Source organism: Peromyscus leucopus, chromosome 8b (genome assembly GCF_004664715.2).
Source record: "Peromyscus leucopus breed LL Stock chromosome 8b, UCI_PerLeu_2.1, whole genome shotgun sequence".
Taxonomy (NCBI): domain Eukaryota; kingdom Metazoa; phylum Chordata; class Mammalia; order Rodentia; family Cricetidae; genus Peromyscus; species Peromyscus leucopus.
In genome coordinates, this window is record NC_051086.1 from 58,822,039 (window position 1) to 58,883,559 (window position 61,521).

Below are 61,521 nucleotides of genomic sequence, written 5' to 3' on the forward strand. Positions count from 1 at the left end.
CTGCACCTGGGTGCTCTGTCCTGAGTGACATGTCCAGGGAGATGGGACTGTGGGGAAGTGTGGGCTGTCCCTCTGCTCCAACTGGACAGGCTGACCCAGAAGCCTTCAGCTCCACTGTTTCCTGTCAACTCATAACCCCAGGGGTTGTCATGTGGTGACCAGGAGAACCATAGGCTAAATAACTTTAGGATGGGGTGAGGGTGGACACAGGCCAAGTCCAGGCTCTGTGGTAATGGTGAACTGAAGTCTTGGCTCCAGTCTGTTCAAATGATACCCCCACGACAATGAGCTGTTGGAAGCCCTTCGCTGTGGCTTCCCATGGTTCAGTGGTAGAGCTCACTCTTAGCATGGACAAGGCCTTAGGCTCTGTTTCCCAGAAGACCTGAGTTGGCATTTTCCAGAAACACTATCAGAGCGCTGACTTGTGATGCCCGCTATTTCCTTTTGGAAAGTTTCTGGTCAGGTGTTGAGTATTCAGGTTTGGGGACCCACAGCTCTTCCCCCCATGTTTGTGAACATTGCAGCTGTCTGAGAAGGGGTGTAGCGCCAGATGTAGTGGCAAGAGGATCCTCTGAGTTTGAGGCTAGGCTGGGCTACACAATAAGACCCTGTCTTTAAATTTTTTTTTTTTTTAAAGAAAACCCACTAGTGTTTACAAGGATGTGAGGAAAACTGGAAGTTTTATGCCTTGCTGTGGGATTGGTAGAGCTGTGGAAATCCGGCACAAGCTGGTAATGCCAGCATCGGTGGGAAAGGACGGACTGTTTCAGCCTGAACTGGAACCGTGCTTCCCACACGAGATTGTGACAAGCGGCTGAGTGGTGGGTGACTGGTCACAGCAGCCACGCCCTTCCTGTGTGTGTCACACAGTGGATCCTTGCAGAAGGTTCTGCAGTGTTGAGATTGTAGACTCCAGGGCAGGGTGAGGATATAGGTCAGTTGGTAGCATGTTTGCCTAGCTTACACAAAGCCCTGAGTTTGATGCTCACATAAGACTGGGCATGGTGGCACATGCCTGTTGACCCAGCACTTGAGAGGTGGTGACGTCAGGATCAAGTGCTGAAGTCATCTTTGGTCACATAGTAAGTTTGAAGCCAACCAGGGTTTCAGGAGAGCCATCTTTTAAAAAAACAAAAAGACTGTCGGCTGTGGGTCTCCCCGGTTTCTTGGTTTGGTTCTGGTGCCTTCCAGCAGTTCAGATGCACAAGTGAAGAGGAAAGTGGCCTGAGGGGTTGCTGACTGACCAAGCCCCTCCCTGCTAGGGACATACTGAGGTTGCTTAGACATGACATGAGCTGCCCCGGCCACACCGAGGGTCCACACCTTTTGACCATGACAGTTTAAGGGGATATCCTAGGATTGAGAAACTAGACATTCAGATGGAAAAGAGCCCAGAGCCAACATTGTTTGAGGCTCAGAGGCGTCAGCAGGGAACTGTGTGTGGCAGGCGAGATGAGTCGGGAACTCCCTGGTCAAGGGCCATTCTGCCCTGACCTGGCACAAAGTCAGTTGACGTGTTTTCCTAGTGTCTCTGAATCACGGTAGCAGCCTGGAGTGGCGTAAACGCTTGGAGAAACAGTCCCAGAGAGGGAGAGTAACTTGCTCACAGTGAGAACAAGGACTCTCATGTGGCTCTCAGTCACTAAAGCAGCCAAGGCCGCCTAGGCCAGACCGTCCGAGGGGTGCCAGCCTTTCAATAGAGGAGCAAAACCCAGAGAAGGGATGCAAGCTCGGAAAGGTTGCCGTGTCTTGGAGCCAAAGCTCTCTCAGGTACGGGGTAAGCTGTGTGCACGAGGGTCATTTGAGCCATGGAGGCTGACAGGTACTTGGAAGAATAATTCCCTGATGACTTCAACCTCAAGAGAGGGACCGTGAGACAGGGACAGAAGCACAGGCTAGACACAGGCAGAGACACCAGTGACCCCAGCCTTCGTCTTTCCCCTAGTTTTGCGAGCTCTGGAGGTGGAAGGAACAGGAAGTGATGCCCGGCCTGTGGTTTCACTTGGTGAGGACGGGGCAGAGCCGATCTCGCTTGCACCTCTGGAAACCCTTCCTTTGTGGTCTAGGCACTCATGAAGAACGGCGTCCCCTGGGCCTCCGCCCTCATCACGCTCTGCAGGGGCCTCTTCACAGCTGGCTCCAACCTTCGTTAAGGTCAAAGACAAAGCACAGGCCCTTGGGGGCTACTTTCTGAGTCCCCATGCCCACATCCAGAAGTTCTCGTCAAAACTTGTACACAGCCAGGTGATGGTGGCACACACTTTTAATCCCAGCACTTGTGAGGCAGAGGCAGGGGGATCTCTGAGTTTGAGGCCAGCCTGGTCTACAGAGCGAGTTCCAGGACAGCTAGGAGTACACAGAGAAGCCCTGTCTTGAAAAACCAAAAAACAAAACAGCAACAACAACAACAACAAAAACCATTTGTTTGTAAACCCTTATCATGGTCTTGTACAGCCTGGGCAGTCAAAAGGACACATACCCAGTATTGCAGTCATATGCACAGAACCCCCCACCCCAGACAGTAGCACAAACACATTCGGCTAAGTAGAGGAAGGCGAGTCCTCTTGGTTTGCTTTGAGGCAGGATCCCACTTGTCTCTCAAATTGGCTTTGACCTGGCCATCCTCCTGCCTCAGCCTCCTGAGTGCTTGGGATTGTAGGTGTACACCGACATGCCCTGCTCAGTGGGATCTGTTGTACTTTCCTGTCAGCCTGTGTGAACCAAGGCAGATACACCATCTGGAGTGACTGGTGATGGGTGGGGACAAGCTTATGACAGCCTGTAGTGAGGGTGTCCTGCTCAGAGCTCTGTAGTGTCTCCACAGAGCCAGGCTTCAGGGTCCATTACAGCCTCGGCGCTGTTCCCGATGGAGGACACTAAGATAGGTTCCCATGGGTTCTGGAGGCAGTGAGGTTCCTTGGCTGTGTAAGTGACCAGGGCCCAACCTAAAGTGTATTGGCTCCTTCCCTCACACACGGATCATGGTGGCCTGTGAGGATAAGAGGGCCTGAGCGGTTCAGGGGAGCTTGCTTATCTTGGGGCTGTAGCCCTTCCCTGAGTTGAGGGTCAAGGTGAGACTGTATCCTCGTGGCTCTAACTCACCCTTGAGCCCTAGGGTGTGAGCCTCCTGAGTGTTCAGGAGAGTCCGTGTCCTCTGGGAAGGCATCGTGGCCCTGCCCCCACAGCCACCATCTGTGCCCCTTGGTCCCTGCAGTGAGTCATTCTTACATGGACAGCTCCAAGATAGGACCTTGGGTCTCTTCCTAACCTTGACCGTCCTCTGAGGGAAGCACAGAGGTTAGCAGCCACACGTCATTTTCCTGGAAAGCTTGAGCGTCATTTCCTACAATGAAATGGAGGCATTCGTGCCTCACAGTGTGGCTAAGGGCACCTGTAGCTAAATCCCACGAACACAGTGTGTGGAGCAGCCTGAGGCAGAGACTTCACCACTGTGGCCCTGGAGAAGGGCAGACAGTACAGGGAACAAGGCGCCCCTCCTTCATGTAACAGGACACTGACAAGGTGACTGACCCCGTCCCCTCCCCTCAGAACTCCTACAGTGGAGCCTTAAGGTCTCCCCTTGCCCACTCCTCCATTTTGTCTTTCACACCTTGGTAAGAGGCTTGGCCAAAGAGTCTTGAGGTCTAAAGTCCCAGCCCTGGGGTCGCCCTTCTATACTAGCTTTTAAAATGACTGCTTAGCTGGGCCTTGTATGTGTGTGTGTGTGTGTGTGTGTGTGTGTGTGTGTGTGTGTGTGTGTGTGTGTGTGTGTTCTGGGATGTGTGTGTATGTTCTGGGATGTGTGTGTGTGTTCTGGGATATGTCGTGTTGAGGCAGATGTGTAGGGTGCCTGTGTGCTGTAACATCTGCGTGTGTGTATGTATGTGTGTGTTCTGAGATGTTCTGGTGTGTCTGTGTTGAGACATGCATAGGGGTGCCTGTGTGTTGTAACACCTGGAGGCAGGAAGGAAAGGCCCATTGCGTCCCTTTCTGTTCTAGGAGCATCGAGGCAGGTCAGAATCCAGGCCGTGTCAAAGGCCAGCCCAAGCCTTAGAGCGAGGCCTGAAGGTGTGCTCTTCTTATGTTCACCAGGGTCACATAGCGTCACTGATGACTCATCAGCTGACCTTGGCTCTTCCCTGTCACTTTACCGTTCCTAGCCCCCAACATCCTCCTTGGCACACAGTAAGCACTTAATAAATGTATGCTGTGACTGGCTGAGAAAGCCTGTGGCTCCATGTCTCTTTCTGCCGGAATCACACCAAGCTTGCTCAGACTCCCTGCCCGTAGTGTGAAGCATGGTTCTCGCTGCAGCCTGTGAGGGAGGGGCCCTGAAACCCAGCAGAGGGGGCAGTCAGAGGGATGGGACCACTCAGGAAGTGATGCAGGGCAGAGATGTTAGGAGGGGAGGGGAGGCCTGCGAATGTCGAAGGTGGGCTCTGCCCCTGCCCGGTTTGTGTTATCACCATTCCCACCCCCACCCCGATTTGGATGGAGACAACACAGACCTCTCTTTCTCCAGGATAAGCAGAACCACAGGGTAAGCTCTGTGGCCAGGCGGGAGCAGCTTGACTTTGACCTCGGCCTCAAGGACGAACCAGGACGTGGAGACAGCAGCCCCCACTTAAGGGAGGCAGCCAGTTCCTGTCAGGTGGAGATGCGCCCCATGGGGCCAGATCTTCTGACATTTTTTTTTCCCCCTGAGAAGCTAGGGATCCTGAGTTTTACATAAAATATCGCCCTTTTCAAATGTTAGCTCAAAATAAGTTTTTAAAGAAAAATATCACAACCGCTCAGATCTGTTTTAACCCTATATAGGGCCGTGTGAGAGGAGAGGGGAGGTGAAGGGTCCCCCTGCCTCACGGGACACCAGGGCCTCCGTCCTGCCCATACCAGGCTGAGCAGATGGTGCCTCCCTCCAGCATCACAAGGGTTTTTTTGTTTGTTTGTCTTGTTTTTTAATTGCTTCTATTTATTTCTGTCTCTCCCAGCCTGGCTCATAACGAATGCGGCTCAAAGACAGTAAATGGGTTAAACACTCGAGTCTAATTCCTGAGGGGCACAAGGTCCCTATTGAGTGACAGGGATTCTCAGCAGCTTGCCCTCCAAGCCTTCGGACTCCTGTGCCCAGTAGGATCAGTTGAGTCATGGGTAATAGGGGTTTTTTGTTTTCATTTTGTTTCTTTTTGAAGTACCGGGGACAGGACTCAGGGCTTCAAGCCGGCAAAGGGCCTCACCACCGAGTCCCACCTGCCGCCTGGTCTGCCCGTTGTCCGGTGTCTGTCTACCACCAGAGTGAATGTTCCTTGAGAGCTGGCAGGAGCCCTCTGTTGGTCACCGCTATCCCTCCAGGGACTCAGATGGCACTGGTGAGAAATAGCTGCCCAATCTTTAAAGAGACAGAGCCAGGCGTGGTGGTGCCCGCCTGTGATGCCAGCAGCTGGAGCCGGAGGAGCGGCTTGGAGGATCACGAGTCTGAGGCTAGCTTGGGCTAGAGAGGGAGGCCTTGTCTTAAAGCCAGAGAGAGAGGAGTGGGGGAAACAGGCCGGGAGACCAGCACACCGTCGCCTGCTAGGCAGAGGCAGGGCAGAAGATGGAAAGAGTGAAACACAGTCTCCCCGAGATAGGCAGAGATGGGTTACAGGTGTGGCTGTAACTGAGGCAGTGAAACAAGGGCCAGCCAGACTTGTGAACCCCGGGGAGACTTCGTGGGGCTGAGCCATGAGCTCCAGAGACACAAAGATGAAGGGCAAGGGCTTAGGGGGAGGGAGGCAGGGAGATAGAAGACAGCTGCAGAGAGAAGATGGAAGAAACATAGGCTGAGGTTATGCTCCCCTGAGTCCAGTCACGACGACAGACAACCAGAGAGGAGGGGGCCGGAGAGACGGCTCGGCACCTAAGAGCACTAGCTGCTCTTCCAGAGGACCCCGGTTCAATTCCCAGCACCTACAAAAGAGAAGAGAGAGAGAGAGAGAATATACAAAGATAGGTAAGACCAGAGAGAGAAAGGTGTAGAGAAGAGAGGAGATTAAGGAAGGAAGGGAGGAAGGACAGATGGAAGGAAGGAAAGAAAAGGAGACAGAAAGGAGAAGAGGGGAGGGGTGTCTGGTAGTGACATGGAGTGAAGACCAGGAGGTATGGATGGAGCCAGAGAGAGGCAAAGAAACAGACAAGTGAGACCAGAGCCCCTTCTCTCCCCTGTCGAAGCATGCAGAAGAAGCTCTGACGTGTAGTAAGGTCCATCCTGCTTCATAACACTCTTGCCCCATGAGAATAACATGGAGTTCATTGTGGGAGTGCACAATTTGATCCCAGTGCTTAAAGGCAGAGAGGCTACTCTGGTCTACCTAACAAGTTCCAGGCCTGCCAGGGCCACATAGTGAGATCATGTCTCGGAAATAAATAGGGGCTGGAGGGATGGCTCGGCGGATAAGAATACTTGCTGCTCTTGCCAAGGACCGGGGTTCATTCCCCATCACCCACATCAGGTGGCTCACAGCCACCTATAACTCAGGTCCTAAGGGTCCAACACCTTTGTCTGGCCTCCCCCTGCACCTGTACTCATGTATATGCTACACATACTCAGGCACACACACATGCACAAGATAAAAATGCTTTTGAGACAGGGCTTCTCTGTGTAGCCCTGGCTGTCCTAGAACTCACTTTGTAGACCAGGTTGGCCTTGAACTCAGAGATCTGCCTATCTCTGCCTCCCAAGTGCTAGGATTAAAGGCATGCAACACCTCACCTGGCTGAAAATCTTTGAAGATAATGTTTAGCCTTTTTCATTGTGTGTAGGTGTGTATGTCTGTCCGTGGATATGTGCATTCGAGTTCCGTTGCTCTCAGAGGCCAGAAGTATCTGGAGCTGAGTTACAGGTGACTTACCTGACATGGGTTCTGGGAACTGAACTCAAGTTCTCCAGAAGAGCAGTCAGTGCTCTGGACTGGAGAGATGGCTCAGCAGTTAAGAGCACTGGCTGCTCATCTAGAGGACCAAAGTTTGATTCCCAGCACCCACATGGCAGCCCACAACTATCTGTAACTCCAGTTCTGGGGGATCTGATGCCCTTTTCTGACTTACTCTGTACCAGGCACACAGTGGTACATAGACATACATACAGGCAAAACACCCAGACAGAAAATAATAAAATAATTAAAAATTACCAGGCAGTGGTGGTGGTACATATCTTTAATTCCAGCACTCAGGAGGCAGAAGCAGGCAGATCTCTGTGAGTTTGAGGCCAGCCTGGTCTACCAAGCAAGTTCCAAGACGGGCTCCAAAGCTACACAGGGAAACCTGTCTCAAAAAAACTATAATAAAAATAACATGAACTCCTATCCCATGCTGCACACCTGCTTTTGATGCACCGGCTCCTCTAATGAGTCCCTGTAAGCCCATTTACAACACTTACCACTGTCCTCATTTTATGAATGAAGAGCTTTGGCACAGCCCGGTTAGGCAACTCACCCAACGTCACACAAGTAGGAAAGTGCTGGGGCTGGGACTCCCAGGTATCAGGCACCAGGGATGTATGTTGGGAGGAAGCTGTAAAGACTGGGGCGCAGTGGGAAAACAGTGTGTTCCGTGATCCTTGCATCTGAAGGCCTATGCCTGGGTGAACCAAGCTTGCCAGGTAAAAAAGTGATTTAGGAAGCAGAGTTCAGAGGCTGGGGATGTGGCTGAGATGCTAGAGTGTTAGCCCAGCATGCATAAAGCTCTGGATCCAACCTCCATCACGACATAAACCAAGTATGCTAACTCGAGAGGTAGAGGAGACAGGATTAGAAAATGAAGGTCAGCTGGCGGTGGTGGCGCATGCCTTTAATCCCAGCACTCAGAAGGCAGAGGCAGGTGGATCTCTGTGAGTTCGAGGCCAGCCTGGTCTCCAAAGCAAGTTCCAGGAAAGGCGCAAAGCTACAGGAAAACCCTGTCTTGAAAAACCAAAAAAAAAAAAAGAAAAGAAAAGAAAAGAAAATCAAGGTCATTCTTAGCTACACAGTCAGTTTGAGATTAGCCTTGGCTACATAGAATAGACAAATTAACAAGAAAAATCCCACAACTCAAAATGTGTAAAACAAGCAAACACAGAGAAACCGTCTTGGAAAATGAAAACCAAAAAAAACTGGTGAGATGAGTGTGTGGATGTAGTGGCTTGCTGCTAAGCCTGACAGCCTTAGTTCAGTCCAAGGGACCCATGCAGTGGAAGGGAGGACTTTCACAAGTTGTCCTCTGACCTCTACTCACACACTGTGGCATGGACGGACACACACACACACACACACACACACACACACACACACACACACACACTTTCGGTACACACATGCCACAGCACACATGTGGAATTCAGAGGACAACTGGGAGAATTCAGTTGTCAGGCTTGGCCACAAGTGCCTTAACTCACTGAGCCCCTACAATGCAAAACTTTAATAATTAATAATAATAATAAAATTACAATAGAATAAAAAAGGGACTGGAGGGGTGGCTGGCTCAGTGGCTAAGAGCACTGCCTGTTCTTCTAGAGGACCCGGGTTCAATTCCCAGCACACACATGGCTACTCAAAACTGGAACTCCATCCAGTTCCAGGGGATCTGGCACCCTACTTAGACATAACAGGCAGACGAAACACCAATGCCCATAAATAAGCAAATCTTTGAGAGAGGAAATGATTCATCCTGCTAAGTGTGATGACAGCACTGGTGGATTCCGAAGACAGAATCTACCTTCCAAGTAGACACCGTAAAGCAGGGAGGGGTGGGGTGACCTATCCTGGGGACTTTGAAGTGCTTGGAGAAAGGAAAGAGACAAGCAGGAGTAGCAAGCCTCCCAGGTTCAAGCTGGACGGTAAGTTAGGACTTTCGTAAGGCCCCGATTGCTCCCTTATCAGAGGGAACCTCTCAAAGGGAACTCAAAGTCCCAAGCTCAGTCCTGTCTGCAGGCTACCTCCTTCTCCACTTGCTGCAACTAGAGTGTGCTGCTCTGGCCTCTGGCCCCCAACTCAGGAGGCCAGCCGTGGCTCCAGTGCTTTCCCTCTGCAGAGGCCGTCCTTCCTGGTCTACCCCAGCTCAAGTTGCCTCCACACCTCCTCAAATCTTTTTTTTCTTTTGAAATAGGGTTTCTCTGTGTAGCCCTTGCTGTCCTGCAACTTGCTCTGTAGACCAGGCTGGCCTCGAACTCAGAGATCTGCCTGCCTCTGCTTACCAAATACTGGGATTAAAGGCTTGTACTGCCATTGTCTGACACCTCCTAAAATCTTAACCAGCATCCTGTCATCCATGGTCACCTTTGTCACAGACTACTTCAAATTGATGTCTGTGAGGAATCTTCACATATTCTGGTGTGTGTGTGTGTGTTGTTTGTTTATTTGAGACATTTTCACTGTGTAGCCCTGGTTGGCCTAGAACCATGTAGAACAGGCTGGCCTCTAACTCATAGGGATTTACCTGCCTCTGCCTCTTTCCCAAGTGCCCCATGACTAAAGGTTTGTGTTACCACATCTGGCTTTTATTTTTAATTTACTTGTTTTTGGTTTTTCAAGACAGGGTTTCTCTATGTAGCCCAGAATGCCTGGAATTAGCTCTGTAGACCAGGCTGGCCTTGAATGCACAGAGATCTGCCTGCCTCTGCCTCCCGAGTGCTGGGATTAAAAGAGTGTGACACTCCCGCCTGCTGTTTTGTTTGTTTTCATGATTTATTTATTTAAATTTATCATGTATACAGTGTTCTGCCTGCATATATCCCTGCATGTCAGAAGAGGGTACCAGATTTCATTATTGATGGTTGTGAGCCACCATGTGGGTGCTGGGAATTGAACTCAGGACCTCTGCAAGAGCAGCCAGTGCTCTTAACTTCTGAGCCATCTCTCTAGCCCCCCGATTTTTTAAAATTATTTTAAAATATTATGTGCATGTGTCTATGTGTGTGTGTCTGTGCATGGGCATGCAGGAGCAGGAGGAGGCCAGAGGCATCAGATCCCCAGGAGGCTACAGTTACAGGTGGTGGCTAACTGGGTGACATGGATGCTGGGTGACATGGGCGCTGGGTGACATGGGCGCTGGGTGACATGGGCGCTGGGTGACATGGGCGCTGGGTGACATGGGCGCTGGGTGACATGGGCGCTGGGTGACATGGGCGCTGGTGACATGGGCGCTGGGTGACATGGCGCTGGGTGACATGGGTGCTGGGTGACATGGGTGCTGGGTGACGTGGGTGCTGGGTGACGTGGGTGCTGGGTGACATGGGCGCTGGGTGACGTGGGCGCTGACATAGTTGCTCCAGTCTTCTGGAATGTGGCAAGCACTCTTAACCAAGCTAAGCCATATCTCTAGCCCTTTGGTTTCTTTTATTAATTTATTATTTTTATTTATTTATTTATTATTTATTTACTTATTTATTTGGGCAGGGTCTTGTGTAGCCCAGACCAGCTTCAAACTGAATGGGTAGCTGAGGATGACCTTAATCTTCCTGTCTCTGTCTCAGAAGTGTATTACAGGCATGAGCTACCAGAACTGGTTTGTGTGATACTGAATTCAAGACTTGGTGAGTGCCAGGCAAGCATCCTGCCAGGGCAACTCCGTCTCCCACCTTGATGCTGGGTTGTGTTTTCAGTGCCCCTCGTGTGCAGCACTGTCCTCCAGGCTCATGCTTCAGCCTTTATCGACCAATTAGCACCAATTCCTCTGTCTAAATATCACCGTTAATGCTGCCCCCAAGACCAGTCAGCCAGTTCACACCGGTCTCTCCCGCAAGCCATTTCTGTCAGTTTGTGTTGTGCGTCCCTCCTTTCAGGGAGGGATCTTGTTTGCTTGGTCATCCCTTGTGTCTTAAGTGCCTCGAAAAAGACCTAGGACAGGGCCAGGTGCTCAATCAATATTTATTGAGTGAATGAGTAAATGTAGTCTCTCTAACTAGACTGCAGGTTCCCAGGGGTGGGGGCAGGATCTGGTTACTTCCTGGAGAGAGCCAGCATTTTCTAGAGTACTATCCATTGATGCTGTGGAGGAGAAAGAGCCCTGGGCTGCAGGCCTGGGGGACCAGGGGTCAGGCCATTCCCTGGATCTTGGCTCTCTCTCAGGGTCCTTGCCTTGGATTTCTGGAGCTATCCTTGCTCATGCCAGAGTCTGATGAGTGAATGGCCAATCCACGGGACACTTAGGGCGGCCCTGGTTACTGTCACAGCTGGGTAGCAGTCTGGACACCTGTTTCCCAGTTCCTTCTTGAGCCACCATCTTGGGTAGTTGCCTGGCTGCCCCGCCCATATACCCTTCAAGCACCCCGCTCTCAGTGAGTCCCACCTGTCTGCCAACCCATTTGGTGTTGTCCCTGAACGCAGTACTAGTCACTCAGGCTCCCAGGCCTGAACCTTGTCAGTTTTCCTCACTTCCTCTCTTGCTCTCACCCTGTTGCCCTCTTGGCCAATTTGTCAAAAGCCTCAATTTTCTTTTCTTTTCTTTTTTTTTTTTTTGTTTCCTTTTTATTTTTTTTTGAGATGGGGTTTCTCTGTGTAGCCCTGGCTGTCCTGGAACTCACTCTGTAGACCAGGCTGACCTTGAACTCACAGAGATCTGCCTGCCTCTGCTTCCCGAGTGCTGGGATTAAAAGCGTGCACCCTACTGCTGGCCTTTTTTTTTTTTTTTCCCCTGCCCTGAATGCTCCCTGGACTTCTGCAACTGCCTCCTCACTGGTGTCCCTGCCTGTCACTGTTGTCCTGACACAGCCCTCTCTCCTTCCTTCCCTCCCTGCCCCCAGCATTCAGAGGGAACCTTCATATCATAAATCTCTCTCTCTCTCTCTCTTTTTTTTTTTTTCCGAGACAGGGTTTCTCTATGTAGCTTTGCTCCTTGCCTGGAACTCACTCTGTAGTCCAGGCTGGCCTGGAACTCACAGAGATCTGCCTGGCTCTGCCTCCCGAGTGCTGGGATTAAAGGCGTGCACCACCACCGCCCGGCCATAAATCTCTTATCGCTGCTGAAATCCTCAAATGCTCTCCCATGGCCTGTAGCCCACATTGCCATCACCCACCAGGAACCTAGCCCTTCCCAGCTCTCCACCTCCAAACTCAATGCTCCAGTTATCTTTTCTAGTCATGTGCTGGTCAGTTTTTTTCTTTTTCTTTTCTTTCTTTCTTTCCTTCTTTTTCTTTCTTTCTTTTTTTTGGTGTGTGTGTGTGTGTCAGCTTGACACAAGCTAGGGTCACTTGTGAAGAGGGAACCTCAGTTGAGAAAATGTTCCCATCAGATTTATCTGTAGGCAAGCCTGTCGGGGCATTTTCTAGAGTAATGATTGGTGGAGAGCACAGCTCACTCTGGGGGGTAGCACCCCTGGGCAGGCTGTCCTGGGTTGTACAGGAAAGCAGCTGAGTAAGCTAGTAAGCAAGCATGCCTCCATAGCCTCTGCTTCAGGCCCCTGCCCTGTTTTCCCTTCATCATGGACTCTAACCTCAAAGATGTAATGACCCTTTTCCTCCCCAAGTTACTTTTGGTTGTGGTCTTTATCACAGCAACAGAAAACCAGACTAGGACAAGTCCCCAAATGCAGCAGCTTCTCCTTGACTGCAGCCTTGACAGATCTGCTCACTATTTGCTGTTCTTCACTCCCCAGCATCTCGTAGATCTATCTACCCGTAAGTCTTGTCTTCTGGAATGGCTTGCCTGGGATTCCTCACACACATCAGATACCCTCCTGTGTCATCTCAGGTCCGATGACTTGTTTTCTTTTTCTTGTTGTGGTTCTAGGATTGAACCGAGGGCCTCCTGCATACTAGGCAAGTGCTGGACCACTGAGCTGCATCTCAGCCCTCTCCTTACACCAGGCAGTGGTTTACTAAGTTGTTTGAGCAGGCTTTGAACTTTCGTCCTCCCGCCTCAGCTCCCAGATAGCTAGGGTTACAGGCCTGGCAGCCCCTTTCATTCTAAATGCCTGTTACCTTCAGCCATCACCGGCCTCCCCTCCATTTAACCTCCAGCCCCTAAAGGCAAGATAGTACCAGTCTTGTTCTCTCTATCCAGGATAGATAGATGCACAGCAGACCCTCAGCCAATGTTTATTGGATGGATGAGAAGACACCAGGCTAGAGTCTCAGCTACACCTACCACTCAGGAACCAGAGGCAGGTGGATCTCTGTGAGTTCGAGGCCAGCCTGGTATACATTGAGTTCCAGAACAGCCAGAGCTATATAGTGAGACCTTGTCTCAAAAAAAAAAGAAAAAAAAAAAAATCATGAAGAAGCCGTAATGAGCAAATCTTTCTTCTGCTGCCTTCTTTCCTGTAAATGAGGGCAGTAAACAGTATCTTTCTGGTGCAGTTGTGGAGTCAAGTATTTAGAGAACACATACACACTTTGGGGTTTGTTTTTTATATTTTGGGTTTGTGGTGTGGTGTGTGTGTGTGTGCATCCAAATTAAGCAAGTGCTTCACGGCTGAACTAAATCTCCAAGGCCCTCATTTTATTTTTGACACGCTGGGCTCTCAACACACCTTCTCGTGAAGTCCAGGCTTTCAGGCGCATCAGTTCCTGCTGCAGAAGCGCATTCACACCAGACGTGTCCCTTTAATTCCTGAGTTCCAAAACCGCTTGGGACCCAGCTAGGACGCTGACATAGACCCGGAGCCACGGCCCATTTAAGGGTAGAGGGGCGGGCCCGGGAAGGCCCCGCCCCGCGTGAGGTCAGCGCGCAGTGCTGCGTCTGACGCTCTGGTTGCCGCAGAGACGCCCCGCCCCCGCGCGGCGCTGCGGAACCGGAGCTCCGGGCGGCGTCGGCAGAGGCGCGGGAGGTGGCGAGGCCAGGGCAGGGCGGCAGGAGCCCGCGCGGCGACCGCAGCGAGAGCAGCAGAGACAGAGCAGACCACGACGAAGGCGCACAGGCAGCCGGGCCGGGCCGGGCCACCGGGAGAGCGGCCGCCGGGAAGCGGGCGGAAGGCCGGGCTGGCAGCTGGCAGCCGCCGAGCCGCGAAGCGACATGGTGCTGCTCAAGGAGTAGTGAGTGTCGGGTCGGCTGTGCGGAAGCGAGGCGGAAGGGAGGGTCGGGATGACGGCCGCGGAGGCAGATCGCCTGCCGGGGGATGGAGAACACCGGATGGGGCTGTTGGGCCGCCTAGCAGGGGCGGAGGGGCCAGAGGGTGACAGACAGCACCTGAGGTGGGGTCGAATAGGCCAGAGAGGAGGCCAGGAACCGGTGCGGGCCGGACAGGGCCTGAGGAGGGGTCAAGGGGACAGGGAGAGCCAGAGGGGGCATGAGGAGGGGCCCGAGGAATGGAGAGCGCTGGATGTGGTGTGACCCTACCGTGGGCGCAAGGAGGGATGAAGGGGCAGACTGAGGAGTTGTGTAAGGGACCAAGGAGCAGTGGGACAAGGGCAGGCAGCGCCGGTGAGTTGGCTGACGGTGGGGAGGGGTTTGAGGCTGAGCTGTATGTACCAAGGGGCAGGGAAGATCAGATAAGGGAGCTAGCTCCTGGAATGGAGTTGAGGTGGTGGTGAGGAGTGCTGAGGCGGAACCTGGGGCATGGACAGTGGCTGCCTTAGGCAGCAGAGGAAGGATTGTAATCATTGGTTGCAGAAAAAAGGACTTAAGTCAAGGCCGGGCTTGGGTGATGGGGAGGGAGGAAGAGCATAGGGACTGAGATAACAGGGCTGGCTGGGTGGGGATGGCTGGAGTGGCACGGTACCTAAGTAGTAGGTGCAAAAGAGGCGGCTTTTGATAAAAGCTCAGGACGCCTGCCTAGGACTTGGCAGCCCTTGAATGGGGAGTCTGGAAAATACTGGGCAGGTTCTGAAGTGATGTGAAGGAGTTTCAGTGATAGAGGAGGGCAGGAAGTTATAGCAGGGCACAAGACCATCCAGAACGATAGTATAAGAATGAATATGCCTGCTAATGGAGGTGGTGGGGACCAGGATGGGGACATCCAGTCTCCAGCGGATTTGGGGTCTTGGTGCAAAGAGATGAGGAAATTGCTTGGAGGAATTGAGAAGATCCTCACAGTTTTTGTTTGTTTGTTTTGTTTTGGGGGTGAGGAGCTATTGATTTGGAGGACAGGCAGGGCTTGCTAGATGATTGCTCCTGAAACCCAGGGGCTTGGCTGACAGGTAGGGTTATTTGGATTGCTAAACCTTTCGGACAGTGTGACCCATTCCTGAGGATCATGGTTCCAAGTGACCATCCCAGGCGAGATTGGATGTGTGTGTGTGTGTGTATAGACTCTTGTGAAACTAAGGTCCCCCAAAGGAGAGGGCAAGGGGGCAGCACTGGAGCCTAAGCCCCAGAAGTTCAGAAACGGAAACTGGCCAAGTACGGGGAAACTTGTGAAACTCTTGTGTGCAGAGGACTCTTTCCCTCATCAGTGAGGGCACTTTGTCCATCCTCACACCGTGTGCCCCTGGAGGTGTTTCAGATGTCATAGTGTGTCATTTGAATGACCCACGAAGTAGAGAGTCAGGTGTCATCCCATCTTGACTCTTTGGCGGGTGGAGACCATGATTTGGAGGCTCTGTCGCCTCTCTCCATGTCCAGTGTTAATCCAGCCAGCGCTCAGAGCTTTATGGGGTGAAGAACAAGAACACTTGGGAGCCAGTGTTCTCCAAGTAGAACAGGGTGGGTGCACTTTGCATTTTAATCCTCACTGTCCCAACGAATGAGCTTGTCTCACTTTTCAGATTAAAAAAAAAAAAAATTCCCACGTGAATCCTACAGTCTGTAGGATTGTAGAGTTTTGAAAAGGCCAGGCAGGGGAAGGAAGGACCCTTCTGAAGAGATGAAGTCAATCTGGGAGGCAGGCATTCTTCTCCCATTCTTTGTCCTCCCCACTTGAAGCCTGGCCAGGGAGAGGCCCAAGGTGCTGGTGATGTAGAGCCTGCATCTGTATTTCCTTCCTGGTGGGCTTGTGCCCTGTGCATGCACGCACCCCTGGGGAGGGGGCAGGATGCGAAACAGGCAGGCAAGGGGCCGTGGTTGCAGCTCTGCAGCTCTGAGGAGGAGGCAACTGAAGGTCATGCCATGGTGAGGATGCCTCAGTCTTGGCCCAGCTGGGCCTCTGTGGCCCTCTCCTTTCCAGGTGTCCCCTATGGCGGCCGAGGTTCCGAGGGAGCAAGGGAGAAATGTCTGGGTGTGCGGCTGTAAGGGAAGCAGGCTCAGAGCATCCTTGAAGGCACTAGCTGGAACTAGTCTCTTTGGAGGGGAGGTTTGGATCTGAAGGTTGTCCTTGTTGCTTTTTCTGACACTTCCTCCAACAGGATTTTCCCTGATTTGGTTTCTGCAAATTCTTCGATGTGATTTTTGCTGTGTTCTTGAAGATAAAAGGCATATTGTTTTCCAGGAAGTTTTTTCTGAGGGTGCAGAAATTCTGCCCTCTAAGTTGGAAGCACTTCTCTGCACCGTTGGCTTTCTATAAAGGGAGTATCGGAAGGGAGTTAGCAGACAGTAAAGAACTTGGAGCTTTTTTTTCCCCCCTGGTGCTTTTTCTGCTTGATGCCTGGCTTTTCCTGTGATGTTTTCCTCGGGTCTCACTGTGTGTTTTCTTGCTGCCCAGGAGAACGTTGTAGGACTAGGGACTAGCAAGCTATTTTGCAGCCTGGAGCAAAGAGCCATGCTTGGCCCTCGAAAGAGTATGTCCATGCTTTACTAAGCCAGGGCACAAAGATGCCGAGGGCCCAGCAGGTTCCAGAAAGGCTCTGAGAAGTGGGAGTCTTAGCTTTGGCTCTTGATTGTCTTTTTGTTTGTTTGTTTTGTTTTTTGAGACAGAGTTTCTCTGTGTAGTTTTGGTGCCTGTCCTGGATCTTGCTCTGTAGACCAGGCTGTCCTTGAACTCACAGAGATCCGCCTGGCTCTGCCTCCCGAGTGCTGGGATTAAAGGCCCAGTGACTGTCTTATTGTATGTGTGTATGTATGTATGTATGTATGTATGTATGTATGTATGTATGTATCTATCTATCTATCTATCTATCTTGAGGCAGGGTCTCTCTCTGTAGCCCTGGCTGTCCTAGAATTCAAATCTGTAAACCAGGTTGGTCTTAGACTCAGAGATCCGCCTGCTTCCTCCTCCTGAATGTTGGGATTAAAGGTGTGTGCCACCATGCCTATCTCCATTTGTCTTACTTGGATTTTTTTTTCTTTTTTTTTTTTTTTTTGGTTTTTCGAGACAGGGTTTCTCTGTGCAGCTTTGCGCCTTTCCTGGAACTCAGTTGGTAGCCCAGGCTGGCCTCGAACTCACAGAGATCCACTTGGCTCTGCCTCCCGAGTGCTGGGATTAAAGGCGTGTGCCACCACCGCCCGGCCTTCTTTTTCTTTTCTTTTCTTTCTTTCTTTCTTTTTTTTTTTTTTGAGACAGGATTTCTCTGTGTGGCCCTGGCTATCCTGAAACTCACTCTGAAGACCAGGCTGGCCTCAAGCTCAGAGATCCACCTGCCTCTGCCACCCAACTGCTGGAATTAAAGGTGTGCACTACTGCCACCCGGCTTTCTTTGTTTGCTTGCTAAACAGGGTCTTACCTTGTAGCTCTGGCTGGCCTGGAACTATGTAGACCAGGCTGGCCTCAGACTCACAGAGCTTACTTGCCTCTGCCTCCTCAGTACTGGGTGGCTTGACTTTTTAGACCAGTCAAGGCCTTTCTTTTTTTTTGGGGGGGGGGGTTGAGACAGGGTTTCTCTGTGTAGCTTTGTTCCTTTCCTGAATCTTGCTCTGTAGCCCAGGCTGGCCTCGAACTGACAAAGATCCGCCTGGCTCTGCCTCCCGAGTGCTGGGATTAAAGGCCTGCGCCACCACCGCCCAGCTCAAGAGGCTTTTCTTCTCATCTCTCTGACCAGTATTGAACTGGGGGTCAGCACTGGTCTGTCACAAGTGTAAGCCACCTGGGGAAGTGGCTCCAGTCCTCTCAGCTCTCTGGAGCTCTGACCCTCTTGAGGACTTTGCTGGCCAGGAGTTCTCTATCAGTTGTTTTTTTTTTTTTTTTTTTTTTTTTTTTTTTTTTTTTTTTTGGTTTTTCGAGACAGGGTTTCTCTGCGTAGCTTTGCGCCTTTCCTGGAGCTCACTTGGTAGCCCAGGCTGGCCTCGAACTCACAGAGATCCGCTTGGCTCTGCCTCCCGAGTGCTGGGATTAAAGGCGTGCGCCACCACCGCCCGGCTTGTTTTTTTTTTTTTTTTTTTTTTTTAAGGGGAGGGGTTCGAGACAGAGTCTCTCTGTATAGCTCTGGCTGTCTTGGAACTCATTCTGTAGACCAGGCTGGCTTCCAACTCACAGAGGTCCACCTGCCTCTGCCTCCCTGAGTGCTGGGATTAAAGGCGTGCGCCACCACTGCCCAGCTCTCTATCAGCTTATTCGTGGTACCTTCCAGCAACTGGAGGTTGGCAGAATGCAGGAGGAAAGAGAGTGAGGGGTTGGAGTGCCTTTGGCTAGCTCCTGGCTGTCAGAGCTGGCTATCCTCAGAGCTGCATGAGGAGTTGCATTGTACCATCCTTCAGAGGGCAGAGCGGGTGGCACTTGAGGCTCTAGGGTTGGCGAAGCCTCTAGGGAATTGTCCCCTTCACAGCCTTGGTTGGACCCCGAGGGCTGATGTTGTGAAGTTGGGTCTACTGATGCACATCCCCGGGGCCGCATTCTTTGCCTCGGAGTCCTCATGATGAGCCTTCTCTGTTAGCTTCTGTTTTACTAGGTGCATGGGCAAGTCCTGCTGGAGAAGAGAGGTTGAGGGAGCAGGGGAGAAAGATGGAGCGAGTGGTCTGCACAGCAGGGGGTGGGAAGTTCAGGTTGGCCCTGCACTTCAGGGTTCTAAATGGGGCTCCAGGACAAGGGGGACCCCAGCCTTGAAGCATCCAGAGGGCCAGTCCCTGCTGGCTTTTGTCACTGAGTCGGGGGTTGAATGCAGCAAAGCATGGGAGCCTGTGCTGAGGTGGTGCTCTCGGGCCTGGACTTGATGCTCTCTTTTCTTCTTTTGTAGTCGAGTCATCCTGCCTGTGTCTGTAGATGAGGTAAGTCCTGCTTTCCCCTCGCCTCATCCAGAGTTGTTCATAAGAACGTGTGAACATTGCTTAGTTGGGCTGGGAGTGGCCACTGTTTGTATAGCTTTCATTTATGTTCTAATAGAGAGATAACTGAGGCTCAGCTCAAATACTCCTGATGTTACTTCTACTAAAGGAAAGCACTTCTAGCCAGGCAGTGGTGGCGCATGCCTTTGTTTAATTGGGAGGCAGAGGCAGGGGGATCTCTGAGTTCGAAGTCAGCCTGGTCTACAGAGTGAGTCCCAGGACAGGCTCCAAAACTACAGAGAAACCCTGTCTCAAAAAACAAAACAAAACAAAACAAAACTAAACAGACAAAATAACCAAAACAATAGATGATAGATAGATAGATAGATAGATAGATAGATAGATAGATAGATGGATAGATAGATAGATAGGAAGACACTTCTGTGGTGAATCTGGTACCTGAGTACAACCAGTCTCAAGCTCTTGGCTTGCTGGATAGCTTTGAACAGAGACAAGCAGCTCTGGGTCTGCTGGGACTGAACTACGCGGGACATGTGATTGATAGCTGCAGTGTGCATGTGTGGGACCTCCATGACTAGGCTGAGGACAGGGCTTTCTGGTTAATGGTGCTCTCTGGTAAGAAGCAAACCAGCAAGGCCAGAAAGGTCTTGAGTCCCCAGCCATGCTAGGTGGCTGCTGGAAAGACCAAGGCACCGAAACCTCCTTTTACGGCGGGCAGAAGATGACAAATGGGCTTGGTTTGTCCCGTCCTTTTATGGTTCCTAGGCCTGACAGCCCCGTGCCTGTGGAGCTGGCAGCAGTAGTCGCCACAAGCAAGTCCATAGGCCCTGCTGACTCAGAGCTGTCTCTTGGATAGCAGAGTGCTGTCACGGAGCCTCCCTTGTCCCACCCTTCCTCTGAACTTCCTCTTCTCCCTTCCTGGCCAAGCTTGTTCTCGACTTTCTCCTGAATCCACAGTTCCACCCCAGCGTCCAGTGAAACGAAGGCCAGCCTGAACCCCCAGTTGTTGGCACCCTCTCTTTTTCCTGTAGGACCCGTAGGAAACTCCTGCACTCCACACAGAAGCTGGACCTCCAAGAAATGAAAGCAGGCTAGCAGAGCCCGAGCATTCTTTAAACATTTGCTTTTATGTGTGTGTGTTTCTCTCTTCCTGTGTATGTGTATGTAATATATGTGGGGTTAGAGTCACAGGGGCTGTGAGTTGCCCATTGTAAGTGCTTACAGTCGAGCACAGGCCCTCTAATGCGGGCAAGTGCTCTTAACCACTGAACCATCTCTCCAACCCTGTGGGAGCATTTAGATGAGACAAATCACCCCCACGAGTGATACCCATGCATTGGTCTCTGAGAGGATTGTCTCTAGTGGAGTACTGAGTCCTCCGGAAAGACTGCGAAGATCTGGGAAAGAGGGACAGATGTGAACTTGAACATGGTCTGAGAAATAAAAGAGACATTTGGGTGCCAATGGCAGAAGAATTAACATAAAGAGTTTGAGGCTAGCTTAAGCATATATAGCAAGATTCCATCTCAAAGTAAAATAAATTAATTAATTAAAAAATAGAAGCTGGGCAGTGGTGGTGCATGCCTTTAATGCCAGCAGCACTCAGGAGGCAGAAGCAGGCAGAACATTAAGTTTGAGGCCAGCCTGGTCTACAGAGTGAGTTCTAGGACAGCCAGGGCTACACAGAGAAACCTTGTCTTGAGAAAGAAAACAAATAAAACAATAACAAATAAGTAGTGGGGAGGAGGGAGGAGATGGACAGACAGACACCCATACATACATTGAGGAACCTAAGGAAAAAATAATAGATAGATGCTGTGATACGTGGAACCAACTAAGATAAAACCAGGTGCCTGGGTATTAGCTTTGGGAGAGTCAACCCACTTCCTCTGAGGGCCTTGCTGTCAATATTAAAAAATATTGAGTTCAAGGTCATCTTGATCTACACACAGACTTAACGTACATCAGTCTAGCCAGGGCTACATAGTGAGAACCTATTCTAAAGTGGAAAAAAAAAGTCTGTGTGGTGGTGGAACATGACTTTAATTCCAGCACTCAGGAGGCAGAGGCAGGCAGATCTTTGTGAGTTCAAGGTCAGCCTGGTCTACAGAGTGAGTTCCAGGACAGCCAGGGCTACACAGAGAAACCCTGTCTCGAGAAACAGACAAAAAGGGCATGTAACATGGTTTCCTAACAGAAGGCCTCTGTGTCCCTTACCTTGAAACTTAGGCAGTCCAATGGCTGTCTCACTGCTGTGCAGGATCAATCAGAAAGTCCCTCAGGAGTGTGGGACTGACTTCATGTGGGATTTCAGGTACGAGGGATCAGTTTGCGGGGAGTCTCTTGATGGGCCAGCGGCGGAGACTGTGAGTGTGCTGCAGAACGGGGGCTGGAGTCATCTGGGAGCACCCCTCTGCTGCTCTGGCCTCTCCTGCTGGCCCCACGGTTGGAAGGATGGGGAAATGCCCACCTTGAGAACACCCTCGACTGGCAGCTTTTAGCTTGCGTTGTTTTTGCGGGATGGAGGAGTGGTGAGACAGAGCCTGACCAAAGCTTGGCAAGTGCATGCTGGTTCAGAGTCTGTCTGTCTGTGTGGTGCTGGTCAGCCTGCTCTTAGCAAGAAGGCATTGACAGGAAAGCAGCAAGGGCTGCAGGGGTGACGCTGCTCCTTTGGTAGCTTGAACCTTCATTCCAGATGATTAGAAAATTCTAGAATGGGGAGAGTGAAGAAGTAAGGAACAGCGTCTCTGTCAGTAACCCCTTTCTGACTCATCGTTCCCATGAGAACGGCCCAGCATCATGTGACTGGTAGATTCACTTCCTATACTGGAGACTTGAGTCCCTTAGAGCTTCTGATTTGGGGAGGAAAAAAGGAAAGGAGAAGGTCATAGCTTTATGGTCATCCTGATGACCTGAATCGATATTTGGGGGCAGAATTAGCTTGTTTTGGTCAGAGCCTTGAGTGTAACACTACCTCGGGTTTCCAGGCATCCTGTAGCAGACAAGAAAGCACTGTTCGATATGGGTGTGTCCACCAGCGGTTCCTGGCCCACCTTGTGTGGACAGGCAGACGCATGGCATCATTCCTCTATGAACCTGGCCTGACAGGGCTGTATGGGCGGGTCAACAGAGTGCTGCTTTTCTTGCCTTTTTTGTGAGACAAAGTCTTACTGTATATTCTTGGTTAGCCCGGTGGTTGGTATGTGGCCCAAGGTGGCCTTAAATTCATGGCAGTCCCCTTTGCACAGCCACGTGTGTGCTGGGATTCCAGGTGTGGGCCACTGAGCCTAACTGTATGTGTTTTTATTATGTGTGTCATTCAGTGGTTTTGCTCCACATTTCCTCCCCCACGGTTCCTACTCACTGATTACCCAGTGGCAGACTCTCTGGTTTGCTTCATGAGTGACTTAGTCTATGGGAAGAGGGGGCAACTCTGTAGGGCAAGGCAAGGTAACATGGTTTTCAGCCTGAGGAAGTTGGAATGGTGGTCTCCCTGGGGCTCTGTATCAGATTTTGTGGTCTGATCCCCACCCTTACTGCCACCAATCTTGAGTCTGGCAGCCGCCCAGGACCAGCCAGAGGGGACCTTGTGACGTGAAGATCTGTCTTCTTTACCTCTTTGGATTAACAAAACTGCCTCACCTGTCTAGTTGGGATTAAAGGATCAGCATATCAAGAGAGATTAAAGGGGAAGAGGCCAGCACGCAGACTGATCCTCTTAGGGCCCGCCCTGTGATTTCCTGCAGCTGAAGGGAATCCCTGAAGACCAAGGTCTCTGCCAGCGCGGCCCCTCCCCCAAGGGGCACCACTAAAGCTGCAGCTAGTCCTGTTTGCAGGCCCTCTCCCCAGCCTGCCCTTTCGGATTTGCTGAGTCAGTCACTCGGTGTCCTCACGACACGACTCTCCAGAGCAGAGCTCCTGCAGCTTCCTATGAGGAGTCTGGCTCAGCCAAACCGTGACCCACTCGATGTGGGTTTCAAGTGTGTCTCAGCAGGTGAGAGGACTGGAAAGGAACAGGAGCTAGCGTGGGGTCCATGAGCCCCCAAAGCAGCACTCATTGCTCAGGATTAGCAAGATCTAGGTAACTGGCTCACTCTCTCAGATGCTCCTCTTGATGGGATTAGCCGAGCTTGATCACTTACCTGGGCCTTTTCTTGGCGTTCTGTGCTGGGCGTTTTAGGCTTTGTGGTAAGCAGCCAACTATGCCTTTTCTTCTAGATGTCCCTCAGAAGTTTCCTTGCAGTGCTTAGGGAGCTGAGGTGAGAGGGCTTCCCGGGGTGATGAGCAGACCTGGCACTTCCGTGACCTGCTCATGCTCACAACAGTGCCTCACAGCGGAGTCAGTGGTGGAGGCCAGAACTGCAGCCACTTGATTTTAATCCTTGGGAGAGAACACCTCTAGTCTTAGCCCTGGGGGCACCAGGGGTTCAGGGGAGGGTGTAGAGGACAAGGAAAGCTCTATGTCCACCCCAGCAGGTGGGTAATGGCTTTTCCTTGGCCTCTTGCCCTTGGTGACCACAAGGAAGAGGCATCTTTTGGAATAATGTCCTTCCCTGCTCTGTCACAGCTCATTTTCTCTGCACTGCTCCTTTTCTTTCTTTCTTGTTACTTATTTATTTTGTTTTTGAAACATGAGCTCACTGTGTAGCTGTGACTGTCCTAGAACTTGTTATGTTGACTAGGCTGGCCTTGAACTCACAGAAATCCACCTCCTCTGTCTCCTGAGTGCTGAGATTACAGGCCACCGTGCCCAGAGTCTCCCATGTTTTCCGTCTCCAGATAACTTCTCTTAGGATTAGGAGTTGAGTAGCCCGGACACTGCTGCTAAGTCATCGGTCCACACCAAGCCTCCCAAGGGGTCAGAGAAGGCCGGTGACTTGATAGGGTGACATGTGACCCAAATAAAGGAAAACCAGGCTTTTGCCATCTAGCAGCTGCCAAGGCAGAGGGGCACGAAGCCAGCCGAGCCTGGGGGAGGGATCTGTAATGCAGGAAGCAGGAGCATGGCTTTGACCTACCAGGAATGGGGAAATCTGGAGATGTCTTGTTTGTGAGGTTTTGAGGGCCCTGCAGACTGAGGAAAAGCCACACAGGAAAAAAAGCAAGTGGGCTGAGCCAGTTTTTGCCAGAGGTTGTGGGCTACACTGGATGGTTTTCTTAGACAGGAAGTCATAGTCTTGGTTTCTGATCATTTATGTATTAATTTTTCTTGTTGCTTTTGGGTTTCATTTTGCTTTTTATTTGTTTTTGGAGACAGGGTTTCTCTTATGTAGCCCTGGCTATCCTGGAACTCTCTATTGACCATGCTGGCCTCAAACTCAGGGATCCGAGTGCCTCTGCCTTCCAAGTGCTGGAGTTAAAGGCGTGTGCCACTATCACCGCCTGGCTGTTTTGTTTTTTGATACAGGGTCTCACACTGTAGCCAGAGATAACCTGGGACTCGCTGTAGCCCAGGCTGCATCATACTCTTGGCAGGCCTCCTGTCCCAGCCTCCTGAGTGCTTATAAGGATGAGATGCTATGCTTAGCTTTAGGGTCTGTTTAAGTAAGTGAGATAGAGAGATTTTTAGCAACTAACTGAGATCCTGTTTTGGGGTCTGATACCAGAGCTAGGTCCAGGCCAAAAGAGACCTTGGACTCTATGGTGTTTTCTGGATGGTGCTGTGAGATTCTCTTCAAACTCGTGGATTTTAAAACTGGGAAGATGAAATTGAATACTTCTGATGGGTAAAGAGAGTCTGCAGTCCCAGCTACTTGAGAGGTTGCTGCAGGAAAACCAAGCAGAGGGTTGAGGAGATGGCACAGTGGTTGCGCGCTTACTGAGCAGCCTAGCATGCTTGAAGCCCTGGGTTCGATCCTTAGCACTGGGGGGAAAAAGAAGTGGTAGAAGGAAGCAGAAGTAAGAAGCGAGAGATGCCGGTGCAGAGCTCTCCACTGCTTTGGAAAGACTTTGACAAGGGCCACCGGGAACCGCAGGTGGAGGTCCTGGACTCCAGTGTAACTGTTGCAAATAATGCCTGTCTCTCTGGTTTTTTAGTATCAAGTGGGGCAGCTGTATTCTGTGGCTGAAGCCAGTAAAAATGAAACTGGTGGTGGGGAAGGCGTGGAGGTCCTGGTGAATGAGCCGTATGAGAAGGATGACGGCGAGAAAGGCCAGTACACACACAAGATCTACCACTTACAGAGGTACGTGCCCCAGGTGGCTGGGCGGGAACAGGGCCTGCCTTGACAGTGGGGGTACTGGCTAATTGGGAGTGTCTCCGGGTTATAAACTGGCAGCCCAAGTTGCTTCATCTATCAGATTGGTTATGGGTGGTATTTCTTTGTTTACTTAAAGATTTTTTGTTATTAAAAAAAAGTAGCTCCAGTCCGATCACGCTCCCGGTCCTTAGAAGCTACTTTGAGCTGTTTTGGCATCTTGTGGGCCCTTCCTTGTCCTGAGTTCAGGAGTATGTGTGGAGTGTGTATAAACAGGCACTGGTTTCCTCTATTAGGTGTTGAGCATACCATACTATATACCCTGTTCTTTCCTCCATAGTTATCTCTCATCATAGCTGCCTTTCACAGCATTTCCTGCCTGGGTGGTTGCTGGGGTTCAGCCCAGAGCCGCACTTAACGGCTGTGCTCAGCCCCTTAGCTTCCTCCCCAGCCCACTTGCCTTATTCTTTCAAAGCATGCAGAAGAACCCGGCATGATAGTGCTTGCTCAGAATCTCAGCACCTGAGAAGCTGAGGCAGGAGGATGGTGAGTGTGAGGCCAGTTAAAACTATGTAACTAGTTCCAGGTCAGTCTAGGCTACAAAATGTCTAAAAAACAAACAAACAAACAAACAAAAAAAAAAAACAAAAAACAAAAAACAAAAACCAAGCACCAACAAAAACAAAGAAACCAAAAATCTCCCAATGAATAAGTAACATATTTAAGAAGGTCCAGCTCAGGGTTTGTTGTCCATGTGCTGTAAGCTGTTTGAGCAGCCCTTTCCTGAGATACAGTTTATAGTAATTTCCAGATGCATAAGACTCCTGCAGAACTACTTCTGCATACTTCTTTTGATATATTTATAAATCTGTAGTAAATGCAGTAAAAAGTGTAGTTGTTAGGTCAGATAGTATTTAAATTCTAATTTTGTAGAATCAGATGCCAGAAAAAGTTTAGTACCTTTCTCTCTGTCTCTCTCTTTTTCTTTTCTTTCTTTCTTTTTTTCTTTTTTTTTTTTTTTTTTTTTTCAGTTTTTCAAGACAGGGTTTCTCTGTGTAGCTTTGTGCCTTTCCTGGAACTCGCTTTGTAGACCAGGTTAGCCTCGAACTCACAGAGTTCGGCCTGCCTCTGCCTCCTGAGTGCTGGGATTAAAGGTGTGCACCACGACTGCCTGGCTCTTTTTTGTTTGTTTGTTTGTTTGATTTTTTCCCCCCAAGACAGGGTTTCTCTGTGAAACAGTCTTGACTGTCCTGGAACTCACTCTGTAGACCAGGCTGGCCTCGAACTCACAGAGACCCTCCTCCTTCTGCCTCCTGAGTGCTGGGTTAAAGGTGTATACCACTATGCCCAGCTACGACATTTTAAGATTTATTTCGTTTGAATTATGTGTATGTGAATGCAGATACCTGTAGAGGCCAGAAGAAAGGTTTGGATCCCCTGGAGGAGCTGGAGTTATTGGGTCTTGTGGTTTTCTGATGAGGATGCTGAGAACCAAACTACAAAAACAATGTTTCCTAATCATTGGGCCATCTCTCCAGCCCCTTACCACTGTTTTTACATTTATTTGTGTGTGTGTGTGTGTGTGTGTGTGTGTGTGTGTGTGTGTGTGCGCGCGCGCGCGCGCGCGCGTTAGTTCTGGAGTGTACTACATGTGTGTTGAGGTCAGAGGACAACTTTCAGGATTTGTTTTTCTCGTTTCCAGTACGTAGGTCTGGGGATTGAACAAAGGGCATCAGGCTTGGTAGCAAGTACCTTTATCTACTGAGCCATCTCTAGTCAACATTTAAATATTTTTTCCAAGATGACAAAAATATCTCAGTGGCTAGCCTAGAACTTACTCTGTAGACCAGGCTGGCCTTGGACTCAGAGAACCACCTACCTCTGCCTCCTGAGTGCTGGGATTAAAGGTGTGTGCCATCATGCCCAGATACCCTATTATTTTTATTTATGTTTCTGTGTGTCGTGTGTGTGTGTGTGTGTGTGTGTGTGTGTGTGTGTGTGTGTGTGTGTGTGTATGACACACACCTTTGGAGGGAACCACACTTGAGTCTTCTGGAAGAGCAGCACTTGCTCTTAACTTCTGAGCCACATCTCTAGCCACCCCTCCCCTTCTAAATTATTAAAAGATTTTTTTGTTTGTTTTTTGGTTTTTCAAGACAGGGTTATTTCATGTAGTTTTGGTGCCTGTCCTAGATCTCACTCTGTAGACTAGGCTGGCCTCGAACTCACAGAGATCCACTTGGCTCTGCCTCCTGAATGCTAAGATTAAAGGCATGCACCACCACCGCCCAGCAATTTTTTTTTCCAATATTTTCAAATAACTTTGAAACTCACTTGTGTACTGGAATTTATAGTAAACCACACATGTTTGCTGAATCCCAAATCTAAACAATTTTATAGCAAACCATGACCCAAAGAGCCTTGAAACCATCTGTGAGCATATACCAACTTGAATGGAAGTCAACCAGACTGTTTAAGAAATGACTCAGAGCCAGGCGTGGTGGCACACGCCTTTAATCCCAGCACTCAGGAGGCAGAGGCAGACAGATCTCTGTGAGTTCAGGGCCAGCCTGGGCTACAGAGTGAGTTCCAGAAAAGGTGCCAATGCTACACAGAGAAACCCTGTCTCAAAAACCAAAACAAAAAAAGACTCAGTAGGGCTGGAGAGATGGCTCAGCAATTAAGAGCACGAGCTACTCTTGTAGAATACCTGAGTTTGGTGCCCAGCACCCACATCAGGTAGCTCGCAACTGCCTATGACTCAAGCTCTAGACAATCCAGTGTCTTCTGGCCACCATGGACACCTGCACCCATGTGTACATACCCACACAGACATGCATGCATACACATAAAGAGCTTTTCATACAGGCCTGTGACTTGAGTTCAAATTCCCGAGCCCATGTAAAAGCTGGGCACAGTAAGTGAACAGGAAGATGGAGAATCCCTGGCCCGAAAGCCTTTCTGGAATGAGGTCTGATCCCTCCTCCATCCCCTTAACATCGCTAAGATCCACATTGCTTTCCGTTTTCTCTGGCGTCAGTTGCTCTCCAGCCTCCAGCTGTTCTCTCGCCTTCCAGTTCTCTGTGTGGTGAACATTTTGTCTGGAGGAGCGGTGCTGCTGTCTTCTTGAAAGCTGTAGATGGAAGCTCCTTTGTCCTGGGATGAAATGCAGCTGCCTCACTTATTTCCACGCTCGTGTGACTCCGTCCTAGACCTGCAGTAACTTCTCTCCCTGCCTTTTCTGCCTCGCTCCCGTCCTGTTTGACGTCCCGCACACCCCCTGCACCATGTGTTCATGTGTTCTGACTGGCCTGAGCAGCTCCCTCACCATGCCGTTACAGTGCCCTTCCCCTGAGAGCCCCGTGCTCACCCTATTAGAGCACAGTCTTCAGGACTGTCATTAGTCTGCCTCTGGACCATTTGGTTCCTGTGGATCCAGTGCCTGGCACACAGAACGGTTACCTAGATGAGTGTGGATTGGTGTGTAAAGACTCACAGAGGTTTGCTCTGGGGGCTTGGAGTCTTGTCTGCTGTGGGCTAGCCCTCTCCCTTAGGCTTGAGGCGTGAATAAAGGTGATGAATTTGCTAGAGCCTGTTGAAGATTATGTAAGCTCCCATCTAAAAGCTAAGAAAGGTGGGGTTGCAGATATAGCTCAGTGTGCTTGGGTACTTGCCTAGCATATGTGAGACCCATCCCAGTCACACACACACACACAACACACACACACACACACACACACACACACACACCTCAGTGCTTGGGTACTTGCCTAGCATATGTGAGACCATCCCAGTCACACACACACACACACACACACACACACACACACACACACACACACACAGCTCAGTGCTTGGGTACTTGCCTAGCATATGTGAGACTGATCCTAGTAACACAGGGCGGGGGGACTAAGGAAGGAATTTATGTACTTAGAGAAAACTAGGTACATACCATACATATTGTTCTGTAACATGAGAGGAAAATTGAATAGAGGGGGCTGAGGAGATGGTCAGGGGCTGACAACACTGGCTGCTCTTACAGAGGACTTGGGTTTGTTCCATAGCACCCACGTGGTGGCTCACAGCCAGAGTTCTAGTGGGTCTGAAGCCCTCTTCTGGCCTGGGCGGGCATACATGGAGCACAGAAATAATGTAAGGAAGACACTAATACACATAAAGGTGATAAATAAACCTTTAAAAACAGTGGAAAATTTGAATAGAAGAAAATATTATTATCCAGGTGTGGTGGTGCACACCTGTAATCTCAGCACTGGCTAGACAGAGGCAGCTGGATCTCTGAGTTCGAGGCCAGCCTGGTCTACAGAGAGAATTCCAGGACAGCCAAGGTTACATAGAGAAACCCTGTCTCAAAAAAAAAAAAAAAGAAAAGAAAAGACAAGGGCATCTAAGTTTAAGGTCGGCCTTGGTTACATAGTGAGTTCAAGGGTAGCCTGGATCTGAGGTAGGGTTTGGTTTTTGTTTGTTTGTTTTGTTTTGTTTTCTGTGATAAACACCATGACCAAAAGCAACCTGGAGAGGAAAGGGTTTATTTCACCTCATAGATTATAGTCTGTCATCAAGAGAAGTCAGGGCAGGACCTCCAGATAAGGACCTGGAGGTAGCCCCTGAAGCAGAGGCCATGGAGGAAGGATGTTTACTGGCTTGCTCAGACTACCTGCCCAGGGGTGGCACTACCCACATTGAGCTGAGCCCTGTGACATCAGCCATCAATCAAGAAAAATGTTGACACACTTGGCTACAGGCCAGTCTTTTGGAGGAATTTTCTTAATCAAGAGCCCCTCTTCCCAGATACGTCTAGGTTTGTATCAAGTTGACAGAAACCACTCTGCATACTTGGCCTACAGAGGGAGACTTTTTGTTTGTTTTGAAAGAAGGGCTGTGTATGTCACTTAGTTGGCCGAATGCTTGCCTAGCATGGTCAAGGCCCTGGGTTTGATACCTGGCACCACATAAACTGAGCGTGCTGTTATGTGCTTGTAATGCTAACATTGGCAAGTAGAGGCAGAAGGGTTGGAAGATTGAGGCCAGTGTAGGATATGTGAGACTCTGTGGCAGGGGAAGAGACGGAGACAAAACTGAGGGGGCAGGGGAGAAGCGGGAAGGGAGAAGAAAATACTTATCCTGGGAGGCAGGTGACTATGAGGCTGCCCTGTTCCCTGAGAACTTGGGGAAATAGACCAGGTGGTTTGATATCATAATTACTACGTGTGTGTGCAGGTGAAGGTCAGAGATCAACGTTGGGTGCCTTCCTCTATCACCTAAAAGATGTAGCCCTGGGTGTCCTGAAACTCTCTCTGTAGACCAGGCTAGCCTCAGACTCCCCTGCCTCTGCCTCCTGAGTGTTACAGTTCAAGGAGGGTGCCACCACTCCCAGCCGCCACTCACTTTTGAGGTGGGGACTCTAAACGAACTAATGGGTTAGACTGGCTGTCCAGTGGTCTTTTGGAATCCCCCTCCTCTGTCCCCAGCCCCAAACACTGGGGTCACCAGTGTTATTACACCTAGCTTTTTATGTTGGGTGCTGGGGCTCCAGACTCAGGGAGGTACTTACTTAGCCGTATTCTCAGCCCTTGGAACCCTGCTTCTAATTTAGTCGGCTGGCCCCACCAGTGGGAGACCTAAGCTGGTGAGTGTAGTTGAACCCTGGATGTACTGATTCCCAGTGGGCTCTGGATGACTATAATGAGAAAGAAATGTCTGAAAAATGGCAGCAGGCAGCCCAGGGGCTCAGAAGCTCTTGTTCATGGTGAGTGGCGGAGCAGATGCTGGTCAAGCCGAGGTGTCAGGCTCTGGGAGGTGGCTTCTTCAGCACAGTAGCCTGCTTATCTCAGGGAAATGTGCATGTCAGCTTTAGACACTGAAAAAGCAGGGGCTGTGGGCCGAGGACTGCTGTGCAAACTTAGCTGCTTTCTCTTGCCTCCATTTTCTGCTCATCACCTCTTTTCTCACTACAGCAAAGTACCCACGTTTGTTCGAATGCTGGCCCCAGAAGGAGCCCTGAATATACATGAGAAAGCCTGGAATGCCTACCCTTACTGCAGAACCGGTGAGTACGGAGCTGCCCAGAGCTGAGATTTGGGCCTGAGGTGGGCAGAAGTGGACAGGGAGCCGGAGGTGGGTGAGTCAGGGTTTGTGTTTACTTTAGAATAAGCTGGTGGAGGGATGGGGGGGCGGGGTCCCTAAGGCTCAGGAACGTGTGTTGGTGTTATCCGTACTACTTAGCTAAGTTGATATTCACAGCCAGAGACAGCACAGAACAAACTCCTCTCATTTGGGGTTAGTTTGACAATTTTGATTTTTTTGTTTGTTTGTTTTTGCTTTTCAAGACAGGGTCTCTCTGTGTAGCCTTGGCTCTGGAACTCATTCTGTAGATCAGGCTGTCCTCAAACTCAGAGATCTGCTTTCCTTTGTCTCCCAAGTGCTGGGATTAAAGGTGTGTACCACCACTACTTGGCAAAAAAATTGCTAATTTTTTTCAAAATTACTTTTAATTTTTTAATGTGTATGTTGTTTTGCCTGTATGTATATATTTGCACCATGTCCACTCCTGGTGCCTACAGAGCTAGAAGAGGGCATTGGATCACCCAGAACTAGGTTCACATGTGATTGTGAGCTGCCTTGTGGGTGCTGGGAACTGAATCCAGTTCCCCTGAAATAGCATGGAGTGCTCTGAACCACTGAGCGACCTCTCCAGCACCCTATTGTTTCTATTTTTTTTTTTAATTTTAAATTTTATTTCATTTTACATACCAGCCACAGTTCTCTCCCCTCTCCCCGGTCTCCCATCCCCTCCTCAGAGAGGGTAAGACCTCCCATGGGGAGTCAACAAAGCCTGGCTATCAAGTTGAGGCAGGACCAAGTCCCTCCCCCCTTCATCAAGGCTGAGCAAGGTGTCCCACCATAGGGAATGGGCTCCAGAAAACCAGTTCATGCACCAGGGGTAATCCTAGTCCCACTGCCAGGGGCCCCAAGACAGACCAAGCCACACAACTGTCACCCACATGCAGTGGGCCTACTTTGGTCCCATGCAGGCTCCCCTGTTGTTTCTTTCTTTCTTTCTTTTTTTTTTTTTTTTTTAAATTATTATGTATACAGTGTTCTGTCTGCATGTATGCCTGCTGGCCAGAAGAGGGTGCCAGATCTCATTACAGATGGTTGTGAGCCACCATGTGGTTGCTGGGAATTGAACTCAGGACCTTTGGAAGAGCAACCAGTGCCCTTAACCAGTGAGCCATCTCTCCAGCCCCCCTGTTGTTTCTTAATATTTATAATAGCATAATAGCCTATCATGTGAATATATAGCTGGCCAGTAGTGTCTGTGGGCATTGCATCCATGAATTTTATAAACTACAGATTGGAAATATTTGGGAGGCACATTGAACTTGGTGACGCACACCTTTAATCCCAGCACTTAAGACGCAGAGGCATTTGGATCTTCCTGCATTTGAGGCCAGCCTGGTCTACATAGGAAATAAACTATGTAGCAGGGGGGTAGAATCATCTCTGGTTCAGTTTTAGAAAGGAAGGCAAGATTGGAGCCTCTGTAGAGATACTTTCTATTCTAGAACACATTCTGGGATTCTGAGTATCATGGACCCAGCTTTCCGAGATTCTGAGGTCTGAGGGACTATCTAGAGATAGCTCCCCTCAACTCTCTCCCTCTCCCTCTTCCTCCTTCCTTCCTCAGGAAGGGTCTCAGCAGCCTAGAACTCTCTGTATAGCGCCAGTTAGCCTTAAACTTGTAGCAGCCCTCTTGTGTGAGGTTACAGGTGTGCCTCATGGCCCCTGGCTTAGGAGTAGGTTTCTTAGACTATGCTGGCACTGATTCACATGCCAGGGAACCCTTAATGTCCACTGAAGCCACCTCCAAGGTCAGTGTTCTTTCCTCCTGCTAGCTTTCCATTGTGGGCACAGACTGTCTGGCTTTGGTCCTGCCAGTCTCTGCTCACCGGTACTGCTTCCCTGGCTGTTTATTCTCTAGATTGCATCTGATAAGCATGTAATCCTTATGTGACCAGGTGTGTCCTTATCTTGTGGACTTTGGGAGTAACTGAAGTCATTGCCCACTCCAGTCTTCCATGGCCCTATATAAGTTCAAGGACCTTTTATCAGGAGATACACAATCAATGGTGGTCCGTAGGCTGTGGACAGTTTCATTGTTGTAGCTGAAAATGCAAATTTTCCTACTCTATATGCACTGGACAGGAAACTGTTACATGCTTAGAATTAGTTGTGTGTGTGTGTTTGAAAGGTGGTCTTAAGTAGCCCCGGCTGGTCTTAGAAGAGTTTGGGACTGGCCTGGAACTCCTCCTGGTCCTCCTTGTTTCATACCTTCCAAGTGCTTGTAGCACCATGCTGAGCTTTGATTCATGATTTTAAAAAACAGTGTGCAAGAGCCAGGTATGGTGGCACAATCCTGTAATCCTAGCACCTGGGAGACAGACAGCTGGATTTCTGCAAGTTTAAGGCCAGTCCGTCTATGTAGAGAGAGACTCTGTTTTAACCCCAGCCCCTTCACGTCCCCATCCCTACCCTGTAAACCACCCCTGATAGTCCAGATCAGGTTTGGGGGTGTAGTTAACTGGTAAAGTGCTTACTCCAGCCCAAGGCACTGGATCTGATCCAGCACAGTAAATTAAGGAGGAAAAAAAAGTGGAGTATGGCAGGGTGTGTCTGGCATAGGGACAAAGGTGACTTTCCTTGATGTCTAATAGTCATGTTGAGCATGCGCTGTAAGAATCGTAGTCCGCTTGAGGCAGACGTAGCATGGGTTTCTGGGTACATAGCTTGTGCTAACTGAGGGATGCGTTGTCTGCTGTGTAACCCTTGGGAGAATATGCTGCATCTGGCATGGCAGTTTCCTGCTCAGTAACGCTAGTTCACACATCCATCCTTGACACAAGAAAGAATCCTCCATGAAGAGAAGGGGGGAGGTACTTTCTTAGGATCGCCAGCTTCCTAGTGGGATCCACTCGATACAGATGAACACGCCGACTCCTAGACCTGTTCATCTGGGTACCTCCTCTTCTAAAATACGAGATAGAACAGATGAGGGGTTCCTTCTCATCCTTCCTGGAGGCCAGCGGGACAGAGATTACTAGTGCCAGCATTTTAGTTTGTCCTCAGTACATCTAAGTTTGAGGAGAGTTGGAGAAAGGAGTGTGGAGTCACCCCACCCCACTGCCTTTGGGATGGCTCCAGCCTTATTCTGGGATCGGTGAAAAGGGATTTAGTGTGCTCCATCATCATCAAGTCTACTGTTCTCTCACTTATTTCCATCTCTTTTCTCCTGAAACCCATAGGTCAGGCTGAGAAATGAAAATGTGAAGAGGAGAAATATGTTTCCTTGTCTTCTCCCTCAGTAGCAGATGGTACCACTAAATCAGGCTTTTAAAATATCATATTAAGAAACTGGGCATAGTAGTAAATATTTGTAACTCAGCATTCAGGAAGATGAGGCAGGAGGATCACAACTTCAAGGCTAGACTGGGGTACATACATAGCAAGACCCTGTCTCAAAAAATCCCTCTAAGATGCATTATTAGTCTTATTGGGAAAACCCCATTTTCCTGTGTAGTTGATGTGGATACAGAGACGTTTGGGAGGGAAGGGAGATTGGATAGGATTAGGGGGAAGTTAGTCACCTGAGTTGATACTAAAGGCTGAGAGCAGGGTCCTCAACCTCCTGGGTTTAGAAACCCAATTTTTTCAGAATGTGGTGGATCTGTTTCTCAGTGGCTCACATACTAACATAAAAACCTCAAATATCAGACTCTGCAGTGGTAGTGAAGTACAGAATTATGGGTCAAACTAGACACTATTTGCTGATCAGGACGTTCTTTCCTTGGGAGTCTTCCACATAGAAATGAAATTAAAGTAGGAAAACACAGTGTGATGGTGCAGTTAGTCAGCTTGGTCAAGGCAGCAGATTCTTGTGTCCTACAGAGGCCAGACTAGGAGAGGGTGTCTTAGAGAATGTGGAGTCCAAATATGGTAGCTGGTAGGAGAAGCTTAATGTCCAGGGTCATCACACCAGGTCAGCCTGAAGCTACTGTCTCTATGACAACATGAGAGTCTCTGGACTGGCGTCTTTGGATGCATATTTGTACCCATTATTTCTGTTGTCCCCAGTGACTTTCTCAGGGTGCTAATAGAGGAGTTGCTAGTTTAATCCTAATCTGGTGCTTCCAGTGTCTTTGGTTGGGCTCGGGGAAATTCCTGACAATCTTGGGCTGTTTGTGCACAAGGTAATTTATAGCCCTTTTGCCGTAAGCTCCCCAATTCCATGGCATGAGTGTTAGTTTTACCTTTTTGTTTGTTTTTTGGGGTGATGGAGTTTGTTGGCCCTCTGTATACTCCAAAAACAGCATATGCATTACCAGAAACTGGGCTTGCACACAGGGGAGGGTACAGAATGAACTGAGCTGCTGTGGGAGGAGAGCTGGGCTCTTCCCCAGTGACATGGAAGCTGCAGTCATTTTCTCTGATAAATAATTGACCTGTGCTTGCCGAGGGATCCCATTACAGTGGCGGGAGCATAGAGCATTCGAGGTTTGGTTACAGTGTGAGGAAGGAGGCCACCATCAAAAAGACAGCCTGGCTTGGAAGACCCTGCTCTGTGTCCCCGGGGGTGGGGGCACGCAAGTGATTCTCTCATGGGAGATTGATTGGGCCTCAGGGCTTCAGCTGATCAGAGACCACCCTTCCCTTGTTCTATCAGAGAGAGTCCGAAGAAGCCCATATAGGCGTCATCTTAATTAAATCCCAGATTTGGTACCTTGGGACTTTGAATGAATTTGGGGGAAGGAGGGGTTGATGCACTGAGGCTTTCCTAATGCAAGCTGGGGCTAGAGGTCAGTATGAAGGAAGCCATGGGGAGTGGAGAAGTCTTTGCTCTTCATAGTCTCTTCATTAATCTTTCTTTCTTTCTTTTTTCCATGTCCTTGCCTCGGAGCAGTTATTACAGTAAGTATTTCTGGCAGGGAGGGGTTGGGGGTAGGAGGATTGGAGTTCTAGATATGTAAGAAAAGGAGAAATAAAGGTATACCTGCACTAGATGTTCTGGCTGTTCTCTCGTTCCCTTCTGGTGATGCTGGGGGTGTCGAGGCTCAAGCGTTTCAGTCTTAATGAGGATCTTGCCAGGCAGTGCTTTAACTGCATTGACTCATGGTGGCTTTGCCAGGTCAGACCTGACTCTGAGTCTCTGAGGTACAGAATGAATTGAGGCTCTCCCTTGTTCCCTAAAGTCATGCCTATCCAGGGCTGTACAGACGTCACATTCAGCCAGCCTGAAAGTGACATTCCTGTCCCATTTGGGCATCTGCTGACTCCAGTGAGCACTGACCATTGGCAACATTGTGACATCACCAAGCTTGCTCTTCCAGAACCAGCCCTTATCCCCCAAGCTCTAACTCTTCAGCACAATCCGCCAAATGCTTGTCCCTGCTGCAGCACTAATCCCTGCCAGGGAACAAGGGGCTCTTTTCCTCCTTCATGTAGCTCCTTTGATTAAATGTTTTTTAAACAGGTGTTACAGTTTTTGAAAAGCACCAAGGGAGGGGGCAAAATCTGCATAGAGGTCTGGCCTCAACAAAGGACTTGATGTAGAGAAAGGGGCCAGTGTGAAGACTTTCCTCAGCTACAGACTTTGTGGGCTGCTGGGTACATTTGCATTCTGTGCATGAAGTCGTATGGAAGACTGGTTAAATACTGAATTCTAAACTCAGACAAGGAGGGGCTTTGGGCCTCTCTGTGCGATAGCTCTGGCCTCAGCCAAGTCACCTAGGATTTCAAACTTAATTTTCTTCCTCTGTAAACTTGGGGTGATCATCTGTGCGAGGCAGACCTAGTTCTGGGGCCACCCAGGACTTCAGGCTGTGTGACCCCCAGCTATGGGAGTGGTGACCCTCTAGCTCCGACCTTAGGTATTTGTTCCCTCTTCCAGAATGAGTACATGAAAGAAGACTTTCTGATTAAAATTGAAACCTGGCACAAGCCGGATCTTGGCACCCAGGAGAATGTAAGTATCACCTCTCGAGCCCCAGGGCTCCAGATCTTGGCAGATCTCTCCGTCCTGTAACCTCTGCCTCCTGCCTCGGGGTCCTCTCTGTGCTTCTCTTCTGCCTGGCTAGAAAGGCTTCTCTATACTGCCCTACAGTGCAGTTTCCTGTCATTGATTTGTAGAATGTCATCTCTAAGATTCTTTGCTGGGCTTTCCTTGTAGAGCTGGGATTGGTCTAAAATGCAGTTTCCAATACCCAGGAATGATGTCTTTAAAACATCATAATTGTACCAGCACTTTAATCCCAGCCCTCAGGAGGCAGAGGCCAGCCTGCTCTATCTACAAAGCAAGTTCCAGGACAGCCAGGGCTGTTACAGAGAGAAACCCTGTCTCAAAAAGCCAAATAAATAAATAAATTATAACTGCAGTATTTCTCCAAATTTAAAGTATATTCCTGCTCTTTTCAACTCACAATTCTACATCTAGGCATGTGTGAGACTGTTTTTTCACATGTGAAATAACGTATACAAAGAGATTAGGCACAAATCCAAAACAATGAAAGACCCTATCAGTGGGGCACCAATAGATTGTGCAGCCAAACAGTGACATACTGTGCAACCATTAGAAAGCTGGGGGAAGCCGGGCAGTGGTGGCGCACGCCTTTAATACCGGCACTCGGGAGGCAGAGGCAGGCAGCTCTCTGAATTTGAGGCCAGCTTGGTCCTCAGAGAGAGTTCCAGGACAGTCAGGGCTTACATGGTTCTGGTCTCATGTCTCAAAAGCAAGCAAGCAAACAAACCCATCCCTCCACTAACTGAGGAGCTATTGGCATTTGATTGCTACTGAGAAAGTGAGAGCATGTTGTTAGTCAGGGTTCTCTAGAGGAACAAGACTGACAGGAGAGAGAGAGAGAGAGAGAGAGAGAGAGAGAGAGAGAGAGAGAGAGAGAGAGAGAGAGAGAGAGAGAGAGAGAGAAAAGAAGAGAAGAAGGAGAAGGAGAGGAGAGAGAGAGAGGAGGAGGGAGGGAGTTTATTAGACGGGCTTACAGGCTGTGGTCCAGTTAGTCTGAGCATCCAGGAGTTGTTCAGCCCACAAGGCTGGATGACTTAGCTGGTGGTCAGTATCCGTCGGAATCCTGAAGAAGTAGGCTCTAGTGCCAGTGAAGGAGTAGACTTTCACTCTAATTGCCCCTGAGAAAGAGAGGGCAAACATGCAAAGAGCGAGTGCTTCCTTCTTCATGTCCTTTGGATAGGCTGCCGCCGAAAGTGTGGTCCAGATTAAAGGAGGACCTGCCCACTTCAGATGATTTAATTAAAGAAAATCCCTCACAGGGGTACCCAGCCATTGGGGTTGGTTAATTCCAGATGTAATCAAGTTGATAACCAAGAATAGCCATCACATAGAGTCGGTTTTCTCTTCTTTTTTCTTTTTTGAGACACCCCTGCCCGGCCAGTTTTCTTTAAAGATGGCAGGTTGACCAGACAGTAGGGCGGGCAGGCCCCCACTCCCAGTAGTCCACAAACTGCACTGGATGAGGAAAGAAGAAGAAATAATCTCCAAGTTGGGTGGGAGGGGTAGGAGGATGCAAAGGGTGGTAATAGAGTTAGAGATCGAGTATGTTAAAAAATTTGAAAAAGAAATTAAAAAAGCGGGCGGCGGTGGCACACACCTTTAATCCCAGCACTCGGGAGGCAGAGCCAGGTGGGTCTCTGAGTTCGAGGCCAGCCTGGTCTTCAGATTGAGTTCCAGGACAGCCAGGGCTACAGAACGAGACCTCGTCTGAAAAGAAGAGAGAAAAGATGAGATGCGGGGCTGCAGAGATGGCTCTGCCGTTGAGAGCTCTTTTTTTTTTAATTTTTATTTTATGTGCATTACTGTTTTGCCATGGGTTTTGAGTCCCCTGGAACTGGCGTTACATACAGTTGTGAGCTGCCATGTGGGTGCTGGGAACTGAACTCAGGTCCTCTGGAAGAACATTCAGTGCTCTTAACCACTGAGCTATCTCTCCAGCCCCTGGTTAAGAGCTCTTATTGCTCTTCCACAGGGCCTGAGTTCAGTTCAAAGTACCCACACTGGGTAGCTTACAACATCTGAGTCTCCAGCTGAGAGACCCAATACCCTCTTCTGGCCCCTGACGGCTCCCCCACACACCCACATTGCAGACACACAGACACACACAGACATATGAATAAAAATGAAATAAAGCTAAGAAGAGCATCTATGAACCTATATATATATATATGCTATTGTTGGTATTAAAGGAAAATCTGCACACAGACTATATTGTCTATTACTAGAGTTGAGGTTGGGGTGGGAGATGAGCTAAAGTAAATGTTATTTTTTTTTTTCCTTCATTTTTTGAGACAGGGTTTCTCTGTATAGTTTTGGTGCCTGTCCTGGATTTTGCTCTTTAGCCCAGGCTGGCCTGGAACTCACAGAGATCCACCTGGCTCTGCCTCCCGAGTGCTGGGGTTAAAGTCGTGTGCCACTGCCGCCCAGCCAGAAATGTTATTCTTTATTGTAACCTTTTGTACATTGAATTTGTGAAAAGGCAGCAAATCCAGGGGTGTTGAGTCCTCTCCCCAGGTGCAGTGGGAATAGTGAGGGATTCGGTGGAGCCTGCTGAAGTGAACTGAGTCTAAAGACAGATCCCATTGCTGTCCAATCTCGGGCACATTTGAATAACTCTGTACCAACTGTAAGCTTAAGTAGTGCTTATCTGAAATGCTTTCAGACTTTAGATTTTGGGAGGTATGCAAGTAACAAGATATATTGGGGGAGGGACCCAAATATAAACAAATCATTTGTGTTTTATATATACATTATATACACAGTTTGAAGGTATTTTACATGACACTTTAGCCTGCTTACATTTAACTGTAGCCCACCATATGAGATCAGGTGTGAAATTTTCTATTTGTGGCCTCATGGCAGCTCACTATGCCATGTTTTAGATTTGGGATAGTTTTGGGTTTTCAGATTGTAGATGTTTAACCCTTGAATAATTCTTTGCTAGTAGGAATGCCCCACCAGTGGTGTGGGGAGACCTGTCTCTGGCTGCCGTTGTTTCCGGTAAGGACGTCTGTCTCTAACAGAACCGCACGTGCATGACGAGTACTTGCCCGTTTTCTTGCAGGTGCATAAACTGGAGCCTGAGACATGGAAGCACGTGGAAGCTGTATATATAGACATTGCTGATCGAAGCCAAGTACTTAGCAAGGTAGGTGCTCCTTAAGACTTAGGGGTGCGGAAGTGACTTGTAAACGTGAAAGGACCAGGGAACGTTACCCAGCTTGGCTCAGAAGGAAGTTCTCTCTGGGGTGCGTCATTTGTTTTATTGTTGTTGTTTTTATGGTACTGCTGGTTAGGCCAGGCCTCCCACATGCTAGACAAGTACTCTGCCACTGAACTACATGCCCAGCACTCTTGTTACTGTTTGTTTTCCTTTTTGAGAAGGGTCTCGCTGTGTTGTCTAGGTAGGCCTAGAATTCACAGAGATCTACCTGCCTCTGCCTACCAAGTACTGGGATTAAAGTTGTGTACCACCATACCTGGTAACAGTTTTATTTATTTATTTGTTTGTTCTGTTAATTTTTAGTTTGTCAAGACAGGGTCTCTGTGTAGCTCTGGCTGGCCGGGAACTCATGCTGTAGACCAGGCTGGCCTGGAACTCACAGAGACCCACCCGCCTCTGCCTCCTGAGTGCTGGTATTAAAGGTATGCACCACTGGACTGCTCAGGTAACACTGGGTCTCACTAAGTTTCCTGACATTGCTATTTCTAAAGTCAGTGTTAAGAGTTTTCTGGGCCAGGCTGGAGAGATGGCTCAGAGGATAAGAGCATTGACTGTTCTTCCAGAGGTCCTGAGTTCAATTCCCAGCAACCACATGGTGGCTCACAACTATCTGTAATGAGATCTGGTGCCCTCTTCTGGCCTGCAGTCATACATTCTGTATACATAATAAACAAAATAAAGAGTTCTCTGGGCCATGGGGCTGGAGAGATGACTCAGGGATTTAAGAGCACTTATTGCTCTTGCAGAAGACTTGGGTTTGGCTGCCATGGGTACTACCCATGGTATACATACATGCCTATAGATAAAACTCTCTCTCTCTCTCTCTCTCTCTCTCTCTCTCTCTCTCTCTCTCTCTCTCTCTCTCTCACACACACACACACACACACACACACACACACACACACACACACACTTTAAGTTTCTTGGGCCAGCAAGATGGCTCAGTGATTAAAGACAATTGCCACCAAACCTAACAACCTGAGTTTGATCCCTGCTAGCTATGTGGTAGAAAGAAAGGACTCCTTCAAGCTGTCTCCTGACCTCCACATGCACACACTCACACACACACACTCATGCGTGTATACACACCCATGATGGGGGGATCAGAGGACAACTTAATGGAATCAGTCCTTTCTTCCACCTTTGTTTGGACTCGAATTCAGGTCACCAGGCTTGTGTGGCAAGCACCTTTACATATTGGACCTTATTTTTGTTTATTATTATTATATCTGTCTAATACACACATGTGAGGTCAGATTATAGCTCTTGGAGTTGTTCTCTTCCACCATGGGTTCTGAGGATCAGACTCAGGTCATCAGATTTGCTTGGCAAGAGCTTTTACCACTGAGCCATCTCTCCAGCCATGACTGAGATGTTTTCATTGGGGCATTCCCAAAAAGATGCATATCCAGGGTGATGGCACATGCCTAGAATCGCATTATTCAGAAGTCTGGAGCAAGATGATTAGGTTCTAGGGCAGCTTGGGCTTATAGTGAGACTTTCAAAAAACAAAACAACCCTTTTTACTGAAATACAATATACATCGCAAAGTAAATACATCATAAATATATGGCCAGGTGAGTTTTCTCAAACTGAATATGTGAATATATTTCACAAATATTAGAGTAATAAGAACTATGTAATTTGATTAACTTCCGTCTCTATTGTGGGAGTGGAGGGAATAGTAAAAAACAATAAACCTGGTTAGGTGTTGTGTGATGCATGCCTTTTTATCCCAGCACTTGGGAGGCAGAGGCAGAGGCAGGTGAATCTCTGTGAGTTTGGGGCCAGCCTGGTCTAGCTACTTACAGGACAACCAGGACTACATAAAGAGACTCTGTCTTTAAAAAACCAAAGGTGGTAGCACACACCTTTAATCCCAGCACTCAGAAGGCAGAAGCAGGCGGATCTCTGAGTTTGAGGCCAGCCTGGTCTACAGAGCTAGTTCCAGGACAACCAAGGCTACACAAAGAAACCCTGGCTTGAAAACAAAATAAAACAAACCCCACAAAATAATAATAAAAATGATGATGATAATAATGATGATGATGTAAAGGGCTAGAAAGATGGCTTAGTGGTAAGAGCGCATGCTGCTCCTGCAGAGGACAAGAATTGGTGTCCCAGCTTGTACATTGGACGGCTCACTTATAATCCCAGCTGTAGGAGGGTCTGATCTATGAGGGCACCTACACACACACACACACACACACACACACACACACGCACGCACGCACGCACGCACGCACCCCCCCCCCCCCACGCACGCACGCATGCACGCACGCACGCACGCACGCACGCACATAATTTTTAAGATAGTAAAGTCTTTAAAAAGTAATAATATAGGAGGCTGGAGAGATGGCTGAGTGGTTAAGAGCACTGTTTTTCCAGAGGTACTAAACTGAGTTCAATTCCCAGCAACCACATGGTGGCTCACAACCATCTGTAATGAGATCTGGTGCCCTCTTCTGGCCTGCAGGGACACATGCAGGCAGAACACTGTATACATAATAAATATTTTTTAAAAAGGGGAAAAAAGTAATAATATAGCCAGATGTGGTAGTATATACCTTTGATCTTAGCACTTGGGAAGTAGAGGTAGGAGGATCAGAAGTGTAAGACCAACCTTGGTTACGTATTAAGTTCAAAACCAGCCTGGATTATACAAGACTCTGTCTCAACTAAATAGTGATAATTTTCCTCGTGTGTGACTTTTGATCTTTATTTTTGTTGAGTAGATGCTGTAATAAACCCACATTAGACAGTAGAATAGGACAACTGAAAACTAAAGCCTTGTGTACTGAACATAAAGGATGGCTTGTACTGTAACTGAGGGAAGGGCAGAGGCTGCTCCATGGTACAGTTTGCAGGTAGGAGTAAGCTCTGCTTTGCTGCTGTACAGTGGAATGGCTGTAGGGATGATAGTGGAGTTTGAATATTTTGAATGTTGATAAAGAAACAATATATGTTTGAGTAGATACATTTAACCTGATATGCACATCCCAGAATGTATAAATGTATCAAATATTACATGGTACTGTAAAGATGGGTACTTTTTTAATGTTTTTAATGTATCAATTAAAAACTTTCCATGCAGTGGTGGCACACTCCTTTAATCCCAGCAGAGGGAGGCAGAGGCAGGTGCAGCTCTGTGAGTTTGAGGCCAGCTTGGATCTACAATGTGAGTTCTAGGACAGGCTCCAAAAACTACACAGAGAAACCCTGCCTTGGGGGGGGGGGACCAGAATAGGGCTGGAGAGATGGCTCAGAGGTTAAGAGCACTGGCTGCTCTTCCAGAGGTCCTGAGTTCAGTTCCCAGCATCCACATGGTGGCTCACAACCATCTATAAGGAGATCTGGTGCCCTCTTCTAGCATGCAGGAATACATGCAGGCAGAACACTGTATACATAATAAATAAATTTAAAAAAAATAATAAAACAAAACAAAAATTTATTTCAGCTGAATGTGGTAGTGCATGCCTCTAATCCCAGGAGATCTCTAAAAATATAAGGCCAGTCTCGTCTATGTATACAGTTCTAGAGCAACATTGGCTACATAATGAGACCCTGTCACAAATATATGTGTGTGTGTGTGTGTGTGTGTGTATGTATATATTAAAAATCAATTTCCATTTAAAAATAGATAAATAAAGGGGCTGGAGAGAGATGGCTCAGTGGTTAACACACTTGTTCCCAGTTTCACATGGTGACTTAAAGTCTTCTGTAGCTCCAGTCTGAGGCAGTTTGACCTCTTGTGGACAACAGGCCACATATGTGGTACACATACATTCATGCAGGCAAACATTCATACATTTAAAAATGAAATAAATCTAAAAAAAATAGGTTCATATCTGTAATTCCTGGTCATCACTGGGAAGGAACAGAATGAAGCTCAGCAGTTCAAGACCATCCTCAGCTGTGTAGAAAGTTTGAGGCCAATCTGGATTACATTGGGTTCTGCCTCTAAAACAAAATCCAAAACTAGAGGCTGAGTGGTGGTGGCAAACGCCTCTAATCCCAGCACTCAGGAGGCAGAGGCAGGTGGATCTGTGAGTTCGAGGCCAGCCTGGACTACAGAGCGAGTTCCAGGACAGCTAGAGCTGTCTCAGAAAAGCAATACAAACAAATAAACAAAAAATCCAAAGTAGATGAACAGATAATATTAAATGAAGCCGGCCTAGTAATACACAAGAGGGTACATTCTAAACATTGAATACTTCCAGTAATTATTTTTTTATTTTTTTTTATTTTTCGAGACAGGGTTTCTCTGTGTAGCTTTGCGCCTTTCCTGGGACTCACTTGGTAGCCCAGGCTGGCCTCGAACTCACAGAGATCCGCCTGCCTCTGCCTCCCGAGTGCTGGGATTAAAGGCGTGCGCCACCACCGCCCGGCTATTTTTTTATTTTTAAATTTGTTTTTACTTACTTATTATTTAATTATTGTCTCTGTGTATTAAATATGGCATCTATCTACCACGGCAGGTGTGTGGGAGTCAGAGGGCAACTTTTGGAGCCAGCTCCAGCCTGTCCCTGAGCAATCCCAGGACGCAACTTAGTCTGTTAGAACTGGTGACCAGCAAACACCTGCACCCACCACTCCGTCTTCCCACTGCTTTTAAAACTTGGATTTTATGAAGCAGAGTTAGAGTCATTACAAGAGATTTTATTGTAGATTTTTACTACAGGGACTAAGAGAAGAAAGTAATACCTACCTGAGTAAAGAGCTGTGGCCTTCTCAAAGGAGTGTCCACACCAGTATTCGTGTTATTAAAACAAACCAGAAGATTAAACTAGGCAGTTTTAAGAACGATGACTAGTTCTCAGCTCTATGTTTTAGAATCATCTGAAGATATTTATTTATTTACTTATTTTGAAATATTATCTCATGTAGCCCTGGTGTGCCTTGAATTCTCTATATAGCCAAGGATGGCCTTGAACTCCTGATCCTCCTGCCCCCACATGCTAGGTGCTAGATTACAGACATTCGCCACTGTGTCCAGCTTCCTGAAATGTGTAAGAAGAAAAATCACCAGGTGTGGTGGCTCATGCTGTTAATCCCAGTACTTTGAAGCCTGAGGCAGGAAGATTGCCACAAGTTCAAGATCATCTTGGGCTACAATATAAAAGAAAAACTCGGGCTGTCAAGATGTCTCAATAGGGGGATTCGCTGAGCCCAAGGACCTGAGTTTGGTCTCTTGGATCCACGTAGTAAGAGGAAGAGCCATCTCTTGAAAAGCCGTCCTCTGCCCTCCTCCACATGTGGACATGCAGACAGACAGACACACACACACACACACACACATATACACACACTCACAAATAAGTAAATGTAAAAAAAATTTAAGGACTGGAGAAATGTTTCAGTGGTTAAGAGCACTAACCACTCTTGTAGAGGACGCTGCTGGTTCATTTTCCAGCACCCACATGGCAGCTCACAACTGTCTGTAACTCCAATTCCTGGGGACCAGCCACCCATGGCAAAACACCAATGCACGTAAAATAAAGGTAAATAAATTTTAAAAAAGAATTTCAGAAGTAAAAGGATAGAGGTATGGCTCAGTGATTCAATGTGCTTGTTGCTCTCACAGAGGACCTGTAATTCCAGCTCCAAAGGATCAAACACCCTCCTCTGGCCTCAAATAAAATTTTTTTTTTTTTTTGGCCAGGTGCACACCTTTAATCCCAGCCCTTGGGAGGCAGAGGCAGGTGGATCTCTGAATTCAAGGCCAGTCTGGTCTACAGAGTGAGTTCTAGGACAGGCACCAAAACTACACAGAGAAACTCTTGTCTCGAAAAAAAAAAAAAAAAAAAAAACCCCCCCCCCCCACCAACAGGGTCTCTCTGTGTAACAGCCCTAGTTGTCCTGGAACTCGCTTTGTAGACCAGACTGACCTGGAACTCACAGAGATCCACCTGCCTCTGCCTCCTGAGTACTGGGATCAAAGGCATGTGTCACCACCACCCAGATGATAAAATAAATTTTAAAAAGCAAAATTCATGTTGTCCTCAACTGAAGATGTTCTAAGTCTCTGGGGTTTAAGTAGTATGGCCCAGAAATGTGTGTTTTGAAAGTCTCCCCTAGTAATCTGGATGCTCACCTAAGTTGAAAAGCCTCTGTCTTTAACACTTTCACACTGCTTGATCAGACAGTCTGCTGACACTTCCATAGCTAAAGTTGTAAGCGAGCCCTGGCAGGGAAAACCACACAGACCTCTACTTTGAGGCAATTGTAAACAGTTTGTCTTGGTTAGGGTTACTATTGCTGTGATGAAACACCATGACCAAAGCAACTTGGGAAGAAAAGGATTTATTTGGTTTATGCTTCCACATCATCATTGAGGGAAGTCAGGACAGGAACTCAAACAGGACAGGATCATGGAGGCAGGAGCTGATGCAGAGGCCAAGGAGGAGAGCTGCTTACTGGCTTGCTCATTATGGCTTGCTTAGCCTGCTTTCTTACAGAACCCAGGCCCACCAGCCTGGAGATGGCACCACCCACAATGGGCTGGACCCTCTCCCATTAATCACTAAAAAAAAAATGCCCTACAGGCTTGCCTACAGACCAACCTTATAGAGGCATTTTTTTTTCTTTTTTCTTTCTTTTCTTTGTTTTTGTTTTTCAAGACAGGATTTCTCTGTGTGGCCCTGACTATCCTGGAACTCACTCTGTAGACCAGGCTGGCCTTGAACTCAGAGATTTGCCTGCCTCTGCTGGGATTAAAGGCGTGCACCAGGACCACCAGGCTTGGAGGCATTTTCTTAATTGAGGTTCCCTCCTCTCAGATGACTTTAGCTTGTGTCAAGTTAACATTAAACTATCTACAGCGCAGTTCTATATCTTGCTCTAACATTTTCCCATACTGAAAGTACACCAGTAACTTCAAGAACTGCTCTAGCTGGGCATGGTAGCAGACAGAGGCAGGTGGACGTCTGTGTGATCGAAGTCAGCTTGATCTAATTAGTTGGTGCAGACCAGCCAGGGCCGCATAGAGAGACCCTGTGTCAAAGCAAACCGAAAAGAAGCGCCGTGCGATGCTCTCTGAGGATCAGTTTGCTCCTTCCTCATCCTCCCTCCCCTCTCTTTCTCTCTTCCAACCCCATTTCCACTGTTCTCAGGACTACAAGGCCGAAGAAGACCCAGCAAAATTTAAATCTGTCAAAACAGGCCGGGGACCTTTGGGCCCAAATTGGAAGGTACAGTTTGCACCCTTACCACCAGGGGGCCAGGCATGCTGTGGGCGGGCCTCTCCTCATGAAGGAGGGTGTGAGTGGGGTTCGGACAGCCTGGGGTCTTTCTCTCTAGTCACCAGCCTGCCTCTGGGTATCTTTCTAATGCAGCAAGAACTTGTAAATCAGAAAGACTGCCCATATATGTGTGCGTACAAACTGGTTACGGTCAAGTTCAAGTGGTGGGGCTTGCAGAACAAAGTGGAAAACTTTATACATAAGGTAAGTCTGCAGGATGGGCTCCCATGTGTCTGTGTGTGGGGGGGAGAGCAGTTGGGCTCAGGAGCTGTGACCTGTCCTTCAGTCGCTAGCACTGGCCTCTTCGGTCCCTCCTTTCCCCTGAGCGTATTGTCCTACAGTTTCAAGCTGTCACCCACAGGCACCACGTGTGGCAGGGAAAGAAACTGAGGTGAAAGAAGGAAGCGGGAAAGGATTTGCTGTGGTTGGACTACGAATAAAACTCACTTTCCTTTTGGGGCCAAAAGGCAAGAGGTGCTGTGAGCCAAGAGGCACAGTGTCCTGAATCACAGAACTGGACAGACCTAAGCCTTTTACTTCTCACATGTTAGAATTACAGTCTGAACCACGTCTCACAGCTGCTGCCTAGTCCTAACCTGGCCGGAGGCACCAGAGACCGTAGGAATTGAGGCAGTTGTTAGGGGCCTTGGCTTGGCCAGATCCCATGAGCTGCCTGTCTTGGCCGTATTTGAGACGAGGGGCCTAACTGTGAGATGGACAGCCATCCTTACTGCAACACTTACCTGCCAGAAACAGAAGGCAAAGGTCACTGACCTGGGTCTGATCCAGGAAGGCAGCCAGCCATCGCTCCTGCCCTCTCCCCGTTAAACTGTGCGTGTTAATAGAGACCCTGGTGAGAGGGGTTGTAGCAGGAGCGTTCACCTTCTGGGTTATGACTGCTTCCTTCTTTTTATAGCAAGAGAAGCGTCTGTTTACAAACTTTCACAGGCAGCTGTTCTGTTGGCTCGATAAATGGGTTGATCTGACTATGGATGACATTCGGAGGATGGAGGAAGAGACGAAGAGACAGCTGGATGAGGTGAGTGGGATGTTAAGGAGACTGGTGTTTGGACACATCTAAGAGCACCATTACCCTGTTGTTTGAAGGACAAATCTAAGTCTTGTGGATAAGGTTACTGCTGGGCAGTATGGGAACTATAAGGAGAACAGCCTGTGCTCGGAAATACAGTGTGGCTGAGGTCTTGGCACAGCCACAGAGACAAATATGGTCGTCTGTGCCTGATGCCAGGGAGTAATACAGCCGCTGCGGTGAGTCTTCAGTGTGGGGGATGGTGCTAGGCTGTGGACCTTGAGGTGACCCTGGGGTCAGGCAGGCTAGGCTGATCTGCCAGTACCACCGCCCCCCTCACCCCTGCTACCTAGAGGGGATAGCCGCAGCACATGCAGAAGCCATCTGTTCTGTGTGGTTGAGAGCTCTTTTTGCAGGTTGGAGGATTTTTGTTTTTGAGCTTGGCATGGATCCCAGGAGGAGGGCAGTCTGCTCTCTGGGAGCCTGAAGACCCACACTCTTGCCTCATTTAAGGAAGCTTCCCCGAGAGAGCCCCTCGGAGATGCTCAGTGAAGCACCAGACACCGTGCTTTGCACCTGTACACGTGCTGTCTTGCAGTGTGAGGAGGCATCATGAGCTAAAGCAGGGGACACCCCGAGACCTCAGCTCTGCTGTGCTGTGACCTGTAGGTGACAGTGCCGTCTGACTTGGGGCCACATGCCAGTGGAGTCCTTCTGCTCTCCTGAGGCAGGGAGCTCCCGTTTCTTGTAGCTCCATCCGTTGCTCTCTGATTGACTGCATGTCCAGCGAGGATGTGATTTCCAGCGGCCTCACCCACTCTCTTGCCGGGCCTCAGCTGAGGGCCTGGTTCAGGTGCCTTGTGGCAGGGGACACAGATGTTCAGTACCTCACAGTGCAGGCCTAGGGTTGAACCTGGGCCAGAAGCCCGCCTTTCTTCTAGAGCCTCCCAGGGAGCTGTTTTCACCTTCTGGGATGACGTTCTTCCTGGGCTGACTCATGGGTAGTAAGTGTGTGCAAGTTGGTTCCTGCCGAAGGTGAATGCTTTGGTGATTCATTCAGTCACATATACAGGCAAGTGGCAGGAATTGGGGCACAGTCCTTGGTTCTTAGGTAAGGGTCCTCGGGAAGTTATAGACTGAAGTAACTGATGATTCTCCCTGCGTGAGAAAGAGGCTTGAATTTTTTGGTCACTCTAGTCATGACCCCCACCCCACCCCACCCCAAAAAGTTAGCAAGTGGAGCAGCAGGAAGATTTTAGGTGGGGTTTGGCAGGGAATGTTCTAGTCCCTCCCCCTACCTGGCAATGGCCAGGATAAAGTAATTGGGTTTCATGGAAGCATTTACTATTCTTTGTATGTTCTTTGACTGTTGGCATGGGTGAGGTTTGGAGTTTCATCCACAGCACCAATAACTAAATAAATAAATTAAAAGAGCTGTGCTCTAATCCTTGGCAGAAGTCTCCAGATGATCTTAGGGTCTGCTTTCCTCACATCTCAAACTTGGTAGTCCTCAGATTTGGGGCTTTTGACATGTGCCCGGTCCTCTTGAAATGGCCCTCCATTCTATAGAGGGTTGTGCTGGTAGCTGAGATGCTCACTGCCCTCCAGGGGAAGTGTCAATGCCAGGGACCTCTTTGGAATTAATTTTTTTTCCCCTGAGACAGGGTTTCTCAGTGTTGTTTTGATACCTGTCCTGGATCTCACTCTGTAGACCAGGCTGTCCTTGAACTCACAGAGGCCGCCTGGCTCTGCCTCCTGAGTGCTAAGATTAAAGGCGTGTGCCACCACCGCCCGGTATGTGACCCCACTGATTGCCAGTCTGTGGGGTAACCTGCAGCTTCCAGTTACAGAGCCTATGGGAAGTTTGTGGCACCAGCTGGACATCTTCTTCTTGGCTCTGGGTCCTCCTTTAATCCCAGTGCCTGGGAGGCAGAGGCAGGCGGATCTCTGTGTTCGAGGCCGGACTGGGCTACCAAGTGAGTTCCAGAACAGGCTCTAAAGCTACAGAGAGAAACCCTGTCTCAAAAAACAAAACAGTCAGTTTCCCCTGCTCTGAAAATTACTGTTCATCATTCTGTTTGTCTTCCAAAGTGTGGCTTTTATCTGCTTCTGTAATCTCTATTGTGGTTTCTTCATCCTTTCCTTCCTTCCTTCTTTCTTTCTTTCCTTCCTTCCTTGTTTCTCTCTCTCTCTCTCTCTCTCTCTCTCTCTCTCTCTCTCTCTCTTTCTTTCTTTCTTTCTTTCGTGATACTTACTATCACTGTAGTAGTATTTGGAAGAGAAATAGAGACATGTGGTGATATATTGTGTACCCTAATAAAATTTGCCTGAAGATCAGAGAACAGAACAAGCTACTAGATTAAACATAGATGCCAGGCAGTGGTGGCACACACCTTTAATCCAGTACTGGGAAGCACACAGGCCTTTAATCCCAGGAAGTGATGGCTGGGTGGAGAAAGGTCTAGAAGGGTGAGGAGACAGGAACTGAAGACTTTTCGGCAGAAGCGCCCCTTCAGCTAGAGGCTGTTTTGGCTGGAGCCTTTTGGGTGAGAACTCAGAGTTTCAGTGAGAGGATTCATGGAATTGGTGAGGTGAGACATGGCTTGTTCTTTTGTCTGTCTGACCTCTCAGCATTTACCCCAATATCTGGTATCGAGTTTTTTATTATAAGACTGATTTAAGATTCAAACAACAGAGATAAGTGCAGGAGGTATTCAGTCTATCATGTCATACTTAATTACAAATTTTTAGTAAGAATTTTAATCCCAGCACTTAGGAAGCAGAGGCAGGCAGATGTTGGAGTTCAAGGCCAGCATGATCTGCAGAATAAGTTCCAGGACAGCCAGGGCTACACAGAGAAACCCTGTCTCAAAAAACAGGGTTTTTTCAGTAGCACCCCTTGTTGTTGTTAGTATTTTAGGTTAACAAAGCAGTGTTTTTTTTTTGTTTTTTTTTTTTTTTTTAATCATGGCATCCTCATACATGTTTGTTTTCTCATTTTGAGAAAGGATCTCACTGTGTATTCATGACTGGCCTGGAACTCATCCTGTAGACCAGGCTGACCTTGAACTCACAACTCACAAATATCCGCCTGCCTCTGCTTCCTGAGTACTAGGATTAAAGGTGGGTTCCAGCTAGGTGGACTATTTATTGTATTGTATTTTATGAGTGTTGGCCTGCATATGTTTGTATACCACATGCACGCCTGGTGTCTGAGACCAGATGAGGTTATCAGATCCCCTGGAACTGGAGGTACAGGTGGCTGTGAACTGCCATGTGGGTGCTGGGAATCAAACCCAGGTCCTGTACAAGAGCAAGTGCCCTTTACCTCTAAGCCGTCTTTCCAGCCTGCATTGTTATTTCTTGTTCATCCCCCTGTCTCATGTCAGTTCTCTTTACACCAACGCATACTTCTCTTAGCACAGGTCGTTTTTAAGGGGCTTTTGTTGTCGCACACCCCTAAACTACATTTGTTTATTTCATATGTGTATGCATAGATGTGTAAAACAACACTTCGAGTCGTTTCTGTCCTTCTGGAATGTGGGGCTAGCTTTCGGGGGCCACAGTCACCACTGTTAGAAATCTAGTCCTTTTGCAGGTGGCACCATCATTCCTGTGTGAGAATAAGATTTAAGAAAAAAGGTATTAAGAGATTCATTTAGGGATTGGTTTGTTGTTGTTTGTTTCTCTTTAAAAAGAAAAATACCAGGAAATACTATTTTGTACGAAAGCAATTTCTCTTTCCCTCCCTCTCTCCCTCCCTCCCCTCCTTTATCCCTTTCCCTTCTTTTTCTTCTGCCTCTTCTACTGCCTTGCCTTCTCTTCGGCTCAAAATGACCAAAGTGGAATCATACCTTAAAAAGTCATTGGGTCCAATTCCGTATCCAACACTTGGGGTCCTGACGTAGCTTCCCCACCAGCCTGGGCTTGCTTGATGACCTCTGTGGCACTCACTGCCTCCTGAGTACTACGTATGCTCTTATTAATAGATGCTAATAGTTAATGAGCTCTTACTGTATTACTGGCATATAACAACATCAGTTATGTCCCCAGACGCCCCTGGCAGCATGAACCCAGAAGTCCAGGCGGTGGTTAGATTTGTAGTCAAGGACAAGTGAGGCTGGGTCTCAGGATACACCGTAGTTCACCGAGTAACACCCTGGGCCCGGCCATTAATGCTGTGTGCATTGAGACTGGCAACTCATTTAAAACCTTGTAAGGAATTGTTTCCTGTTTATTGGACTCTAAAACACTTAGTTAGGTTCACAGCATGATTACGATTCTATAGTAGTGGGGGCTGGAGAGGTGGCTCAGAGGTTAAGAGCACTGACTGTTCTTCCAGAGGTCCTGAGTTCAATTCCCAGCAACCACATGGTGGCTCACATCCATCTGTAATGAGATCTGGCGCCCTCTTCTGTATACATAATAAATAAATCTTAAAAAAAAAAAAAAAAAGATTCTATAGTAGCCAGGCACAGCGGTACATGGCCTTAATCCCAGTACCAGGGAGGCAGAGGCTAGTGGACCTGTGAGTTTAAGCTAGCCTGGTCTATGTAGAGAGTTCCAAGACAGCCAGAGCTATGTAGAGAGACCTGTCTCAAAAAACCCCAAAAGGATTCTGTTGTATTTTCTTTCCTATTATGGGTCATCTCCACTTGTCCCATAATTTTTCTTGTCTCTCTACAACCCATCCCTTCTGAAGTTGGCCCCGTGTGGTAAGCTGAAAGGCTGCATGACATCCTTGCTCATGTGTCTTAGGAGAGAGGCTACGTGGCTGTCACCTTGTATGTGGGCTCAGACGATGTGCCTGACCCTTTCTGGTGGCTGACTGCTAGCTCCCTATTAGTTTTAGTTTAGGTTCTGACCTCTGGATGTTACCCAGAGATCACACAAATCACTGTATTGAAGTGTCTAGCAGACACCACATCTGGAGTTCAAAGCTTTGAGTTATGGTGGGTTTGTGTTTCAGGGTTAGGCTGATAAGGAGAAGCCACTCTGTACCTAACTCAGAGCAGCCAAAGAGAACGTCCGACTCCGACATTGGCTGTGAGATGGCTCCATAAGGAAGGGCCCTATGCAGCCTGATGGTCACAGTGTTCCGTCCCTGGGACCCACATGCATGATGGAAGGAGAGAACGGACTCTCACCACGTGTCATCTGACCTCACTTTGAGCCACCGCGCACGCACGCACACACACAGTATATATTTTTGAAAAGATTCCCATAGCTTCTGCAGAGGCAAGCTCTTCATTTCCACTGACAGAGATGTACCCAGAGCAGACCATCTGGAATGCCAGCCAATATATTAAAACACAGTAGTAGCTTTGTTGTTAAATACAATTTAATTTCTCAGGACTATTGTGATATTTAAGTATCAAACAAACAAAAACTAGCCAGAGATGGGCGTGGCCGCACATGCCTGTCGTCCTGGCAGTGGGGGAGGCAAAAGCTGAAGGGTCAGAATTTAAAGGTCATTCTTAGTTTGAGGTCAACTTGGGGTACATGAGACCCTGCTTCAGAAAACCAAAATAATAATAATAAAGCTGAGTTGGGAGACGGGGTTGTGGAAATTATCGCAGTCGTCTTAGCTCCCTCACCCCCCAGCAGGCTCCCCGGGCCTCAAATTCCCTGTGATACTGGGATTAAAGACATGCACCATCATTGGTTTTACATGGGGAGTAATCGATCCACCAGGCTTACACAGCGACCCTCAAAAACCAAACCAAACCCAAAAATAAAAACACTGGGCAGAGACAGATGGGTCTTTGTGAGTTTGAGGCCAGCCTAGTCTACAAAGTGAGTTCCAGGCAGCCAGGGCTGTTACACAGAAAAACCGTGTCTCGGAAAATAAATAAATAAAACAAGACAAAAGCCTATCATATAGGCTTCAAGGAACAGGAAATAAGCATTCTTAGGACATTTTACTAGAAGTCTAAAACAATGAGAACAGTGAGTTATTTCAGTAGCACCCCTTGTCCCTTGACAGGAAGGGAAGTGGCCACATTCTTTGACAGGAAGTTGCATCTTTTTGAAGAAACAGTTTTTTTAGATTGACTTACGTGTATGAGAGTTTGGCCTGTACACACGTAGTATGTATGTGTACCACAAGCGCACACGGTGCCTGTTGAGGCCAAAAGAGGAATTCAGGTTGCCTGGGACTGGAGTTACAGAGGTTACAAGTTGCCATGTGAGTGCTGGGAGTCGAACCCAGGTCCTCTGCCAAGAGCAGCAAGTACTCTTGACTGCTAAGCCAACTCTCCAGCACCAGGAAGCTCCCTCTGGTTTTTTTCATCTTAATAGAAACAGAGAGGCGGGTGACGTGAGGTCAGTCCCTGGAACTCAAATAAAAATGGAAGGAGAAACCCACTCCTGAAAGTTGTTCTTTATTTACCTCCACATGTGTGCCATGGCATGCACGTGCCCCACTCCCCAGCCTCACATCCCACAAGATAATTTTAATTTTAAAAACTAATAGGCTTTGGGGGCTAATTCCTCAGTTCTCTAGCCCACTCCCACTCTTGAGAGTGCCTTTTCCTTTCTTAATAAGCAGTCTAGAGGCCAGAGAGATGGCTCAGTGGTTTAGGCCACTTGTTGCTATGGCAGAGGACTGAGGTTCAAGTCCCGTCACCCACATGGCAGTTTGGGACCCTCTGTAGCAAGATCCAACGTTGTCTTCTGGCCTCTGGGCACCAGGTACACACATGGTGTCCATACATACAAGCAGGCAAGATACTCATGCCCATAAAATAAAAATAAGCAGTCTATTTCTATTTTGTACTTAACTTAAAAGGCATGATTTTCTTTCCATCTCCTCCTGGCATGCCAGGGTCTTCATGTAACCCATAGTATATTTTTCTCTTAAACTCCAATAAAATTGTCCTTGAGCTTCAAAAATAAAAATAAGTGGGAATTAAAAAGTAAGTAAGTAAATAAATAAAAACACCAGAAAATAGGTCCTGGCTTAGCATTAGTGAATCTTTAAGTTGTGGTAGATGGTAGGACTGTGATAGAATGGAGTGGTCTAGGCAATTATTTATGCAGACTTCTATTATTTTTTTGTTTGTTTTTCAAGACACGGTTTCCATAGACTAGGCTTGGCCTTGAACTCACAGAGATCCACCTGCCTCTGCCTCCCGAGTGCTGGGATTAAAGCTGGCTTCTATTCTTATTTTGGTTTTGTGTGCACACACACAATGTCCTGTCCTATCTATTGGCAGGTCTGAGAAGTCGGTACATTTATGATGGGGTTCCATCAGCAACACAAGTTTTCAATCTCTTTCTGCTTTTTCTCTTCTAGATGAGACAAAAGGACCCCGTGAAAGGAATGACAGCCGATGACTAATGCTACCCACCCCCTTCTGCACTGTATGTACTGAATTTCATTTCCACCATGCATGTCATAAAATACAGTCCTCAGGGCCTTGGGACCTCACTGTGGAATGAGAAAATCTACCTCATTCCTCATCCTTTACTCTAGTAATGGCGGTGACAGCATGTTAGCGACTGAACTCCTGGGTTTCCATGGAAAAGAGTTCTGACTCTTAGCTTTCAGGGGCATGTTTTATAAAGACCCATGCAGGTGGACATGGCAGGGTGGAGACAAGTGGCGTGTGTGCAGTAGAAGCACAGTTCAAGTAGCTCTGTCTTCAGCAAAGGTGCTGGAAGACTTTTTACCAGGTCATAGGGCCAGGATGGGGTGTCCTTGTTTTACCTGTCGCTTTTCCTAAGGTCCGTCCTTCTGTTAGATCCCGATGCTGGCTCTTCTCTAGGGTGCCTGTATACTCCCAAGACTCATTCTGCAGCACAGAATGAAACATGGCTCTGCCCCTAGTCAGGCTGTGAGGAAATGACTTCATCAAAGACAGCACCCTCTAGCACCAAAAGCCTAAGGACACCTGGGGCCTTTCTGCTCTCCGGCTGTTCTATGGTTCTTTATCTTCCAGTGCTGAGGAACAAACCCTGGGCCATGTGCGTGCTAGGCAGGCACCACCCCCAGTCTAACCCATGTGCTTAAGCAGCTTCTGGGAGATGGGAGGGGAGGGTTAAGTAGATGCCAGTTCTGCAGTCACTGCCAGAGCCTCTGTACCCCCTCTCCCCAGGGCCTCCGTACCCCCTCTCCCCAGGGCCTCCGTACCCCCTCTCCCCGGCCTCCGTACCCCTCTCCCGGCCTCCGTACCCCTCTCCCCAGGGCCTCCGTACCCCCTCTCCCCAGGGCCTCCGTACCCCCTCTCCCCAGGGCCTCCACCAGTTGGCGTCCTTCCCCCTGAAATTCCTCCACTCATCATGATTTACTGCATGCTTTTGTTTCCCTTGTTGCTTCCTTAACAATTTCTATTTCTTTTCTAGTTTTGCAAGACAGTGGTCAACAGGAAGGCCCAGCAGCTCCACCCTCCTGAGTGGCAGGCCGTCTTTGGATGCAGCCTTTCTGTGCTCATTCTTCAGGCAACTTTCAATCCCTACTGTAGCTGTTTCTAGATGCCCTTTAACATTGTGAACAAATAGACCGTCTGGTATTACAAAGCCTGTGTGTGCGGGAGCCTGATCCTCTAAGATATATGGCGTACACTGCTGTATTTACAGCTCATCCCTCTCTCCATTGTGTCCTGACCCATTTCTGTGTGCCCTCCCCCCTTTATTTCCAAGTGACATTTTTAGTCTTAAATTAGCTGCCTTTTGTGATATGATTATTTAAGCTCACTTATTTCAGCCTTGGGATAAACTGAGCTATTTTGCTTCCTGGGCAGATCTTTGGCAAGGTTGAGTATCCACTTGGGGAGAGAGGAGCAGTTAAAAATACAGATGCCTGGCCCCAGCTCCACACAATAAGACCGTGGCTTCATAACCCTGACCTCTGCTCCTAGTAATCTCTCGTTGAGTGCTCTAAGCACCAAGAAGGTACCCAAGGCCCAGCCAGTCTAAGGAAATTTAGCAAATAATAAATAACCCCCCTTGAGTCCTTGCATCTCTGGTTAATATTCTTAGAAATCTCGGCTTCTCAGCCCTCCTGTTGCCCACTCTATCTGAATCTCTTTGCAGAGCCTACAAGAAACCCATCACTCCCCACCTGGAGAACTGTCCAGTATGGCCTGTAGACTCCGGTCAGACCTGAGGAGCCTATATGTCCATGCTCCTCTTCCCTTTTGGGCTGGTGCTGCCACTCAGCAATAATCCTATTTGTGCTTTCTTAGGTCCCTGTCCTCTTTGAGGCTGGTAGGATGCAAGAGTCCTGGTCTTTTTATGCTGCACAAAACAAGCATGCAAAAAGCTTTTTTCCCCTAGCAAAACACGTCCCTTCCTGTTTCCAGTCACTGGAGGGGAGTTTGCAGATCGAGAACTCAGGCATCCTGCCCCGTGCTGAGTTCTGTGCTGGACAATCAAAAGCAATCCGTGACTGCAGCCTAGAACTCTTACCACAGCAGGCTGGTGAAGCCCAGGCTCTGGGGGAGTAGAAGCTACTGAACGCCTGCCTCCTAGTTTTTCTAGATCAGCAGAAACTGAGTATGCCTTCCTGGTGGGAGAGTGTGATATGGTTGTGTCACCGGACGTTTCCTGAGCCTTGTAGTGATCCAAGCCCACGCTAACCTGGGTATCCGTTAGAGAGAGACCAAGTCTATTAGGGAGGAAGAAGGACGGAGTAATGGATCTTGTTTTTGGTCAGTTTGCTTGCCTTACTCGTTTCTAAGTGCAATAAGGAAGTGTCTCACAGGACTGCACCTGTGACTTGTGGATTGGATGCTTCCCTGTGGTCCTCCTGGAGCAAGGGTGGACAGATTGGGGCCCCTCAGAATAGTTAGCTCTGACCCTCATTGAGGTCCTTTTGAGACCAGGTGATGTCCCTGTTACAGAAATCTCCTCTGTATTAGTCTCCTCACCTTGTAGAGTCTTTAGGAACATTCTTGGGGCATCTGGGTTGGTGATTAGCATCTCAACTGCTAGTAGTATGGGAAAGTTGGAGAAGAGGCATTCCTAATGGAGAAGAACATAAATGTTCCCCTACAAGCTCTGTATTACCTGTCAATCATATTTGTGCTTAAAGATTCTCCTTCTTCATGAACTAGGTTGCAGTCCAGATGTGAGTTATCTGGAGGGAACTGCGACTCTAAGCAGGCAGTTTTATGTGCGTGAGCTCAGAAGATAATTGTCTCCTTCAGCACTTGGAGATCCACACATATCAGTCATATCAGCTCCAGTCCAGGCTTGCTCTCACCTGCCTTTGCTCTGGCTCCTCCAGCATCCCTACCTGTTGCTCCCATTTGAAAGCATCCAAATGTTACCAACTAGAATTTGCTGAGATCAGCCTGGATTTTGGGCTCCTGCCCACACAAACAAACACAAAAAGAGGGGTGTCCCTGGTCTGTCCCAATCCATGGGTGGTGTTGCTGCTGGGCAACTGTTGGCTTTTAACTATCTCCTTCCCCTTTCCTCCACCCCCAAAAACTGACTAGCACTCGGAGGGCTCAGGTCTGGTGATAATACCTGAGGGTGTCATGCCCCTTCAGACTGGCTGCTCCAATTAGACTTCCAGGTCCTACAGCAAATAAAAGCAGCAGTTGCTGTCTCTGCACAAGGCCTGCTGGCCTCTGGCCTCCTTGTAGAGAGGCGTTGGGGAGGAACAGGACAGGGTCAGTGTTGTGGGCATGTGTATATCCTAAGTTCTCCTTTTCCAGTCCCTGCTGGGCCCTGACTTAACTTGGGGTGGTTCTTAGTGCTGCTTCTTTTACAAACCACACTTTGTAGAACTGACTAGATTACCGTGTTGATTTCATGTGAGTTTGTGCCTTTTTGTCTCAATCTTCCAATACAGGTATATTGGGAAAAAAAGCAGTCTAATAAAATCCTAGACAGAGCTCTTTGGAGTCCAGCTTATTAGTGATGTTCCTATGTCCATTTTTCAATTTAGCTATCCTTAAAGCTCCTACTCATGTGTCCCCAATTTATCCGAATAGGATTATGAAAAGATACAATGGTACCTCTGAAAAATAATTTTATGTAAATAAAGTATTCCTTGTCCAAAAAAAAAAATCATTACATTATGGATTCAGGCTGGGGGCATAGCTCAGTGGTAGTACCTAACAAGCATGAAGAAAAGTCAAAATACTCCCTTGTCAGTTCAGTTTACTTATGCAACAATGCATTTCTCAATTAGCCATTTTGGCTTTTGTCTCCTTCTTTGGTCTACTATGCAATACATTTACTTATTTATCCAGGCTTTTCTATTCATTCATTCATTCATTCATTCATTCATTCATTCATTCAGGTTTATCAAGACAGGGTTTCTCTGTGTATCCCTGACTTTCCTGGATCTCGCTCTGTAGACCAGGCTGACCTCAAATTCACAGAGATCTGCCTGCTTCTACCTCCCAAGTGCTGTGCTGGGATTAAAGGCGTCCATCACTACCGTCCGACCATTATTCTGTTTTGTTTTGTTTTGTTTTGTTTTGTTTTGTTTTGAAGTTGTGGACAATTTTATTAGTTTGGGGGAAGAACAACAGGGCAGGCAAGCTGTAAATCTTGGCAACTGTTTGAAGACAAAGAAAACTCTACCTTCTGGGAGCAGCCACATGGTGAAGAGGTTGGGTAGAAAGAGTGAAAAAACCCAAAGCATCAGGGAAAGCATGCCTGGGCTTTGGAAAAGAAAATTGCACTTACAGGCTGGAGAGATGGCTCTCAGTTGAGAGCATGTACTGCTTTCAGAGGACCTGAGTTTAGTTCCCAGCACCTGCATTACAATTTACAGCTGCCTGTAACTCCAGCTCCAGGAGGATCTGATGCCTCAAATCTTCACAGGTACCTGCGCTCCTGTCCACCCCCCCCATGCATAATTAGAATAAAGCTCTTGTTTAAAGGCCATCCATGGTGCTGCAGGGCTTTAATCCCAGCATTTGGGAGGCAGAGGCAGATGGATCTCTTGTGTTTGAGATCAGTCTGGTCTAAAGAGAATACTAGACCAGGTTTACTAATTTCACTGCAAGTGGGGACAGGCAACAGTAACAAGACTGCTGTTTTGTTTAATTTTATTTTTCTCTAAGAGTAATGTGCACCACGGGGATGCCTGGTACCCAGAGAGATCAAAAGAGGGCCTCGGATCCCTTGGAATTGGAGTTAGGATGGTTATGTGGGTGATGGGAACCAAACCCAGGTCGAGAAAGAATCACACCACAGTCCTAATGTCCTGTAACTCTAAGCAGCTCAAGCTGGCCTCAAAACTTGGGGAGTAATCATTCCTGCCTCGGCGTCCTTGAATTAGATTACACACCACTATGCCTGGTTCCAGAACATACATTTAAAGTAGCAGGATGTTCGTGGGTTCTTGAGACGGGGCATCACTGAGTAGCTGGTACTACAGGTGTGAACCACTGTTCGGGGCTAAAAAGCAGGGTTTTTAACTTGGCTTTCCAGTGTGAATCTCATGAAGCTTCGTTTTCCTGGGGGGAAGTCAGAACTCTGAAAACAATCCTCCCGCCCTCAAAAAAACAACCAAAGACCTAGAGGAAATAAACCGGTGAGTCTGTCAGATTAACTAATCATGATCAGTCGAATATACACCATATAGGAGCAACGACTTGTTTTTCATTCACTGATGGCTCATTTTCCGAGCCGGGGAATCCCAAAACGTGCGCTGTATTCAGCAAAACCAGGTTTGACTTGGGCGTAGTGGTGTACTCAGGTAATCTCGGCTCTGAGGTGGGAGGATCGGCTTGGTCTGCATAACAAGCTCCAGGACTTAACAGCGAGACTGGCCCGGGAAAATAAAACCA

At 48.4% G+C, this 61,521-nt stretch overlaps 1 protein-coding gene across 1 annotated transcript; it reads left to right on the forward strand.

The window, feature by feature from the left end:
* The first annotated feature begins 13,713 nt into the window (after nt 1-13,713).
* On the forward strand, nt 13,714-59,610 carry Pitpna (phosphatidylinositol transfer protein alpha). The gene is made up of 12 exons (XM_028866761.1): nt 13,714-13,982; nt 18,930-18,960; nt 25,015-25,163; nt 31,151-31,242; nt 36,154-36,161; nt 37,141-37,215; nt 40,334-40,417; nt 47,605-47,682; nt 47,827-47,937; nt 48,650-48,772; nt 56,061-56,128; nt 57,110-59,610. The coding sequence occupies exons 1-11, from the start codon at nt 13,963-13,965 to the stop codon at nt 56,103-56,105; spliced, it is 816 nt and encodes a 271-aa protein (XP_028722594.1). The 5' UTR covers nt 13,714-13,962; the 3' UTR covers nt 56,106-56,128; nt 57,110-59,610.
* Nucleotides 59,611-61,521: the final 1,911 nt, after the last annotated feature.

What these genes read in the sequence shown, in the direction of transcription:
- Pitpna (XM_028866761.1), top strand. Translation starts at nt 13,963, where the DNA reads ATGGTGCTGCTCAAGGAGTA. An exon ending in ATGGTGCTGCTCAAGGAGTA is followed by an intron (nt 13,983 to 18,929) that starts GTGAGTGTCGGG and finishes CTTCTTTTGTAG; the next exon opens with TCGAGTCATCCTGCCTGTGT. An exon ending in AAGATCTACCACTTACAGAG is followed by an intron (nt 25,164 to 31,150) that starts GTACGTGCCCCA and finishes TTCTCACTACAG; the next exon opens with CAAAGTACCCACGTTTGTTC.